Genomic DNA, 71,040 nt, shown 5'->3' on the forward strand with positions numbered 1-71,040 from the left:
TAAGAATGTCATTTTTTGCGGTGTGTTATCACGGGTCAGTACCAAAAATCAATAGAAAATTTGCAATAAATAGGAAACGGTTTTTCTTTTATGGTTTATTCAGCCTTAAATAATGTTTCTACACTTTAAGAACCCGTATCAGCAATTAAGCTGCTTTAGAACTGGTTTCTGATCCCTTCTGGTTGTGGTATTATTGGAAACAGAAAAGTGTTTGTTAGTGACCCGTTTTTGTTTATGACACACTCCTCTTGATCTTGATAGTTTTCCTCAAGACAGTGGTGTTGTCATCTGCGTTCCCCGTTTCTTGTACAAACATTTACCTTATGGGCCCATCCCGGATACTTGACAAGGCACATTAGGAGAGATTTAAAAAATATATATATAAAAATACATTTTGTTGTTTAATTTCTAAGTGAAATGTAGAGGGTTAGACACATGCCATTTAATAGAGAAGAACCATTATATTTAAAGCTGTGTAAAATGATTACACATATACTTTCGAGCTTTAATATAATACTCTGAATAGAGTACCTACTCTCCAACACTGGAAATGAGCTAATCTGAGAAAATCCCAACACATGTAAACTTCATGAACGAAATATTTAAGAACATCCAACTCAAGGATCTCCAGAAGGTCAATTTTAACAGTGATATTTATCATTGCATTATTGTTATTTAATCATTTCAGAAGCTGAATTAACCCTTGATAGAATCAACATTAAAATAACTTTGTCCTGTGTCTTACCAACATAAACACTCCTTCAAATCCACCATTATTTAAAGCTTATCAAAAAGATTTATTTAAGGATTGTTGTAAATATTTTGGTTAAAATAATCATAAAAATGTATATGTAATACAATGACCAGAATTTAATTTTCAATAAAATGATTTTATTTACTCTTTCAATATGTGCAATTATTTAAAAATAATACAGGCAAACATCAATTGTTACAATTGTAGTCATATTTAATATAAAAGAAGAGCTGAGTGGTATTTACAAACATTAAAATAGAAATATATTGCATTAAATAATTAGTCCCTCATCTGGTTCTGAATAAAACACATTTGTTTTAAAAGCTGTTAAAAATGCTTTGAATTAAATGGCGACTACAAAGAATGAAAAGAAACTAAATGTATAAAAAACGGTTCAGTACATTATCCACACAATTCATCGTGCATGCCACCATCAGAGGGGCTCAGGGCTAAAAAATGCTGGAAAAATTCCTTGGCCTTCCTTTTCTCTGCAAGGTCTTGCTTTGTGGGTGACCTCAGCAAAAGACCGGCGAAAACAGAAGCTGCAAACAAAAGCGAAATGAGTTGAAATAGATCAGCACGAGTCCATTAACATACACCTATGTGCCGCACATTTAGAAGGTCATGCATTCCCTGGGCATTGCCATTGCTCTGAAGTTCCAGAAATGCTAAGAAATCAACTGTTCTATTTTGTCTTGATCTTCAGTAAAAAACGAAGCATTCTTGTTCTGCTTTCCATTGAAACTGGCCTGTGTTCTTGAACAAAAATACTCAAAAACAAGTAATGAAAGTGCTTCGTCAACCTACCTAGAATATTGATGTCCAGACGATTGTGTGCAGAGTGCTTCAACAGCTCTTGAATAAAGGCCGTTAAATAGTTAAACACATTTGTATGGCACTGAGGTAGAACAGAAATGATCTGTGGACAAAACAAAAAGGACAACAGTTGTAATTATAATTCAACGCTTGTAATCATTTCTTAAGTTGCAGCACAGGAATAAGAAGAGCAAAGCAGGAGGGATGCTGGATAAGGCACAGAGCTGCTTATATACGCTCTTAAAAATGATTGACAGGACTGAATGTTGAGTCTCCTCTCAATCTACCGTTTCAAAGGTCATTTCGAGTCCGAGATGAGCAAACCGTGTGTCTTGTAGTGTGCACAGTGCCGTGATATGCAGTTGTGTGGTGCGCTCTCATGGTTAGACACAGACCTGTCTGCACTGGCTGCTGTCCGAGCAGCTGTCCAAGCACCGCTGGTAGAAGGAGAAGGGGACAACGGGCTCTGGAAGAGCGTCCAGGAACAGCAGCAGGGCTTCAGCCACTGAATGGTTACTCCCCGCTGATATTTCTCAAAGTTAAGGGCCCTCGACAGTCAGCACAAGTCACTCTACAAAGTACAGTAGTTCTTATGCAAGCGGAGCACAGGGAAGGATACGGAGCGTGTCTAAGCTGCCCGTGTCCAGACAATCCCGAATCTCCTGGAACTCGGTGCGCAGGCCGGGCTGCTGAAACAGATCCTCCTGTAACGCACACACAATGAAACATTTCCAGTGGCCACCCTCTCTAAACACGGCAGACTGCTGTGGAGGAATAGTTCGGCCTTCTGTTTCAGATTACCAAAGCAACACACGAGACGGCCTGTACTTCTTTCCCTCCACAGATTCCTGCTGGACTGCTGCAGTTGCTATGGAGGAGAGCTCAATGGGTGCATGACAAAAATATAAAGAGACCTGTTTTTTGGCATAACGGAAGAGATGGTCCACCATCATCCATATCTCCTTTGGGATTTCTTGAGGTTCAGAGTCGCTCCGTTGGCTCTTTGACTTCACAGTCTGATAGAACACAGAAACGGTACAGACGTGGGTTTAATCCCTCCCAAACATCAACTCTTCACTTTACGCTTTGGCCACGTTGTCAACGAACCGTATCTCAATCAATCAAAAATGACTTTGGTGACCTTTGTAAAAATGCTTCAGATTTAAAATGGCCAAGTGAAAATGAGGGTCTCACCAGGTCTCTGATGGTGTCCAGGTTCATGTCTTGGATGGGATCTCTCAGCAGGCACAGAGTACTGAGAGAAGAGCCGAAGCAGCTGGGCAGATATGAGCCGGTGATGGAGATGAAGTAGTCTTTCCCCCTCTCCAGATGAAGAATCAGGATGTCCTCCAGCTGCTGCTGGCCTGAGTTCAGCCCTGGAGCTGTGGAACGGTTCACAAACACCTCGAGGTCGATGTCCACGCTGGCACCTACACACACACACACACACACACAGAGCACAACATGCTGACAACCACACGCCTCTCCAGATCAACACATCGCCCTCACAGAAACAACAGCAAAAGGTTCAGAACAAAATTAAGATGGAGCTCTTCATCATGTCCTCACATTATTCTAACAAAGACATTTATATCCCATAGACGTCGCATTAGCATCTGTTTCTATGGGCCGCTATACGTAGGTCTTCCGCCATATTGGAACGGTGCGAGCCGGTCTGTGTTGCCAAGTCTGCGGCTTTCCCGTGGAACTGGGTTACTTCGAACCTGTCGCTCCAGTTTGTTTTATCCACAGGTTAGGAGTGGAAGGATTTTGTTATCTAGCTGTTAATCTTAAAATGATTTTATTTATGAATGTTAAGTTCTGTTATTAGGAGTAGGGACGTTAGGCTCGTGATGAAGGATTTTGTTTCATAGATCTGGCAACCCTGCCAAGCCGGTCCGTTAACAGTCAAGAGCAAGCTGACTGTGTATGTTTATGAAAACATATATTTTATTGTTGTGTAAACTCGAACATTATATTTTCTACACTAACACATGACAACAACATTACAGACCATAGACTCATCTCATGATCAGGAGTTTAATGATGGTGTAGGGCTGGGACGACATTATACCTGTCTAGGTCGATTTTAAAATCGCTTCTGTGTTTTATGCACAGCTCTTCCTTCTTTGATCAGTAGGAAGTCGGCCTACTGCTCGATCTAAAACCATGACTACGAGATTGAGTCGTTTATTATAACGTGCATTTGAAAAATCATTACTTTATTATCGTGAAAATACCTGAAAAGGTTTGAAGAACAGCGATGGAATGTGACCATTGGCATTTCCCTGAACTATGCGTGTAAATCGTTCTTCTTCCATTTCCCATATTTGGAGTTTCTGCATGAGAGTGCCCTCTAGCTTTCGGATGTGGCGGCATTTAACCATAATTCGTTGAGAAACTGAGCATAAAAACACACCATATATCGTCCCAGCCCTATGATGGTGTTTAGATCTCTCTCTGTTGTTAATATAGAAACTTATTTTTAGATGCGTAGGTGAACTGTACTACTTGTTAGCAGAAAAGCTCTTCTTCACTAGTTGGCTGTGAATATCTCACCTTGGGCCAGGAAGCCTTTGGCGGGGTTTGCTGTTAACCAGGGCTTACAGTAGGCGGGCTCATCCAACTTCTGGATGAACTCAAACTGACACGGCACCTGTCCTTCGTTGCAAACAGTCACCGTCTGAACCTGATGCTGCATATACTTCACATCTTTGAAATGAAACTACAGCCAGGGCAATGACAAAGACACAGAATTAGGGCCGTGACGATGTATCAAAAGCAAGGAATGGATAAATGACGACGACGACGGACATTACCTCGCTCTGAGACACAGATACCGACGGAATACAATCGTTCTCCAGCCTGTCAATGTGTCGCACGATCTCCTCAAACTTTCTCTTGTAAGACTCCTCGTTCACCATCTTGATCTGTTCAGAGGACAGGCAGACGTGAGGAAGAGCACTGAGGATGAGGTGAAGGATGCAGACGGGCTGTCGTTCTCACCCCTATCTCCAGCAGAGAGCTGACAGGCTTGTGGTCGCTGCTCTTCAGGCTCATGTGGCTCTCGTAGCGGTGCTGTTTAACGTTCTTTCCCCTCCACAGGATACGGTCACACCACGCCGGGACTCGACACTTCTCACTGCACAAACCCACACACAGCAGTCAAACATCACACCACCGAAGGCCTGTGAGCTCAGTCTGCGCGTGACCTTAAAGCGGAGAAATGTTTAAAATAATACTTTCAGTGGGATTTCTTTGGCTCTTGACCTGTCTGGCAGGTGTGAAGTCTAGTGTCACTCACGGTCAGAGCTACTAGCAAGGGTCAGGTCTGAAGACCGTTTAATGTGTACCTTGTGTCCCACTGATCTGAGCCCGTGTCGTATTTATAAGTGGGCTGAAAATCAATCTCTCCCTCCGTGAAGCCCACAAACACGGCCTCCTCATCCATCTGCCTCTTCAGCTGAAACACACACACACACACAACATTCATACAGCTCACAGCACAAGTCAACAACACCAAAGACTAATGAAGACTTTACCTGGTCATGATTGTAAAGAGTCTCAAAATCCTTTTTCGCGATCAAGTCCTTCACGTGCTCAACGTCCAGGTCGCTGATTCTGTAGTTTAGATCGCCTAGCCATAACACAACACTGAAAGACATCATCCCACATTTACACGCCTTCATTTCAGCCGGTGCAGCCTGTAGCGTGTTCAGTTGAGCTCATACTTGTGTTTCACGATGGTGAGAGGAGGAAGTGCCGGGTCCTGCTGGCCAAACTGCATCCTGCGGCAAATGTCCTTGAAGTCCTGATTGCGTCTCTCAAACTCTTCCGTGTGAGCGGCCAGGTGAGAGTTCACCACGCAGATGTCCGAGTTATGGAAGCGGAAGCGAAGGGCTACGGCACCTTTATTACCCTGAACGTGACAACAGCACAAGTGTCTTTTCACGCTGTGCATCTCGAACTGAGAGAGAGAGAGAGAGAGAGAGAGAGAGAGAGAGAGAGAGTTCTCACCATCCGCCCCATGACGCCCGTGCCGACGCTCTCGGCCTCCACCTCAGAGATGTGAGCTGCATGCTCGGCCTTCACGTACATCACCAGCATGATGCCCACCAGCCGCACCAGCTTCACCTGACACACACACACAGAGCAATGCTTTCAATTCTTCACTCTTCACACTGGATATTCCTACAATGTTTTACTAGTCTCTGGTGATAGTGGCGACAGATAGCAGCGTGTAGTGAATGGAACGACTGTTGGTCGTAGAAAGCCGCTCTCCCTCGTTAACAGCACAGAACATAAAAATAACCAATAAACATAAAGAACGACATAATAACAATTAAGGTATTTATGTTACACGTCAGCCAAGTTCATTTTGCTTGAATGACTAAAAGCACATTTATCATGTATTCAGAGCTGTGGCTTGTGTGCTTCGCTTGCAAACGGGGACTAAACTACAACAGGGTTTCATCTCGGTCCGTTGGCTTTCACAAGAAACCGTTTCAAAGCCGTAATCCCATAAACGTCACATGTGAGCAAACTGTGTCGTCTGCGAGCCGTTTCTCTTCTGGCTCATTTCACCACACCTCTTGTGTAATTTTCACCACGAGTTTAACTGACGATCACGCTCACGACTGTTCAACAATAACGTCATGTACCAGTTTCATTCACAGGCGTTTTGAGAGTTTCGCATTAGAAGAGACCACAGGTTCATCTAACATGGTGTAAACATGGTGGTGAGAGGGCAGAGACGTCCTTACTAAAGCGTACTTGGCATCTGGATGAAGGCCCTTGTAGACGGCTAACATCCACTCGGGTTCTTTAGGAGTGTCGTTGAAGAGGAAAGCCTCCTTACTGAGATCCAGCTCCTGAAACCTGCAGCACAGGACGACAGGCACAGCTTCATTCAGCGCCTGGACACTAGCGTTAGTAACCATTGCCTGTATGACCTGACACACATCACATTTCGGCCTTCGCTGTTGCTATGAGCTTTTTGTGAAACACAAGGTTTTGGAAGCTAACCGTGAGGAACACGGTTTAATCTGTGAAAAGTCAAATGAGCCCTAAAAAAAGCAGAAAGGTCTTACCCCACGAGATAAAAGTCTGGAGGGTTTGAGATGGATCCCAGCCACGGACCAAGACTTTCCTTTGGATTCTGGCCTTTTACATTGTAGGTGCCCAGGAAAAAGCTGCGAGCACACAACGAGAACAGAAAGGTCGAGTCAAATGAGCACACGATCTGCACGGCAATATGTCATCGCTGCTGGATGGAAATGAGCCCGTGTGCGTCTTTGAACCCAATTCGTGAAGGCTGTAGATGCAAGACACGTCTCCATCCAAAAGGTGGCGCTGCTGACCCAGATTCACCCTGAACTACATTCAAGGTTCAACTAGAGATGGTCTCCTAGGACAACGTGAACTGAAAAGGTTACAGCCAAATCCTATGAATCAATTCAGCTTCAACGTCACACTGTTCCCCTTCAACGCTTTCAACGGAACATTTCTCACTCAAGCCAGGGAGTGATTGATATGAAGAGGTCTCACCCTACACCCCAGCACCCTTCAGACAACGTGTGTACCGTTATGTGAATACCACAACGAGAATCAAAAAGAACCGTTTCTTAGTAATGCTACGGGGCCATATTACAGAGAGCAAATCTACTATATGGGGGTCAAGCTGAAATCACCATGGTTACTAAACAGAACAAACAGGATTTGGAGTAAAGTGGGTTGCACGCCGGCCATGTTTTTAAAAAACGAACACGTTGTTTGATATCAGAGTACACACGCCGACAGTGCTCCTCCACAACACTGTTGTGCTTTCCCTGTTTCCACATGCTCGGTGTGCAGCGCAACGATGGCTTTAAGTCCGCGTGTACAGCAGCTAACGGACGTTTGAATCGGTTAACACAGAAAAAACACACCGCATACAGAACGTGTGTGAAATGGTCCCTGGACACGGCGTCGCCGAGCTTCTTGTGCGTGACCCGCTGAGGGATGTTTTGTATTACAGTAATACAGTTGCGGAACATTTACACATTTTGACGAAATACAACATCACTGTCAACCTTTAACCTTCTGCCGTTGTATCTGTACTGCCTAAAGTAATAAAGGTTGGAAAGAAAATTCATAAAGTTCATTCTTAAAAGGATTCTATGCAATAAGCATTTTAAGTGCAATTTACAATTCAAATGCAAGAACGAAGTAAAACATGTAGCTCAGGAATATCTAAAACTGCATTTTGTGTCACTTTCATTAGAACAAACAAAGGTCTTACAATGTCCACCTGTCTGTAAGCCCTGTGCAACCTTACATTATTACCTGCTGAAATAAAAACACTTCCTGTCATCTCAACTCAACCTCCTGTGGGGTGTGGCCATTTCAATTCAACAATGCACACTTCTGGTGGAATGCTGTGCTGATGTTTACTCATCTGTGTGATCCTGACTGGTGTAATGTTGGTCAGGGTGGCACACCTGTAGTTCTGGATGTAGGTGTAGGCGTCCTCGTTTCTAAGCAGTTCACATTTGATGAGGTTATCACGCAGGCCGAACTGCGGCATCCCCAGCATCTGATCTTTGTTTGACAGCACGGGCTGACCTGATCGGATCAGCTCATCTCTCACATCAGCCCTCGCTCGATCCTGACTGAAACCAAACCAGACCCAACACTTCAAGAACAAACGACTGACGCTTTATATCGTGACAACCACGACCGTCAGCACAGTTCGGTTACCTTTCCTGCAGAACGTCTCCTCTGCTCTTCTGCTCCTGTTTGTCGTCGGTGTGCGATTTCTCTGTAAAGGGTTATCACAGCAGATGAGCTCATGTCCATACATAAACCTGCCCGACTGAACATATTCTATCACTCATGATAACGAGCAGCCACGAGCAGGTCAAAGTTTCACTATAATAACGCCATGACATGAATGAGGCGCTTCTCATCTGCTGATGACGCCACACGGGCGGGGAGATGAGGAATGTGGGCGGGGCTAAAGCAAACATGAGCTTACACACAGTACAAACATGAGTTACACGCACAGATTTCATTAACAACAGGACGTTTCAAAGTAAGAACACAATGAATCTGAGGTAAAACAATGAATGAATAACGCACACAGAGAGATTATATTCCTGGAGAAACGTCTGCTACACATCTCTGAGTTAATACTATATGAGTTTAGATTAGTCTGAAATAATGCCTGTACACTGACATCGACATGAATGCATTGAGTTTAAATGTGTTCACATGTTATCGGTGTGTGGGACTCGAACTCATAATGTTGACCTGCTTGACCCAACACATGAATAACAATACGCTTGTTCGACTTGATGCGGCGCCGCAAGATCCGACAAGCAGATGACATCGAAGTACCGCGAGAGCCATTCGAAAAACCATAAAATGTTTGGCTTCGAATCGCTCTCGCGGTACTCTGATGTCATACGCCTGTCGGATCTTGCAGCGCCGCATCAACTCGAACAAGCCTAATGACTCTCAGCAGCGCGCACGCGCGCACACACACGTTTACAGAAGACAATCTATTATATATAGTCTTCACGTTCACTGCTACTCAGGCATGCTAAACTTTAAATCACTTTACGCTAGACTAGAGCTAACCGATGAAAACAACGACTTCTCTTACCATTGACTGGAGCGGCATGAGACATTTCCACTCGAGCTCACTTCAGCGCTCGCTCTTACGCGCTCTACTATAGCAAAGGATTGACGCTCACAAAGCCTACAGCGGCACCTCATTAATATTCATGACATGAGACGACGCGCACAGCTGGGATTCGCTCATTCGCTGTGCGTCTAGACCTTGAGCCAATCAGTGTAATTCACTGGTTGGGCGTGACGTCACGTTCGTGGGCTAAAGCCTTCATCATAGTATAATACGGGCTGTCGAACGTGAAGTAATCGATCCAATCACGCTCGAGCGTGTGCACTAATGTCGGACATTTACAGTAACTAGCGCAATTAAACAATACACACAAATAATCACACAAAACGAATGAGCGTGAATCAGACACATTCAACAGAAAGAGCTCAGCGTGTGTGCAGTAGTGACGTATCAGACCAACTCTTCATAATAAATGTACATTACAAATGTAAGGGTCATTCCATAACTGCGGGCCTGGCTATAACTCATGTCTATGGGATGTATTTTTATTGTATTGTCATCAATTTAAATCATCAATGCTTATTTAGTAAAGTGAATAATTACCATTTTCCAAACATAAATCCCCATTGTGAAAAAAAGGGGGTTATATCATATAAAACTAATTCTATAATAATATAATATAATAATAATCTAATTTTGTAAAGTTGCTCGCTCCACGCTGTCTGTACGAAATCAAGAAATCAACCTCAAATATATCTTTTCATGGTTTTGCTTTCAGTTAGATAATCAAGAGACATGTGGGTGTGTTTTTCAAAAAGAAACATTTTTAACAAGCAATTTTTAAGAAAAACGCGTGAAAATGAAACGAATGAATGAAATGTATTTGAAAACATATGTGCTCAGCAGTTCTTGGTTTCCACACTGAATATAGGCTCGAAATGCTTGCTGTCCACTTTGTTACCCAGTAAAGGTAAGAGTCGGTAAGGTAAACGTAAAAAATCCAAAGCAGGTAACGTAACAAAATGAGTATTTGATAAGTATGGAAGGGTCATGCTTTCCCATATTCACTTTTTATTCAAATTTTGAAATCCCAGATACCGCAGTTATAGCGTGACCCATAAACACTGCAAACCACTGCAGTGTAGGCTACTGTACGAGGATCAATAATGTTCCCTGACATGTGTTTGAAAGGGATGAGGATCATTAATAGTCACACACTGCGATGGCATGTGGATGTACCGGTCTGTTCGCTCAAACAAGCTGCGCTCCTTGAATGTGACGGAAGGGGTTATTATTGCTATAAAACAATGTAGAGTCAAAGCAAACACGCCAGGTTTATATCAGAGAGCACAAAGATCCACCTGCAGATCACATATCACACTTACCTGATCTCTTACTCTGACTCATCACGGAAGATCTTGACGTAAGTGATGGTAAAGACTTTCTTAATGATCTTGCCCCTTTCGACACCTTTCGGTACTTGGCGAGCCAATCGAATTTAGGTTTTACCTCTGGATATTGCTCACAGGCATCTACAAGGTCAAAAGAAACATTGACTTGTTGACATCACATTGAATAATGCAGTTGAATAACACTACAACAAGACTGTTGTAAAAGACTGAAATCCCATTTTAGGATATAGAAAGATATAGGAATAAAGGTCCCAGCTGAGACGAGTATAAAGCAGAAGCATCTTCTTTTCTCTCTTTCACACCGCTGTATACTACCAAACTATTCAACTACTCTTTTGTGCGCAAGTGGTTGCTGGTGTCTGAGTTTCTATGTGACCGCAGTTTTTTATCATAAAAAGTGTTGCTGCTTACCTTGCAGTTTTCTCATATTCTTCCGGTTACTGAGCACATCTGCCGTGTCTTTGACATTCACACACCTCCAGCGGTCATCAAATGTCACTTAGCATATCTCCTCTCAACCCCCCCTTCAGATCTCCATCACGTGAATGCTTTTGACTTGACTAGATGTCCACTGATTCAAGTAAACTAGACTCTTCTTTCCGACACTTACTGAGCATTCTTACAACCTCAAACTCAGACGAGCCAAACTCCGCCTCTGACATGCTTCAGTTTCTCTCTCTCTCTCAATCTGTCTGTCTTCCTATTCGCCGTACAGGCTGAATGTGGCTGCTGCCCACAGTCCAAATGTCCGTCTTCAGACTGAACTTCTTGAATCAAGTAATATGGCTGGACTTTCATTCAAGCACGTGTTGAAGAGCAGCATTTACAGCCGGTCAATGAATGACAGAGCATATCAGATCAGATCAGATCAGATCAGATCAGCCGCTCGCCGTGAATGACTTTCAGCATTTCTGACTGTTCTCATCACTAAACAAACTTGTTCAGCAGGACTTGATACACAGCGAAAAGAATTCCAGTGGATTTCTTTTGCATAACTTTGCATAACACGTGAATCCCCTGCCATTTCATGAACATGAACGCATGCACAACAAAAGAAAAAAGCATCGGCTGAATTCCCCAGTTTGTTTTTATAAAGAAGCCATTCTCTTTATGATAAAGCCTTTGTTTAAGCGTGCCTGTTGGGTTTGAATAATTGCACACAAATCTGAGATTTTTTTACCCCGTCAAACCAATGCGGCTCAAACAAAGCGACATTTCTGCTCGTCTAAAGCCTGATGGTGGGTGTGTTGTCATATGGTACCGCACTCTTTGAACACGACCTACTTACTATAACACTGAGTTATCAGAACACACAGACTGTACACCTTCCACCGGTGTTGGGTTTGTTCAGCAGACACTAGTGTGTGTCATGAAGAGGGTGTGTCTTACCACTCCACGCCCGGTTGACTTCACTGAGAAAGAGACGCGCTTGAGAACCGAAAGGCAACCTCAGCTCCAACTCTTCTGCTAAATACGTCACTCGCACACGAGTGTCTGCACCTACAACAACAAACCACTGAAGCTGTGATGACATCTATGCATTTGGCACACGAGTCTGCTGGGCATGGAACCCATGACCGCTGTGATGCTCTAGCAGTTAAAAACACTCACCGAGCACAGCCCACTCATCTGGAGATGAAACTGATGAGAGACAGATCAAACTATAAGAAACTTACACTTATACATCTCAACTGAAGTGCTCAGCTTTACCTTCAACAACTGAAAAGTCATATGAAATGGGAATGATGTCATCCAGTGTGACATCATCACCAGTGATGGCCATTCTTCTGTGGCGATATATAAATATCCTAAAGAAAAAAACACCAGAATGATTATATAGGCCTACTGCTTCCTATTATACACTGTGTGTAAGAGCACATCTGAGAGTTGTCTTTTCAAGAACTAGTAACATTCCCTATAAAGTGACCTTGACAGAAAAGACTGTCTTTACAGTAGGGATGTAACGATTCACCATGAGTCGGTTGAAAATCGGTTATAATGAGTGACGATTCAAATCGGTTGAGGTGTGAACTGAATCGCAATGCATTTTTTGAACAGCAGGGGCCGCTATTTTCACTGCAAATCTAAACGTGGACATGCTGCTACTCCTTAAATGCAAAAAGTTTTTTTCAAGAGAGTTTTTCTATTATTAATTTGTTATAAAATTGCAGTTTAGTTTTGTTATTTGAAATAAAACATTATTTTATTATACAAAGAAACGTGAAGCATTTAAGAAATAATGCAAGGGAAGTTGTTCATTTCTAATTTGTTTCAACTCATTTTGTAAAAATAAATCGTGAGTAAATCGTGAATAAATCGCATCGTGAGATCAGAATCGTGACTCGCATCGCATCGTGAGCTGAGTGAATCGTTACATCCCTAGTGTACTGTGCATTTTAATTTTGTATTTATAAAAACATACGCATTTATTTAAGAAAAATATATCATTTTAATATTAATAAACATTTACATATAATTTAAATTATTGGCAAATATAAATAAGTTATTGGAAGCATTTTCTAAATATATACACGTTGTGTACATGTATGTGTTTATAAGTACAAAATGAATATGCACAGTACACAGACATGCATTATGTAAACACAGACTTTTATTCTAGATGCGATTAACCGCGATTAATCGTTTGACAGCCCTACTAAAAATACAAGTCAGATACAACTCAAATGATGAAGAAACGTAACGTGAGTGCAGATCATAAAATGCTGCAGATCACTCTTGTTTTCTAAGGATTCACAATCATTGCGCTTATCTGAAATAATTGCGATGAGACGATTATTTAATAATTGTGACAACCCTATCAAGAAGACAGACACACTTTCGTTGGTTTTCGTCCTGTTTTCAACTAATAACTTAATAACATACGTGGTATTTTATATTCATGTCATTATGCACAATTACACTTTATTGAAGGAGGCAACAGCTTTTTTCACATTCAAACTAACTTTGGGTGTATGTAAGCGTTTGATTAGTTATATGTCAGTCCATAAACTCACGCATGTTCATTGTTGTGGTGCACGAGACCCAGCAGTCTGCTGTTGTTCACACCGTCCAGCAGCGACACGCACTCCACGGCATGAGCAGCACTGTTAAAGACGATTATCACAACACAACTCACGTCTGCTTTCACACAACGGACTTTTCCTTTCTCCATTGCAACTGGGCATGCACGACAGGGAAACAACAGTGAAATACATGCCAACGATGAGTAAAACCCATTCGTAAATATTGATGGTCGGTCATTTGAGATACGGTCAATGTTTAGAGAAGTTCAACCTTTCACAATCATCTTCAGTTAGTCTACTGTATAACACAACACGCACTCGATGAAAGTAATGAAACACATTGTAATATATTTCTGCAGTGCTGTGATGTATTTTCAAAGGATACTATAACGCAGTTTTCTTCTGTGGTCAAAGTCTCTTGAATGGCCACGGACTGATCCATTACTCAGACCCAGTCTGATCTCAAGTCTCCTTCAAAGACGAACTAAAGACATCCCGCCGATGAAGACTTCACACAATCAGCCTCTCAACGTGTCCTGTACAGCGGTGTGACGTGTTTTACTGTCTTCATGAATCCTCCGGTCTCGCGTCAGTGCCACGCAGCCAAGAGAACTTCAGTAGTAAGAATTATTGTGTTATTCTCGTAACATCTCCACTAAATCATTAGAGATTCCAGTCAGAAGGGTGGTCTTCTCGTGTTCTTCTTTAGAAACATTATTTTCAGCCCTAAAAGGCCGTCAGAAACTGCAGGAAACCAAACTTGATAGAATCTTAAATCCCACCCACCCATTCACCGGTCAACAGATGGCGCTATACACACACATGCAGAACACACAAGCGTGCGAGAACGCGCACGGCCCCCCTGCACACTAGAGTTGCGCGGTGTACCGGTGCTACGGTAGCATCGTGATGCTAAAGCTTCAAAATACCCGCGATGCCTCTCTATTTTTGGAACGGTAGTTTCGTAGGTAATGTTGCATATGCGCATTAATATTTATTTGAACACTTACATCTGCCTTTTTGCGGTGTTTATCTCCTAAATGAATGTGTGTTTTGAATGTCTCGGACGAGTTAATGATTCAAATAGGCGATTTGAACGAGTTGGTTAAATGATTCACTTACTCAGTGGAACATTGACGCCACCTACTGGCCGTTTTAGTTATATTAGTAGTATATTAGTAAGCCTAATATTTCCCTTTATAAAGACTGCTGTATCAATTAAATTTGTCCAACATTTGAATTAGTCCTACGTGAAAATTGATCTAGTGTACTTTATTATTTACTACAGTAAACTAGTAAAACTCATAGATACTAGTGTTTTTGAGTCTTATCAGAGTAAATATTTAAGTTTACTACAGTATTTATAGTATTTACAAATGACTAAATGTAAATGTATTTGCTATAATTTATCCAATTACTACAGTTAATACAACAACATATTCTAGTGCAAAGTATAATACAGTTTACTATAGTAAATACAAAATGTTACATCTAAATCTGTGTTTTTGTATAGATTTGAATTATATGGCACAGCATCGTGATACTACTTGGTATCGAGATACTTCAGCTGGTATAGTATCGTAAGACATGTTTATGGTACCGTGACAACCCTACTGCACATTAACAAAGTTTGGTAACAAATGGTCCTTTCGCCCGACCTTTTTATAGTTCTTGAACAACTCTGTAGTGCTAATTATTGTGGTCATATTTATTTTCGTGTAACATCAACGTTTTAGTGTATATTTAGCTCAAATAAATTTTGATCTCACATCATTAATTATTATATACTGTATATCGGTATAGTGCAAATAAACAAAAACAAATGGTCACTGTCAGAAAATTCTAGAAATGTCCGTAGCACAGGGAAGGTGGGATGAAGCGATGATGGGCAGTCAACAGTATTAACAGTATTAATATTAGTATAGTCAAAAAAAGACAAAAAACATCAAATGTACACTTTTAGGAACTGTTATGTTAAACTGTTGTTTTGAGCTCAGTGTTATGCTTAATTTCTCTGTACGAGTAGACTAATAATAGCCTGCTGAAATGTAAAAATGTGTGAAAATATATTTGTAGGTTTTTTGTGAGTACCCTATATGGTAAAAAATAATGTGATTTTCGTATTCAGCATGTTAAATGTCATAAAGAAACACAACTTAAGAAATTAAAGCGAAACACAACTTTTTAAAAACTTGGTTATATTGTGTTATCGATGTTTTTATCAAGATGTATTTGCAAGAACAATGACAGTATTGCAATAACCCTATAATGGCATTTAAATTGGTCTAATTAGATGAATTCTGAAAAATAAAAGTTTAAGAAATCTGATCTGTTTGGGGTTCATGACATTTCTACATTTGGGCTTTTGGGTTTTGAGGAGAGACCCCCCCTCATGTGATTGTAAAGCGCTTTGGGTGTACAGCAATACACAATAAAGCGCTATATAATGCCTCACATTCATTCATATACATTTGAAGAGTACAGAATTCGTCATAGATCTAGTCACTTAATTTTGCTCTCAAAATACCACCCCCAATAGGAGTCTTCTTTTTTCTTTTTTAAAAGGATTATTTTTTATTGTGAAAGTTGAATTCGGTATGTTAGGATGTGTTTATATAATGCCATAGAACTCATATTGGTTTGGTGGGTTAGAATGACCCCCCCACACCTTTTTTCGAGTCGTTCCGTGATGCATACTTTACATTATGTAGAAAACAGTAAATCATAAAAAATAGTGTCACAGACTGTGTCACAAATATATTGTGATATATATCGTGTATAAAAATGAAATATCTGTCTGACTGGGTATATTAACCTCATCATAATACCACAAAGACAAATGAGGCTTTCCAATTCACTCTGTCAGACCCCTTGTACTTTTCTGTTTGTTCATAACTAATACCTGTAGATCTAAAGTAGTGTAATACAACAGCCCAGCAACAGATTAAAAACATTTTTACCATCAGTACCCCCCCAAACCACAGCTGACATCATATGGAAACAAACACCGTGTTTTAACATTACATAAATGCTTAAGACAGTATTAACTGTATTATTTTGTGTTAAATTTTAAGTCCACCTGTAAATTATATGGACATGTGGAAAATACACATTGAATTAAGCACAAGGTTGAAGTGAGTGACGTCATCAAGTTCTCCGGTGTTTCATTTGCAAAAAAACAAAACAAAACATGGGCTGCTTGGGGGTACTCCTGCGCCTGAACTTGCGCAATTTGAACTTCTTGGCGTTCATGGTAGCCTACTGAGAAATGGCTCAAGTGATTCCTTCACGAAGAATAACAGCAATAATAATGATATGTACACAATTCATAATTTCTGTTAATTAAGCTGTTTAATTTGAATGAATTCCTTATTGGATTAATCTCCTATTAAACATATGATAATTATTATGCATATTAACGAACACACTGAACATTTTCTTACATCATTTTGAATAGAAGATATAGGCCTAAATACATGTTATATTTATAATAAAAATGAATAATTTTATGAGTTATACAAATCATATTTGTTTCACGAAAACTCAGAATTACAAAATGACATTAAAACGGGCTTCTGGTGTAAGATACACATACACATATTTGCTCTGCTGCACACCCCTTGACCCTGTGTATGTAATGTGACAAATAAAATATTGATTCTTGAAACACAAAAACCTTATGTTACACTTGATAGATGTTTTACAAGGAATTCTTGGAAGTGTTTATTTGCTTCAATTTTGATTAGGCATGAAGAAATCTCACGTGTGATTACTTTAGTTTGATTGGCTGAAACGCTGCTTGGCCTCTGTAATTTGATTGGCTGGAATTCCGTAAACCATGTTTCATTGGTCTACCTTTTTAAATTGGGTAGCTGCGTCATAGATATACATAACTAGATGGCGCATTCAAGCGCTCCAGGCACGTTGAGGTGTCCGCCATCTTGGAACCGTCCACTGACGTCACTCACAGTTGACTAGAATGCCCCAACACTGTGCTGCGCAGCCATATGAAAACCACAGGGATTTAAATTCCCGAAAACCTTTTGTTGTTGTCATGTGTTAGTGTAGCAGATATAATGTTTGAGTTTATACAACAATAAATATGTTTTCATAATCATACACAGTCAGCTTGGTTTTGAGTGTTAACGGACCGGCTCGCATCGTTCCAATATGGCGGACGACCAGATGCTTATGCGGCATCTAGTTATCTGTATCTATGAGCTGCGCGCTAATCTCACTGACTGGACGCATCTCGGGTTTGGCGTGATTTAAAATGACCTAAAAGATATTCCTTAATAGATCTGCATGGTAAAACCTGTTAAGACCTGTCATGGGCCGTCTATTTATAGACTGTACCTCGTAAGCTTGTTGACCATTTGGAACACTGCTTCAAATTTCATTCATACAAATTGTTCATACATTGCGATTCATTTTCAAACTTTAACTATCAAGATTATTATGACATTTAGGTTCATGTTCAGCTCAGCTCTGTTTAGTTTTCTTGTGTTTGCTATAGTTTATGGTTAGTTGGGTAACAGTTTCCTCTATACACATGGCTGTATGAGTTGTGTTGATTGTCAGTTCTTGTGTTCACGTTGCCACATGTTTTCTCCCGTGGTTTCCTGTGTGCTTTCTCAAAGATTGAAGTTTGTAATCAATACGATGTCAAAAGATGTTTATTTAGAGGTGTTAGCTACCAGAACACAATGTGGAACACAAGAAAATGCATACAGTCAGATAAGGCAGGATGATGGGGGAGCTGAGAAGCATTTCTTTAAAGAGTTTCTTATCTGTTGCTTTAATGTGGGTCATCACACGTGACTATAGATTTTATTGTTTTCAGATTAAGGCCATTCCAAGCAATAAACCTTCCTAAAATGATCAACATGTTCTTGTATTATTCTGCAAATAGATATCAGTATATGTATTATCACACAACAGACAGTCATTGAAGAATATTAACATAGACTATACGCTCTTACATCTGTACACATTAATAAACACGTTTCTCTGCAAAAATAAAGCTTTATGTGCATGTGCATGGATCAACCCATAGACTTTCATATGTTCAAGATCATAAATATCAGATGTCAAATATTGTCTAATGTATTTTTAAATGCAAACTTTGCATACTCCGTCTGCTTGAAATAAACCTATTTGTACATAAGGTACACTATAAAAACAGTTATGTTAAATACACAACATTTGTGTGGGACAACACGTTTTGCGTTAGGCTACTTTCAGCACAACATGACGCATAATGTGTTGAAGGGACACTTCACCCAAAAAATGAAAATTCTGTCATCATTTACTTATCTTCAGATTGTTCCAGACCTGTGTAAATGTCTTGGTTCTGCTGAACACAAAGGAAGATATTTGGAAGAATGTCAGTAATCAAACAATCTCATCCCCCATGACTCCCATAGTATTTATTTTCCCCTCAATTGCAGTTGAGATCTGTTTGGTTACTGACATTCTTCCAAATAGCTTCCTTTGTATTAAGCAGAACAAATACATTTGTATAGGTTTGAAACAACATGAGGGTGAAGAAGTATCCCTTTAAATAGTGTAACACAAACAATGTGTTAATAATCAACACATCCCCTTTAAGAGTGTACATATAGTATTGAGTGCACTGGACACAGAGTGAAGTTTCCTGACTGAATGTCCAATTTGTTATTGCTGTCAACTATGATCAAAATGTGGGGTTTTATCATTAATCAGGATTATCTTTGCATTCTTTTTTTCCTGTGTACAGCAACATGAAACAAAACAGAGCAAAACATAAAGGCTTCAGGTAACTTGTTGATTGACTATATTCGTCGGACACATGAATGCCAAAAGACACCAAGCAAACCCAGTAGGCACCTGTGATGTATGTGATAGATAGATCTCATATTTGTTGCTGCAGTGTTAATATATTCCTTTGGTGATCATTTCCGTCCAACAACAGCCATGTTCCCGCTTGATATAACCCTCTAAAGATGCATGTGGTACAGCTTATTTCACGCACACACACACGCACACGTCTCTCTCACATCTACGCACACACACACACACACACGCACGCACGCACGCACGCACGCACGCACGCACGCACGCACGCACGCACACAGATTCTAATATGAAAATGTGCCTTCCCTGAATCGCTAAGTGCATGTGAGTGTTTTTTCCCTCAGGTGAGGATTTTCATCATCCAGAGGAGCAGTAAGGAGGCAGTGAGCAGTGCAGGAGACTGAGGACCTCTGGTGGCAGAGCTGGGCATGTTCAGCTCACCCGTCAGTTTGAGACACGAAGCCGCAGCGGTCGCATTGCAACACTCCAGGTGGCAGGTGGCGAGTCCGCTCGAGCAAACTTGGGCCTTTCTGCAATCCACACTGCAGCCCCCCTGCCAAGACTCTAACGAGTTGACCGTTACCTTGTTCAGCTATCAGAAACACAACACATGGCCTCAAGTCAACACTTTATATGGCGGCGATAACACAAAGATTTAAGGACAACATGACGCTTTACTCGAAGCTAAATGAAACCAATGAAATTTCTACTGCAAAGACACGGCGTGTCATCTTCAAGCGTCTTTACGTTTAAGCGAAATACATTTTTTAGCCTAATGTGTAAAAAAATGCGTTTGTGAAACATAAAAATCTGTTTTTACCATGCAGTACTCCTGACCAATAGGACAGAACACGAGGGCAAAGGAATTGGTGTTTTTGTAACACGCTGCCCCGTCACACTTGATGCTAAGACACTTCTTGCCCTTTTGGGAGTTAAGAAAGCAAACACAACTCAAATGTTTTATTTGTGCCACACACAGAGAGTGAAATGACCGCACGTGCTGCTCTTACGTTATTTGCTGGGGTGGGAGGGACCGTCACCTTTACGGTTGTGGCCGTGGTACTGGGTGTTGTCGGGGCTATCGATGGCAAGACGATGACAATAAGAGAGGAGAATACACCTGGAGTATAATGCCGAGAGAAGTAAAAGTGAGACGTTACCTGTCGTGCTGAGGGAACCGGAGAGGGCTAACAGAGAGGCATTGAGGCAGCTGCTTGTGTTGCAACAGGCCAGAGAGCAATTAGTGACAGTGCCATTCCCGCAGGACATCCCACACGAGACGCTGCACTTGATAGAGTAACTCATGGCCTGCTTGATGAGCTGAAACACACCACAGACACTGCTCAGGTCATTAGGAGCTCATGACTGCCAGCACATCTGACACAATGAAGGACTGACCTCACAGTAGGCACTGGCGGATGGGCACGTAGTCGCTGACTCATTCATGAACTTGGCGGAACAGTCTGTGGTGCAAGTGAACGCTGGACAGGATAACTGTTGAAAGAGAAAGAGCTGTGTTGGGTTCATGAATGGGCACGAGGTATTGGGCTCCTCAGAGTCTGGGGCCGCTGCGACCACACCACACCACAGCCAGAGGATCGTGTTTGATAGAACACATCTTACCCCGTCACTCAAACCACCTTGATTTGGTTTGCTTGCTAGATTTTCACAATGTGCATTACAGAGCAAACATTACTGGCACTTACCGTAGTGCTGTTTCCTGATGATGATGTGTTCGTCCAATCTACAGACAACAGAAAAGCAATTCACATGACAGAGCTACAAACAGACATGATGGATGGATGGATGGATGGATCACCTGTGGTCACATTATCAGACAGAGTCATGTTATTGGTGATATGAGACGTGTTATCAGATGGTGCAGATGTCATGTAGGACACCGTGTTTTCAGAGTTTGATATGGCCGCAGGTGTCATGTAGGACACCGTGTTTTCAGAGTTTGATATGGCCGCAGGTGTCGTCATGCCGGGAGCTGCGGAGACACTGGCATCGCTCGCCATCGGACTTGTTGACTCTGAAGCAGATGTGCCAATAAACATGTGCAGTAATAGAAAAAACAGGGAGCCTGTGGGATGAAAGAACAGAGGAAAGGTCTGTGTCAGGTCGGCCTGTAGTTGCATGAGGCCAAACATCACACGCTCATTTGATCATTGATTGTCCATGTGCGTAAAGAAGTAAACTCCTAACCTTTCAGATAAAACCTCTGAGCCCTGCTTTTCCCAAGAGTGCCAAATATTCCTCCCGATGCCATCTGAAAGTATAAAAACAACCTTTATTGTTCTCACAATGCAGGAACGTGAGATGAATGGTGAGTGTCTGAAAAACGCACAGTGACACATTGTCATGACGGAGGTTACGAGGAGATCTGGAGAGAAGGAATGTGTTTTGGGTTTTGCACATGGAAATGTTGCTTATTCAAACCAGCAATCTGTCAGATTCAGATGTCACGTGTAATGCGTCTAACACGCTTCACTTTCTATTCTCAGAAAAGCATGCGTGCCGGTGGAGACAGATTTTCACATGGAGCCATGCAAACTTGATGGTTGGTGATAATTGCCATGGCACGACATGTGTGACCGCCAGTGACCTGACAGGTCATCAGTCAATATCCTGGAATACATCGCTGAAACAGAGCAGGGTGATAGGTGCGACGACCTTGATTTAGTTATATCCATAAATATAAACAACACAAGTATATTCTTTCCGTACGCTTTGGTATTATTGTTCTGGCATATTGTAATTTTAGGCTCCCAGTCCTGAAAACAATATTTAAAATAATAATATACCTAAATGAAATATACTTCGATTGAATAATTGACAGTTTCTGACAATCCACTGACATCAGTGTACATCGCGTAGAGAAAAACTCGCAGTAATACCATCTTAATGCCGTATATTCTCTTTCTTTTCCCCCTAGTTTTATTTTGATTACATTTCATATTATGATGTAGGTGAAGCTGCTTTGCAACAATGAAAATTGTGAAAAGCGCTATATAAACAAAAAAATGGAATTGAATTGCTACGGCTCCTGTTTCTGCACAGGTGTGTGTGATATATGTCATATCTCTCTCTTCAGTATCACTGTCAGACTCACCGGTCCGTAGTTACAAGTGTTCTCTAGCAATGGGACCGCTGGCCCATACACAATTAACAACTTGTTTGTTCTTTGTGAATCCCACGGGTGTAAGTGCAAAGCACGGCTTGTTACCCCATTCCCCGTGAGGCAGTGAACAAGCCCCTTTAGGAAACTACCGTGGAAACCAAATCACGACTGCATTTGTTTTCTTTCCATCCTCAGAAAATCCTGTTTCGGATGAGATCATGGTTTTCATTTGGCCACCTGAACTAATGGAAAATGTTGTATAATATGTAAATGTAAATATGTGAATTGCGTTCTTGTTATATACACTTTACACAACACATTGTGAAATACCGTATGTGTGTATTATGTGATGATATACAGTAACTATTATTGTTGATGCCAACAGTCAATTGTATTTGAAGGGTTTGGCTCCAAAATTACATTTTCAAAAATCATGTTTTTTATTCTCTTATCATGTTTTTATTGTGTTTTATTGTCTTAGGTAGCTGTATTTTTTGAGTTATCATGGCTTAAATCAAAACAAACCAACTGAAGTTTGATTGATATCAATTGGAATACACATAAAAAAACGGAGTTATCTCATTTTGGAACCAAACTCTTCGTTTAGAATCGAACTCTATTGTCGTTGTTTAGGGAACAATGAAATACAGTTTAGCAGCTCTTCACAATTGTATGTAGGTTGGTGCTGAAATATGAAATCTGCCACTAATCAATAATTCCTGCATACGTATGGAACAGATCACTTAGATGTACAGATCCAGTAAGCCTTCATCATACAGCTCTCATACCCACAAATACAAAAGCACAACTCATTCATCTTCATGTTTACAGCCTCTTGAGTGCTGATGAATTGTTACTCCTCACATCAACAACGCGTGTATCCCACAGTAGTGAACACAAGTGGATTAATATCATGACTGCACACAAACACACATAAAGAAACATACAGTGATACTGCGGCTTACCTTCACTGTGGAGTTGGGAAGCACAGATTAGACCAGAACAGCTGTGAATGAAGTTGTGTGTTCATATGACCCTCTCTCTCTCTCTCTCTCTCTCTCTCTCTCTCTCTCCTCCCCCTTCCAGCCTTGTGACATCAGAGGAAATGTTTCCTAATTAGTGCAAACTTGGACTGGACACTTGCCTCCAGAGTGATGGCCTGTGCCTTTATCAAACTGATGTATTCAAACCATGAAACTTCTTTGAGTTGCGTTTACTGGAGGATAAACACATTTTCTGCAGGATAAGGGCCGGCCCATGGCATAGGCGACAGGTGATCACCGAAGGGAATCCAGACGCGAGAGTATTTTCAGTGAACTGAACAATATGTTACAACAATATAAATCGGACATCAACCAAATAAACTTAAGAGCTGGAGACTAATATACTGTATGTGGAAAACACATTGATCTCGCTGCATCATAGATGTGTCTGTGAAAATCTAGCTTGTAAAATAACAAACCGAGAGCACCAGAGATGCAAGCAACATGTGAACAGCTTCTTGATGCTACCCTGATGCGAAAACATGACAGATATTCTAATGGTTTCCATTAAAATACGATTAGAAAGCATTTGTTTTTTTACTCTTAAACTACATTTACATTTATGCATTTGGCAGACGCTTTTATCCAAAGTGACTAACATTGCATTGTATTATACTGTACATTAGTTTCTGACTATGTGCAGTCCCCTGGGATCCAACCCATGACCTTGGCATTGCAAAATGTCATGAAATCATGTCAACATTCCCTCTTTGGCCAAGTAAATCATCTCTTGGATGCTGTTTGTGAATGTTTGTTGGTGTCAGGAAACATTACGTTGAACTATGCTGGTCTGACACAACCATATTGCCTAACAAGGCTTTTGAGAAACTCACCTCAGGCTCCCTGTGTGCAAAAAAAACAAAAACCTCACTGGATTATTTCCAATCATGACAAAAGGAATGCTTAGAAAGTAAACTCATTTTTCCGTACTGACACACTATAGCAAAACTATTTTTGGGGGTGTATATACTAATGTGCACTAATGTTCATACAGTATATAGTGTAAGTTTGCTGGTTATAGCACCGAGCTGTATTTGCACTGAAATGAAGGGTAATAAGGAAACTAGACAGCGCACAACAGATTTACTACAGTGGACTGAATAAACATCGTGTTAAAGTAATTAAAGTTTAGTCGTTTGGATCGGGGTGTTTCGATAGAAAACTGCGTCACAAGCTGGTTAGTGACCCAGGTGGTTAGAAGGAGAATTACACCAGAAAGAACAAACTTTTTCAAATAAAATATGGCGGATACCTAATCAAGTTTTTACAACAAGAGTTAACGTGACACCGATAACATAGAAAGAAAAGTGAGTCACTGCAGATCGAAAGCCCTTTAATTTAGTAAAACATTTAAGGCACAAATTAAACTCATTAAACAAATTAGATTTCCTCAGTCTGCCCGTCACCACCACGATGTACATTATTTCTATGTAATTAAGGATTATACACCGTCTGCTGTGTGAGGCTAAACGCTGATGGAAGGTAATAGTGCACATTTGCTCAGCAAGCCACATGATTTGAAGCAGAAATGATGCGGAAACATGTTGAAGAGTTCAAGCTTTGCTTCAGCATGCACAACCAACAACCAAAACCAGTGGGAACAACCACAACACTCTGTGATTCACTGACAAATTTCATCATGTGAGATGATTGACAGCTGGTTCAACCTTTGAACTCTTAACACGCAAACTACAAACACCCCCCCCCAAACAATAGAATCTTTCATATGTGACCGAGTCTGTGATCCAAGTGCACATCAGTACACAAAATGTTATGATGTCTTAGTGTAAAGGTGTTTTCTACCAGTCATTTGTCATTCATGTAAATGGCTCACATATCATTCTCCATGGCTGTGCGTTCTAGATGCTTCTGTGACACTAGTTCACTGTGATGTTCTGCCTCTTCTTCTTTTGTTCTTGACTAAACTAAATGATTTCAAATGTGTCACAGCTCACCTCAGTCATATGTCATTTGATAGATTCAAAACTGCACAGTTCCCAGCACTACCCAACCCATGTGAGCCTACAACACAAATGAAACATGAACAATGAGAAGAACTTGTTTTAGGTGATATGAGGAATGATTTGACACAAGGCTTTCAGTCATTGGGAGCGACAAGGACAATCGGTCTTTTCATTCACTTTGCTCTCAAATCTGCGGCTTTGAATTTCCATTTGGCATCACATCTCTTATTTTCATAATTGCTCTGTTTCCTGCAGTAAAACTACAGTCAAATCATTTGGTCATGCTTTCGAAACAGAAAAACCAAATCCATCGAGCCTAATATGAGACGATAATTGTAATACACCGAATCAACCAAACAGCTGCCAATGATGAATGCATCTGTGTTTATATATATCTACAGGAATGACCACCGCACATTTACTGTCCTTACAGGTGTGCATAATGTACGCAAGCATGTCCCATGAACACAACAACAACAACAACAACAAACATAAGCAACATATCGAATGTTTAAAGTGAGCTAATGCACAATTGCAGGACAAAATAAGGTCCTCTTAAATATGATGGCAGCAACATGTTGAAAACGCTGGGACCATGTAAACAACAGTCCTGAAACTGAGACAACAGCTGTTGGACCTCCTCTGAGAGACTGTTTCAGAAACTGTTTTTATATGATTGTATAGGATCATACACAATCAAGAAAAGCAAAGTTCACAGAACTGACAAAACTCTTAGCCGAGTTAATACCCAGTGACAGTGACAATGAGGAATAACTGAGATACGTTACGTTGTTTTGGTCAACAGTGAGAGTTTATAACAATGATAAATGGCTTCTTTTAATACTGCCGGCTGTGATTTTGTGGCAACTGTATATATCGCATGAAAGAAGGGATCTGTCTCTGCTCTTGGTTGGTGATGATGGGCAAAGGCTTGAACACTTCAGCACAAACCAGAACTTGATACCTTGATTGCCATCGTCTCTCCACAGTTTTAGTGAGAAGTTTAAAGCGCAGCTGGCATTATGTCTAGTTACCTATAGAGGCAAAGGCAGATACAAGCCGTGGTCAAACTAGACTTCGGACGGTGCTGCGAATATGGGTGGACGCGATTACTCCATCTTTTACATTTCTGTACCGAGAGGTCACTCACGCTGTGACGTTTTGATCTTCTATTGGTCTCACGCACTCACGTGACGCAAATTCACAGGTCAGAGTTCACCAAACTTGAACTTTTCTACGCAGCGAAATGCGAAATATCGCTGGACGGGCTTGCGTTTCCGGTCTGTCGCATTCCAATGCCTATGAATGGAAGTCAATGGAGGGAAAAGTCAAGTGTGAGCGCGACTAAAGACTGGTTAGCATAGCTGCAGTTCACAACGTTTTGTTCAACTTTTGTAACAAGAAGACACTCCACAGGTTTATTAAAACAACATCAGATCAACATGAACCAGGTCGCATGTAATGACAGAGTGGTATTGATTGGTGAATTCCTTTGCGGAGGACGACTGGAGAGATCCAAGGAAAGTCAATGGGATAACTAGGAAGCTAACTAGCACAGAGTCTATCCGCAGTACATGAGTGAAACTGATGTGTGTGTAGTGTGATGACTGCTGAAGGTGATCATTGACAACAATGAGCTGGAGCCTGACGGAGCTTTTCAATAGCAGATGTTCAGAAGGAGCATAGTTGAGCAGACACTACTTTCTCAAGTATTTGACACATGAAAGAATTGAAACGGGTCTCTAGGTTTTTGAAATAACAACCACCTTGAAGGGTCTTGGAACCCTTGACCTAGAACGAGTGAAGAGTTGATCAGATTAAGAAGAGACTCTATTAATATTTTAGTGAGTGTGACCCAGCAGTTTGCTTTCTCCCAAATGGAAAGGTTTTGTGGTTTATAAATAACGATGCAGGTAACGGCGGTGAACGAGAGGAAATGCCTTGAGAAGGTTGGTGAGGTTGCTTTCTTCTGTATTCAGAGAGGTGTCCCTGTGGACAGATGCTCGAGAACGTGCTAATGAAACCCATGAGATCAAGAGCACCGCTCAACGGCTAACATGACACATCCATTCACCAGACACAGCTTTGCCAATTATTACCAACGACACAATCTCCATCAAAGATTCAAAACCACTTTTACATGATGTACTGACATACAGAACACTAGATGTCTTCAACCGTGCCGTTCTTCAAATGACTGGCACCACCACTGCTACTAATCATTTCAGGATATAAGTTCAAACATTTTACTTCCTCTGAAGCAGTTTCCACAACTTTATCAAATGTTAAGTCGTCTTTCTGCTCCAATGAAATCCTCAAATGTACCGTGACAGTTTATGGACGACAGAAATGTTGCATCATGTCCTTCAAGGCAAACGCCTTTGGTTCTCATGTGTCACATGACCAAATTTCTAGCAATTTCAATGAAAAGTCAAACGGCATTGGAGAATTGACTGTTTCCAGTGAAGTATCTCTTTAAGACTTGCACACTCCCCAGTGTCTGCGTTTTTATGGAAACATTACAGTGATGTTGACAGCATCACACGCATTTTCCATACATCCCACTGCTGACAATCCCAAAATACACCACAGCACACTACTGTTTACACCAGTCGCTGTCAGCCAGAGCGCACATTTCATTCAAGATCACCAAACACTTTGTGTTTCATTACACGCGTGTGCCAGAGATGAGTGAAACGCAACGGAGGGATTTCACATCAGCGTCTGTTGATGTTCATAAAATTAATTCGTGTTCACCATATTTCACATCCTGTAGATGGGGCTAGTTGTCAATGTCTTATATGTGACTTCTCAGGATAGTTTTTGTGGTTAATATCGCAGTCAGTTAGTCTGTTTAGGCACATAACTACTAAACAGTTCCACTACTTTTCTCCGCAAAATAAGACAATGTGCCCCAATAAAGAGGCATGGGGTAAGTTGCCTCTATTAAAAGCACTACTCTTGATTTTTCAAAGTTATTTATATTGTCCTTTTTTACAATGTTGCATTGTTTTAAAGCTGCTTTACATGATAAAAAACTAAACACAAAAAAATATGGTAAACATATCGTCATGAAACAGAACCCAAGTGCAGACAGCAGATTTGATGAAACATGGGACAAAACATAACTCAAAATCCCTCGAGGGGAACCAAGAACAATATACTTGACAAAATAAAACTTGCCTAAACCAAATCTTAGAAGACAGACCTGGGGCCTGTTTCAATAAGGAGGTTCAACAAACCCTAGGTTAAACCTTGAACTCAGAGTTGGTTTACTCAGAAATGAGAAACTTTGAGTTTTTGGTTTCAGAACAGCTGATTTGAGTTAGTTCTATGTACTCTGGGTAGGCTTACCCTGGGTTAAGCGCGTGCACCACGACTATAAAAAGCCATCATCAATGGAGCTCCGATATTACGATTCACCATGGCAACGGCACCAAAACAAGCAACATGGCGGCAGAAAGCACTTGAGCGTGATGCACACTTTCCGCTCTGCATACAGTGGATTTACTGATGTCCTGAAAATGACTTAAGTTTAAATTAATAAATAGATAAATGTACCAATAAGCAAACAAATTAATCATGAAATGAATAAAACAACATAAATATGTTCTCACTCGCCATGAGTGCTCTAGTTACGCGAATGAGACGTCATGGTGTATAGGACAACCCTAGGGCGTCAGACTCTCGTGCAAAGTTAGACTGTTCGCCGGTTCGAACCCTGATCTGAGCAGATTTCAGTTGGAATGACTGCACGTCAAAATTACTTGTTTATAACCCTTATCGCTTCGTTTCTGCATGTATGTCTGTGTTTATTCATTTCTTTATTCATGCACTTTATTTATACACTTTATTAAGCCACTTCTCATCGTCCATAGAAAATTATGCTCTGATGTAATACACGTACGTGGCTGATGTTACTGATGTAAGGATGGATGAGATATATTTTGATATATCTAATTCACTGTAAAGAAAAACGGTACAGTTTTAATAAAAATGCACAGGGAAATGACAAAATTGCTCTCCTGAAATCAAAGTACATCCCTAAGAATGAATGCAGCCTCTTCATGAATCCTCTATAAAAGCACACATGACATATAAGTCACTGAGACGGTCTCTGTGTGATCAAAATGTGTGCCACGAATGACTGTATTAATGAATGAATGGATGAGGTACACCACTTGCGCTTTAAAAGGGGGAGGAGATTGAAATAAACTCTGGGTTTCCCAAAGAAAACCTGCTCCCGACCAGGTTAGGTTCACAGAGTAAGTTACTATGGTTACTGACTCTGTGACCTCTCTTTTAGAAACGGGCTTGAGTTACCCCGCTTTCTCAGGTTTGACATACTTCACATTCTGAAACGGAAAACCCAGAGTTTCCCTCATTTCAGGGTTAATATACTCAGAGTTTTCACTAAACCTCCTTTCTGAGACGGGCCTCAGGACAAGACGGGGATCCAGCACAGGACAGCAAACACACGGGCATTAAATAGGAGAGGAAGAAAAGAGGCATACGAGGGCAACAGGTGAAGGGCGTGAACTGATAATGAATAATGAAAGAAGGGGGCGGGGCTAGGACGCAGGACGGGGAGCACCAGGCACAATCAATGGACATGTGCCTCCAAAACAAACACAAGAAATGGGGCTGTCGAGATCCCGTCGGCCAGAACAAGAGAAATAACTGCTAGGAAGGCGGGATCATGATGACACATATAGTAAAGACAGAAGATACACTAGCCGTCAGAAGTTTGGGATCATTCACTCATTCTTTATTTATATTTCCTCCAAACTCTTCAAAACCATGGAATAACACCGTTTTTATAACACAGCAATCAAAATAAATGAACTCTACGTTCTATGTAAAAATAAAACATAAAACCAGACCAGGGTTTACATCTTGCAAAGTGGTCTATAGCGAGAAGAAAACAGTTATGAAACAAAAACAATGCATGAAAATAGATACTGAAAGTACTGTGAAAGTCTAGAAGCATCCGAATATAACGAGCTAATAAATAAGTTTGTGAAAACAACATTGAGAGCTCAGCATGTTGAAACTCATTTGAGGTCAGAATGAAGTCGCCATCTGGTGGCAGATATGAAACACTGCAGTCAGTCATACAGGAGCATCACGAATGGATGAACGCATACGTGAATGAATACCTGATTGTGTGCTCCATTTAGTTGATTAAAAGACAAATGACTGATCACGTGACCGCTGTCTTCATTAGGTGACAGATAGCACGTACGGAGAAGACTTTCAGGATGTTTTTTCAGGACTCAAAAACAGAAAGGGTGAAATGAAACAGTGGTCGCAGGCAGGGTCAGGGTTGAACAGTGAGTATACAGCTATAAAGACACGGGAAAACAGGATCAGGTCAAATGAGAATGTAGCTCATTGACTAATCAGATTAGTCGGGATTAGATCTGTAGGCTTGACGCGTCTGCAGCGGGTTTGAAAGCAACAGATGAATGTGGGAACTTCCATCACAGCGAGACAGAAAGACACCGAACATCAAAACAGGATCCATTCACCGAACCACAATCAAGATATCGAGGTATTTTCTTTCAGTGCATCTGCGTGAAAGAGTGAAAGAAAAGAGGAGTGTTTGTTTCTGAAGGCTATATGGTCAGTAAACCACACGATTGACTGTAACTTCTGAAGGAAATATACTGAATCTCTTTATTGTCAATAATATTTCTTTGCAGGAATGAAGACGGCCTGTAAATGTCTGCGGATGTGCTGCGGTCAGCGTTTGCTTGGACTCTCAGGGGTTTGTTGTGCACATGGAGGTTTTTCTGGGTAACTACGGGTTACAAACACGACTCATTTGCCACAGCTGTTGTGTTATTGTTAGGGATGCTCCGATACCCTTTTTAAAGACCGAGTACGAGTACCCATGTTTTTTCTGGTACTCGCCGATACCACCGATGCCTGTGCCCAGTTTTTTTCCCGGTTTTCCATGCACAACACACTAAAACAAATAAAAATAGAATAGCTTCTTTATTACGATCAATTCCGCCTCACATTATGTGCTTGTCACAAACTTTCAAAGCACACATTTCAGTCAGTTCTGTCACGTGAGGTATGGGTGTATGTTTACAAGTACAGGAGCTTGGTATCCGCGCATCCCTAGTTACTATTATTGTTTGTTTGGTTTGTGTTCAGGTCAGCCCATATTACGCTATAAACGCTCCACAGCCTGCAGCTGACACACTTCATCAAAGCTGGTCAAAACCCAGCTCAGGTAAAGACAACACTGCTGACACACCTGTTATAACATCTTCATCACGATGAACATCTCTTGATCACAGTCAGAAACTCTTATTGTGTATTTCACCACGGCTGAATGAATGAATGAAAACCAGCTAATTAGCATCTGAGCCCAAACATATGTTGTGTAATGGATCTATAAGTAGGTATTGTCTGTACCTGTCCAGTAGATGGCAGCCTTGCATCTGGTTTCTGTCGTGTGTCTGACCTGTTCCACGAGGAATAAACCCCTTAACCTGTATTTGCAATACATGCATTTTTAAGACAAACTTGAATTGAAGTGCAGTTGTGTATGGTGACATGAATGGTGCGAGTTCAGAGAAGTGTGTTCAGCGCGAGCGCACCAGTGCTCTACACCGGACACTTCTGAGGGCTGAAGGAGAGATTCAGGAACTGAAGGAAGAGATTTCCAATCAAAGAGCATCATGGGACATGAGGTTTGTGGAGCTGCGAAAGAGACAACATGATCTGAGAGAGCAGGTGCGTGGCACTCCTATCATCATCATCACCATCTGTGATATACCTTGCGTTTAAAGTGACACTCCCCCCAAAACTCCCCCTCGAGTTGTTCCACATCTGTATAAGTGTCTTTGTTCTGATGAACACATTGGACCCCATTGACTCCCATAGTAGGAAAAACTCCTTTGTGAATGTCTTTGTTCTGTTGAACACAAAAGAAGATATTTTGAAGAATGTTGACAACCAAACGACACTGAACCCCATTAACTTCCATTATATGATCACAAAACCACTGAGACATTTCTCAAAGTATCTCTTGTTGTGTTTTACTGAACAGATAGATCTGTGATGACATGAGTCCAGCTAGTCTCCATGGGAATGGAAATAAGGTTTTTGATGAATTGTGAGCCGGTATAAATAATGATGCATTTGCCCGATAATGTAGTTCACCAGGAATGTCCATGTCAACATTCAACAGTGTGTTATGTGATGCTTTCAGCTGACCTCAGAGATTCTGGGACGGTCGGCAAGGCTTTACAGAGATGCTGATTCAGAAGAAGCAAGCGAGGTGTTCACAGAGTCTGGCCTGGAGAATGGACTCTCTGAGGAGCAGCGACACCCATGTTCAGGTACAGCAGAATCCTCTCAGTGCCTTCAGTCTAAAGCTCACATTAACATGACGGCAAACCTTCCACACTTCCACAGGTGGTCTTAAACGCACAGGAGTGCTTAGAGAAGACCGCTTGTGTGGCGGTCAGGCTTCCTGGCCATCCGTCATGGACACGAGGTACAGCACCACCGTCCGTCTCATCTGTCTTCTGCTTCAGACGCTCGTGACCGTTTCAAAGTTTACATTTACATTCAACGCATATGTTCAAATGATACACTTGACATAAACCCCTGCGGTTCCATCGTCAACATCTTTATCATCTGGCCGGTCTCCATATGCAGTAAAGCGGTTTCTCTCCGTGCCAGGCACCGGAGGAGCGGAGGACGACCTCATCGGGTGTTTGTGCCCCACTCCCCACTCGAGCTGAAAATCGGGCACAGGGTCCGAATCATGTTGCCGTCCGGACGGATCCGCACCGGGACCATACGCTACCTGGGCCGCGTGAGCAACTCGTCTGACTGTCGCCTCGGCGTGGAGCTGGAGGCGGCTGAGAACGGTCAACATGATGGCACCTGTGAGGGACAGCGCTACTTTGACTGGTTTGAGTCTTGCCTTTATCATTCAGCACACAAATGTAATCCCTCAACATCTAGTCAAGCATGCAGATATCGTCCAGCCAAACCACACCAGAACCCAGAATCTATCCACCATCCTCAAAGCTTCTAACCTTTCTTCTTTTGTTTTCTCTGCAGTGAAGCTGGACACGGTGCTTTTGTGACCGTCAGTAAATTGTTAATGGCTTGGGAGTAGACACATGAACATACTCCTGCAGGACGGATCCACAGTCCACTTCTGTATACTTTAACCTTTCATCTAGTAGAACAATAACTACTCGTTGTGAGATTAGTGACCCTGTTACCTTAAAGGTAAAACCACTGCAGAAGAACGTCTCAGTGACTGTTAGAGGTGGGTGGTGAGGCACGTTCTGTGTAATGTTAGAGTTCATCTGCTAATGTCATTGAAAAGCACACATACGGTATGATATGAACTATATTCTCCATGAGGATATTTGTCCATAAGAGCCCTTTTAGTCCTGACCGTGGTTCTGTTCATCGCTCTTACAGTATATCTCAGTTTAAGTGTGTTTTTTGATGAATCTGCTGATGGATTTTTGCACTCAGAAAAAGGATGTGTTGATTCTTAACAGATTGTTTATGTTATGCTATTTAACACATGATGTGTACATTGAAATAAAAGTGGTGTTAAGGTGTCTTTTTAACATGTGTTTGTATCAGGCATGTGAACCACTGTGTGTTAATATGTTAACAGGTGAGCAGATGCATAAAATCATAAAGCTATAGACTTTGGGGCAGTTTCCCAGACAGGGATCAGATAAAAACACGCTTTACGAAAAACATTAGTGTGTTCATCTCGAGATGAAAACAATCGCACAAATATATTTTATAGTGGCCGTAACTCAGACAGTTTCTGCACATATATGTTAATCTTGAGTCCTTACAGAATAGTATCACACCCTTCAGATATCCGTGGAGTCTTTAGGTTGATCACATTTATAAAAGTCAGATACAGCTGTACCATTATATCCGCAAACATACGACCCGTGCGGGGGGGTGGAACTAAAGCACGTACACGCCGATTGCCAACAAATCACAGACATATGACTCAGTTTGACTTACTTTTGACTACCGCTCCATCTATCAGTCTCAAACCATCTCCAAATCCAGCGTTATATCCACCGTTTATATAACATTCATCACCCAAATGCAGTGAACAAACAAACACTTTGCGAACGCAGCGCTCTCTCTCTCCTGCTCCAGCTGGATGATGTCTGCGCATGCTCCACTCGCTCTCCCTGGTTGGCGTGTGGCTGTGCTTTTCCAGGAGAATTGTCCAATAAGGGACTAAGAAAAGTTGTTACGAAACGGATTTTTGTGTTCGAAAAAAAACTTTCAGAGACCTCTACGAACGCTGGGGGAGTGCATGGAGCACAGAAATACTACGTTATGGCCCGGTTTCACAGCCACGGCTTAGCTTAAACCTGGACTGTGCCTTAGTTGAATTAAGATATTTATGCCACTTTTATAAAAATGCCTTAGAAGAATACATTACTGGTGTGCATCTTGAGACAAAACAATGGCACTGATTTACAGATTTTTAAGACAGGACACACATTCATTTTAGTCTAGGACTAGCCTTAAGCCTGGTCTGTGAAACTGGGCCCATATGTCCAGCTCGTGTTTTCACAAGTTGACCATGTTAAGCATGAGTAGCAGCACGTTTAACAGTGTAAAGAAGTCAGAACGCATGAAACAGCGTTGCACGTCCCCTTTAAGATACAGTATATCAGTGCAAGTTGTTTTCGATGAATACACGTCTAACATTTAAATTAGTCTGGGACTAGGCTTAAGCCCTATCCGGGAAACCGCCCCTTTGTGTTAATCTGTAGTTATTTTCCAATATTTGCCTCTTTTGTCACCCAGCTTCCTTTTACAAGAAGGAAATGAAATACCTGTGGATTAAGTTACGATCACATGATTAACATTGAACTGCTTTGCATTTTTACAACTTTGGTGTGTGAGAACTTCCTTCTTCCTTCTATAGGTGGATGAATAAACACAAGGACAGTGTGTGTTTGGTGAGAAATACATTTACCTTAATAAACCTTTTCCTCTACATGAATTGATTTAAATGGGATGCTTTAAATGCATCCCATAGTAGCAAAAGTGCCCCAGAACTGCTGTCCAGAACAACGATCAAGTAAATGTGCCTACTATGGGAGTCAATGGGGGGCAAAATCCCCTGGTTATGAGCATTCTTCCAAATATCTTTCCTTGTGTTCATCAGAACAAAGACATTTGTACACATTTGGAACAACTCGAAGGCGAGTAAATGATGACACGATTTTCATTTTTGGGTGAAGTATCCCTTCAAAAACTCGCCTTATTCAACTACCCACATGGGCTACAGTTAAATACTCTCTCATTAGGAGGTTGCTTTGGATAAAAGAGTCTGCTAAATGAATAAAGGTCACACAGGTCACTGTAAATGTCCAGCAAAAACCGAACAGAAAGACTGACCAAACTGACACTTATCATTTTATTTATTTTCATTACTGTTCATACATTTTTCCATTGAGTTTGCCAATATAAAACTGAGAACTTCTCATTTGTTCACATTAAAGATCCTTAGGCACTGGCGGAATAATGTCAAACACAGATCCCATGAACAGCACTGGACAAGCATAAAACATCTTTGCAAATATATTTCATCACTAGTCCTCTGTTGTGTCTATGCAGAAGAGACAACAGAAACCAAAGGCTTATAGCCACCGAGTGTGTGTTAGAAGTAGTTCACATTAACACAGGTGTCAGCCAAACACAGGAAAGTATAATATACATGAAACCCACTGCACATGTCGGCTCTGAAAACAGGGAGGCAACAACAACAACAACAGAAGATTGTACATCATGACAACAACTCTTCAAATAATGACATGACGTTAAAGTGTTAGCGGTTTCAAATGATGCTTGTTACATTTATAACATTAAGGCTCTTTTTGGCAAATGATTAATAGTGCAAATTATGTGGTCACCTGTCGCTACAGTGGAGGCTGGAATACTGACGTCTAGTTTGTGCAGCTGAAAAGCTTTGTCACGTGCGTTATTTTGTGATTACTGAAACCGTCACACAAAGAACATCCAAAACGACATTAAATGCTAAAACAAAGCCATCTGAAGGGCATTGCTTCCCTTGCACGAGTCCCTAAATCAAAACAAGGAAATGGCAATACTTCACAATGCACGCTGATCCAAATCTGCAGCGGGGGATTCCCAGCGTTCAACAATGAAACCAGGAAGTACAGCGACGATATTACAGGTGAGCCACATCCAGCGCTGTCTTTCTCTGATCACGCTCAGTAATCCCATAATTAACAAAGCAGGACTATTTCTATTCACTGCCATTAGAGTCATGACATAAAACTACACATTAACTGCTGAAAATATATTTCTGTTTCTGTCAACACCACATTAAGAGGCTTACGTACCGATTGCTACAAGTTACGAGCAACAATTGATGCAATGTGCATCAACCTTTAAAATAAGACGACATCTATTTATAGAGAGAGAAAGGTTTGACTTTCTAGTCATACACAGTTACCACATGTACTATGTGATAAGTCTTTAAAGAGCCTCTCGTCAAACCATGACAGCACAGTGTGATACTCCAGAAGATCGGCTCTCTCAACGTCTCGAGGACTCAGAAGAACTCCCCTTTGGACTTGAGTTTGAGAACCTCCGCAGCCATCTGCTGCGCGTCCTTTAGCTGTGGGAACATGTCCATAGCTTTGTCCACATGATGTGGGTTAAAAATAGCATAAAGCTTCCACCTGACCTCCTCTCGTTCTTCCTGGGACGTGCTGGAGTGCTGCTGGCCTCTGTGGCGGTCAGGAGACCTCTGGAAGCTGTGGCAGGGGAGGGGTTCTGGTAGGCTGCTGGCGTGCATCTGTTGTGTGTAGAAAGGGTACGGCCAGCCGTTCTGCTGAAGACAAGCAGGGAGACTGCAATGCTGGAGAGAGCTGTGGGGACTGAAGTTGGGCGGATAGCAGGAATAGGATCCCCTGCTGTCGCCGTAGGGCGGGTGACCTGCAGGTCTGGCCGGGTCACCGGATATGGACGGATGATTGGGTCTCATCTTTGGCAGGTCCTCGTGACTGTGACATGAAAACTGGCTTTCACAGGAGCCAAGCCCAGAGTCTGAACTAATCACGGATGAAGGGTTTGTTGGGAATGGAGCGCCGGTCGGCGGTGTGGAGAAAATGTCGTCCCAGGAATGGAGCGCGTGGTTTCTCTGACGGGAACTCTCCGACTTCAGACTGAGCTTCTCTTCCAACTCTTGCTCCAAAGATGGAGAGCAGGAGCCAAAGCCAGGGTCAGGGAATCTTTTTTGCCTGTCTCCGAGTGACCCGGTTCCTCTCCTGTCCTCTTTAGATCCGGCCAGCCTGGCGTTTTCTCGAAGCTCGTCGGCAAGCGAGCGCTGGGACTGGTTAGTGCGCTCTGGGTGGTAGAACTTACACTTGATTCCATATGTGCACTTTTTACCTGAATAAGAAATGCGGTGTTTAGAAAAGAGTCAACCCAATGACAAAAATATCATTAAAAACGGTCAGTTCTGGTCCTTGATTCTGATGAGCCGAGTTCTAAGCCGTTATAAAATACGGCTTAGATACGGCTTTAAAAAAAGAAAATACAAGATCAAAGTACTTGCCATATGGACAGAGTTGACGCTTCTGGTCTGATACGGTCATTCTTTTCCGAAGAAAATGATCTAAGTTGGGCCCGTGGCGGCCGAGAGGGTCGTCTGGTGGCATGAACCTGAGTAAAATGAAATTGGTCAGTTTCTTAAGAATGTTGAATAGAAGAGGGATTCATCATTTGACACTCAACACTCTGTGCTGTCAACATACTTGTCATTGACAAAGGAGTACATGAGCAATCTCTCCTCAATGAAACGCTTCCACTCCGGACGTTCACTCTGCAGATCCCGATATGTGTCGTTGGACACTATGATACCGTCCAGGTCGTAAGCTAGCTTGACAATAAAACGATCATCGTAGCACACCATCCGCTTTCCTCCGATCCTCCGTGAAGGCGTGAACACAACAATCTTCTTCCTCTCCAGCTCTTTTAAAATGTGTTGATCTGGAAACAAGGATGAACATTCGAAAGGTCAATCCCCGAAACACCCCTTAAGTTTGTTCATTGGGTCTAACTTTGTTTGAAAATGTAGTAAGACTGGGAACTATTGAGAGAATTTCATTCATACACAGATGATTAACATTCAATATGCAACCAGGTCCATGCTGTTGTGATTTATGCTAGCAAACACAATATTTCCATGAGAACAGGGCCAGAACATCTGAAAGAGGAAACAATATTTTGAATAATTCCTAACACAGCACGAGACTGAGAGCTGATAACAGATTCACAATGAAACCGCAGTGATAAGGGAAAATCATCAACTTCCTGGTGGGGAATTCCCTGCAGGACACTTCCTTATTCTTTTGTATCTGTTATGATCCTTCTTGCACCAATTGAAGTGAGGAATGCGAGCGGGGCGTTCACAGATCACAGACAGATTATCAGCTCACATCCCTGGGCTATTAAACTCAACCTGAAGCTTTCCAAAAACAACAGTGGTCAGTGCCAAAGTAGCTGATTATACAGACGTTATACACTTCATAAGAGTGAAAGGGTCCGAGCCCCTAACCAGCACGTCCTGATGAAGAGCGCTTCTTCACTGCACACGTCTGTCACGCTACAGAAGAATACAGCTGTGGTGAGCCACGCTAACGTGTGGAGAAACATGAGCTGTTGCTGTCAGAAGGGTGTTTTCACCTTTCAGAGGAACCGGTCTGTGATGACTCATCTCTCAAGCGAGGGCTGAGGGAGTGTCTTTACCTGAAATGGGCACATCGGGCCTGGACTGTTCTTTCCTCCACAACGGCACGAACACCGTGATGTTCCTGTGTCCTCGCTCAAGGAAGTAGTTGACGGCTAGCTGGATCCCTCGGCATGAGAACACTTCCTTGCTCCCATGACTGAAAGAGACAAACCCCACTTTATTGATCAGATCACTGAGACCTGGACCTCAAAATACAGGTTGGTTTCTGGTCTTAAAGGGATACTTCACCCAAAAACGAAAATTCTGTCATCATTTACTCACCAAATGTGTACAAATGTCTTTGTTCTGATGAACACAGAGAAAGATATTTGGAAGAACGCTTATAACTAGACAGATTTTGCCCCCCATTGACTCCCATAGTAGGAAAAAAAAACAATGGTAGTCAAAAGTGCCCCAGAGCTGTCCTACATTCTTCAAAATATCTTTTGTGTTCAACAAAACAAACAAAAATGATCAAGTGATTTTTCCTACTATGGGAGTCAATGGGGGGCGAGATCTGTCTGGTTATGAGCATTCTTCCAAATATCTTTCCAACAAAGACATTTATACACATTTGGTGAGTAAATGATGACAGAATTTTCATTTTTGATGATAAATGATAGTATTGTCAGAAAAGATGTTTCTTTGAAAGATTGACTTGATTTAGTGGGAAACAAGCTCCTAGATTCGATGAGTTCAGTAACCTTCAACTAAACAGCTCAATCATGTCGGCTTTGAACGCAGAATTTGCTTCTAGGCCAGTTAAAACACGACTTGATTTGCATACTCACAAAACCTAATACTCTAAGATGACTGCAGCGAGCGTCTTGTAACCACGAATAAACATCACTAATGCAGCCGAGTCATGAAAAGAACCTCACACTGTTGAAGTGACACGTGTGCATCGTGCAGGTAGGGAAATGGTGAAAAGCGTGTCGTGTGCGTGATTTGCGTATTGGAGATGATCAGAGACGCATGGACCGAAGCAAGTCAAAAGTGAAGGTTTGGGCTTCAGGCCCTAGACAACACGTGAGCACAATGATATACTGGGCGGTTCCTGATTCTGAACTAAAGAACCAGTTTGACCAAAGAGCGTTTGACTGATGTGCAAAAATAACACCGACTAAGAGGAATGAACCAAAAACTGAGAACCAGTAAACAAACACATATTATTACAATTAAGACGAGATTGCTCAGAACTATAGAGTAATGAACTATGGGATTTTGCTAGCAGTTGAATCTTCAGTGATCCAGCTCACCTTGATTAACCCCAGACAGACACATATGATGCATCTGCACACGTAAAAGGGACACGCGCTCACCTCATGGCCACATTGCTGCCATCAACAACTACAGGCTTTAGATCACTGTCCGCTTCAGCGGTGTCGTCCGGTGTAGAGAAGCACTGTCCTCCTCCACGAGCGGGTACACTCCCATCACTATCAGAGCTGGAGGGGGGCACGGCCTTCGCCCCGGAGCGAACCAGCTCTCCCAACACCGCATTAGTGTCCGTCCCCAGGCCAAGCTTCCTCAGGGCGGCCTTCACCTCCAGTGGAGAGTAACCCAGCTTGCGGAAGAAGTCGACCTTTATGTGCAGGTCGGAGAGGTTGGGTCCGCTGCACCTGGACTGCATGCTGCTGCTGGTGTCTGTCGTGACGCTTTCAGTGGAGCAACTCTTCTGTCATCTGTACACCACGCTGACATGTTGAACACGGCTGAAAACATTTGCAAATACACAGAAATAAGCTGAGAAAACCACAGCAGAACTACAGGCTGACACACGTGCGTTTCTCATAAAACTTCTGTCTACTGTATCTGTCCGTCTGTCAGGTGACACCACTCTTACAGGATAACACTGTATATTCAAACGGTTTTGAATCGCGTTGAGCATAAGAAAAACTAAAAGGATCATCACATTACGCGCACTGTATAAACGCGAAGAAAAGCTGCGCGCTTGCGCGGACGCACGGCTCGCGGTTCACTTCAGACAGTTCGAGAAAATGTTTGTATTAGTAAAGTACGCGTAAAGTGTTAGAGGTTAAAAAGAACGTGTCAGACGTACCATACTGTACTCCTCAGCTGATGATCACTGTATTGTGTGTGATTCTCCTGACGTGTTCCGCATTCACCTGTTTCCTGCTGCTTCAGGTGACTCCACATGCTCCTCCCCCACAGCAGAGACACGGCCACAGGCACTCCTCCCCCACAGCAGAGACACGCCCACAGTGATTCCGGAAAGGGGACCTAGTAGTAACATTTAGTGATGGGAAGTTCGAGTCAATTTCGGATGTTTGAATCTCGTTCAGCAAAATGAACGAATCTTTTTTCGAGTCATTTCGTTCATCTGAGCAGAGTTAAATGAATGTTGCATGTTAACAGCCAAATTACCCCATAACGTTTATTTATGCTAGTTTTGATCAGATATATAATAAGAAATAACTTATATTGTAGTTAGGGACAAGTTATGAGAAACAGTTATTTAATTATTTCCTGACAGCATTTCTGTAAAGTTATGCATTTATAATTCATTAACAATTTTGGGTCACTCACGTATGCAATAAGGTTTACAGATTGTTGTTTTTTACTAAAAAGTCTCATGCAGTTTGCAAAGTAAATAATAATAGGCTATTGAAATCATTTAAATGTGCAATTATTTAATAAGAGATCACTTGTGTTTTTTACTAAAACGTCTCGTGCAGTTTGCAAAGTATATAATAATAGGCTATTGAAATCATTTAAATGTGCAATTATTTAATAAGAGATCACTTGTGTAATATATGCATTAGACATAAACACTGACTTTACTAGTGTTGCTTATGTTTATATTTTGCCAGCACAGTTCTTATGCAAAATAGTTAGTTATTAAGATAAATTAAAAACACATGCAGAAATCCACAAGAAACATTTATGAATATACTGAAAGAAAAAAGAACAGAATGGTACGTTTTAGAGAAGATGTTTATTGCACATATCTTTTGATCATTTTATAATATTTCTTCCTATAATCAGCGGTGTAAAGTATTGGAGTAAATGTAATTAGTTACTGTACTTAAGTATCTTTTTGGCTACTTTGTAGTTGTACTGAGTATTAAAGATATTAGCAACTTTTACTCTCATTTGTGTATTTACATACATTTTTGAACAAGTATATGTACTCTTTACTCCACTACATTTGTAATGACTAATGCAATTACACATTACATTTTGCATGGCACCTATCTTTTTTTGCAGCTGTTTATTTTTGCTACAGAAGAATTAATATTGCCATTTAAAGGGCATTGAAGGTACTTCTTGTGAATTTTGCCCTAACTTCTTTATGTGAATACGAGTGCATTGTCAGGTAGTTGACAATCGCTGGCTTTGACTTTTTAATTTTACTTAACATTATTTTATTTATCTGTCATATTGAAGAGACCTTTTTGGAAGGAGTTTGGTTTACCTAGAGCGCTTGAGCTTAAATGAGACTTGGGTGTTTGTAATAGATGTTATGGTGTTATAAAATGGCTATATGGTGTAGGCCATGATTTGTTGCAATTTTGAGGTGTTCAGTCTAACAGTAAAATACACGGTTTTGTAAACCGTCCCCTCAGTTTTTGAAATCTGTACCCACAAATTTGAAATCTGTACCCAAAAATCCGAGAGCACGGATTGGAAACTCGAGGGTACAGTTTATTAATCCGAGAGCACGGATTGGAAACTCGAGGGTACAGTTTATTAATCTGAGAGCACGGATTGGAAATTTGTGGGTACAGTTTATTAATCTGAGAGCACGGATTGGAAATTTGTGGGTACAGTTTATTAATCCGAGAGCACGGTTTTATAAACCGAGGGAACGAATTACGAAACTGTGGCCACGGATTTGCGGGTCTTGATTTTTTTCTCTGACCGGTGAGCAGACGGGCTCCGTATTAAAATGATACTTCAGGCCTGAATCAAAATTTCCCCATGTTTTACTCACCCTCAAGGCATCCTAACTGAATGTGACTTTTTTTCTTGAAGAATAATTTTCTATATGGATATTTCTCATAAACAAAAGCATGGATTCGCTTCAAAAGACCTTTGTTAAGACCACAGAGCCGTTTCGAGCCGTTCTTTGATCGATTGGATGCATTTTATGGAGCTTCAAAAAACTGCCCCCCATTCACTCCCATTCTACCACTTGGAAGTAAAAGGATACGTGGCATTATAACTCAGACTGCATTATTCTTCAAGAAAGTCCCATTCACTTAGGAAGCCTTTAGTAAAACATGGGGAAATTTTGATTCAAATCTGAAGTACCGCTTTAAGCCAGGATTGTATAAACAAAGACACATAGGTGTTCTTTTTATTTATACTGTATCTCATATTATGTTTTTGAATAATCATTTATTGTAGACACTTTTCCAACCCTAACATATCAAAATGACCCACTTTCATTGCTGACAGCGAGATTCGGGGAGTTACTTTTTAAGTTTTTAACGCAGCCGCGCTTAATCTCGCGAAGAAGAGCAAGTAGTGGAAGGTTGTCGCTCATAATTGTGACGTCATCGAACTCGCGCATACAGACAGATGTTTATCAGTACAAACAGTCAGTCAGTCAGTCAGTCACGGCGTGCTCGTTCAACGCGTTTACATCGATCACCGCTTCGCTTTAAAACCACGGATTGTCTGATCTCAGACCAGTGCACGAGAGAGCCCACATCACATCCGCGAGAGACTTCTGTTCTGTTCTGGAAGAGCAGCAGCAGCCCGTGGTGAGTGACAAAACATGTTTGTTCTTATCAAAGTGTCTAAACTCCACACAAACAAACTTGAAGTATCGTACATGTCCTGTCACGATGTCTGAGTTTCGCGACTCGAGTATCGCGGCCAAAAGTACAAAACAATACAATGTTCATAACGGTAACTTTTATAGCGCGTTAAAAAACAACGGCGGTTGATCACAAAAGCACACGACCAGCTTATATAACTATAATAATCGAGTGTAAAACGAGTATAATATTAAACACCAATTGAGAATAAATGTGTTTTAAATGTGTTGGGCAGATGTTATATTCATACACACGGGACCGTGTTTTTGCTGTCATGGAAACATGAATGTTCACAATAGTGATGCTATTGTCGAGAAATCCCTTGAACTTGAATTCAATTGAATGTGTAAATGATCATCTGGTTGTTTTCTTTCTTTCTCTCACACTTAAAACATGAGCCTAGTTACACCATGTGTTGTATAACCATTGGCAAAATGTGAAATGTACAGATACACTGAATGGTCATCATACAGTATGTGTAGTATTATCATGATATGGAAAGTGAATTGTTGTGTTTTTCATTTTGCAGAGAGAAAATTATCCCAAATAAATTTCGGTGTTTAAGGCCCATGAGTGTCGCCGAACAACAAGCAGATTGTGCAGGTAAAGTTTGCCATCTTCATTTTCAAACATATCACTTGAGTGGAAGGAAAAGTGCATCAAGTTTCGTCTTGAAAAGCATATTTAAGATGAAAGTATGATTTTGCAGGTGTCGGTGCGTTGCGTCCTCAACCATCACCTGAGAGGAGGTCCGTCAAACCACGGACACCAATCAGAAGAAGTGGGTGCAGCGTCTGTGGCTCCATGCCATCTTTCAGTGAGTGTGTTAAAACAACATTAAACCAGCACGCTAAAGTCATATTTAATACTGTAAATGATGTTCAAATACACAAGCGGTTTCAACATGTAATCAATCCGATGTTATGTTGCTGTTAGACAACCCAGAACCCGGGAGAATCCTGTTCGCAATGACCACAGACGACAGATGGAGCGCCGCCTGGTCTCAGAGCGTCACATGGCACTCACGTGAGTTCATAAAAGAAATAAAGCCGCTGTGATTCAAATGATACAAGATCGTCTCTATTAACGTGAAATAAATATGCTGCTTTCCAGGTGTCATGCGGCCTCCACTGAGCCAGCAGTCGCTGCAGCAGAAACGGCGCGTCCAGCAGGAGGACATTGAGAGAGAACAGAAAGAAAGCGAGGAGAGAAGACGACGTGACAAAGATACCTGGACATCTCTTCACACAGCTGAAGCAGAGTAAGACATTTCTCATTATTATCATCATTTTATTTGTGGTTTTTGTGGGGAAAAAGTGACACGTGATGTGCACATGAGATGTCATTGGTTTTGTCAATCTTTGGATTCATTTGTTATCGTGAATCCACAGTAGTGTGCAGAAGTCGTGGGCACATGAGATGCTGCACCGTTTTCAACACATTTAAATAGAATGCGCTTTGGATTGTCAAAACCCATTTCCAATCATTCATTGCCATGAGCCCTAATAATCAAGAGAGATTTATGAAAGTTATACAACGACGGTCCGGCCCACACAGAGATCTGATCTCTCCATCACTGAGCCGTTTTCAGGAGTTTTGTGTCTCTGATGGATCTGCTGTAGGACTCCATGTTCATACAAAATATTCACACCATCATCATTACTGTCAAAGAATGGGTGGATATCCGTAAACCTCTTGAAAACTATTTTCGTGTTACAACATGCAATGTGCCTGAGACTTTTGCAGAGTACTGAACGTGAAGATGAGCGGCTCACATGAGGTGTGACCTCGTGACTGACTCCAACTCGCCTGAACTTAGCAGTGAGAACTGAATCATAATTCTCATCCCAATGATTGATTTCACAGGGCTCGGAGTTTGAAGATGTCCATTCGAGAGGATGACACAGTCATCTGGCGACTGGATGAGCAGATACGAGAGCTGAGAATGTAAGTAGACACTTCACGCGTCTAAATATACTCCAGACAAAAAAATCAGTTAAGGAGCCTTTGGCTCCTATAGAGGAAAAACACAGGCGCCAAACTTACATTTTTAAATGACGTACTTTTAGTTATCCTGTTGTATGTTGTTTTGCTCACGTAACGTTTTTTCAGACTTTTGATGTTAATTCTGCAGTAAAATTTGGGAAAAATCTGCAGAATTCTATGGAACAGTATCAAATGTGTTTGCATTTGTCCACAAATATAATTGTGTGTAAATGTGTTCAGATAGTCTTAAAATGCTGCTGTCTATACTGTACATTTGAATGCAGTTGATAGGCAGAGAAGCTTTGTTATTGACTGATGCTTTAAACTCTGAATGCACCAGACCACATTTCTACTCTTGAACCAACAGCAAAGGTGCATGTCTGGAGCCCTGATACACGAGTATTCTTCTTGTGCTTCTTTACATTTCAGTTGCACACAAACAGTGGTTTACCTTGATGAATACCATCCCTGTTATGTAATCCCATTACAGTGAAATCAAGAATCACCAGGAAACATCGAAGATGTTCGACAATTATGAATCGGATCTTCTGAAACTCGTCCCACGTAAACTGAGGAAAAGCATCAAGTGCAACCTAGAGGTGTGTTTGCTCTTTTCTTTAAATATGATGAAATTGATGTGCTTGCATGTGATTATGTTTATTTCTCACTTTGTTTAAATTGTGTTTGTGTAAAACAGGACACCCAGATTGGACACCAAGACAACATGGTGCCGCTGAAAATGATGTGAGTTGGGACGACAGGAACTCTCTCATTGATTTCACAATGACTGCACATCAGCAACAGCTGCTAGAGTGTGTTTCTGAGTTTTGTTTTGTGTGTTTTTGTCTAGAAAAGAGCAGTTAGGCTCAATAGCTGAGCGCCAGACAAACATCTCGAAGGACATCAAGAGCAAGATAGAGAAACTGGAAAGAGTGAATCGGGAGAGGAACGTAATGTTCTACAAGAGAAGAGACCACATCGTAAGTGCCCGAGCTCTAGCGCATGTGTGCTCGCTAGTGATGCGCGGATTGTGCTTATATCTGCGGGTCGGGCGGGTAAGGTAATTGCGGGTGGGTCGCAGGTGGATAAGATCAGTCATTAATTATGCAAATATTTTCATTAGGCAGACAGGCACTAATTTGCGGACTCTCAGTTAAAAAAAACGTGTGTCGCGAGGATGGGACGGGGTCCATCCTTAAAGCAGAAATGGAGGCCAAACAGATCCGAGTGAAAATTTGAAAAGGAGAATTAAATGAAATCAGAGTCAACTGCACCAGATTTGGCTCCGATGTTTGTTAGTTTATAAAGTCATTGCTTGGGCGGAACATTATAGTTTGTGTGTTGTAATGACAGAAACCGCGATATCCTCATTAAAGTCTGAAGGGAGTCATAAAGCCTGGGTTTATTTGATGAAAAATGTAGGCAAATCTGGGCAAAGCCAAACATTTGTTTAATAAGTAAGTGCCTAAGATCAGCGTATTATTTATCAGAGATGCGCACATGAGCTCTAACGTCACGGAAGCTGCTCTTAAAAACGACTGATCCACTGACATCACGCTTAAAAACAAAGAATTAGAATTGGAATGAATAATGTGACGATCGGGTCAGAGAAAATGATAGGTGAGGGTGGGTGGCGGGTGGATGATTTGTTTGAAGCAGCAGATTCGGGTGACATTTGAGCTGATCTGCGCATCTCTAGTGCTCGCACGGATGTCAATGCTGGACACGTGAACACATCATGATGTTTCTCTCTTGTCCAACAGAGTTTGCTGAAGAACATCAATTTGAAAATCCGAGATTCTGAGGAGGCTCTCAAAAAGAGTCAAATGGAGCTGGTCAGACGCTTCAGAAAGTTCGGTGAGGTCAACGCGTGTAACGTATTTAAACCTGCAGATGAAGACACCTTCATGAAAGCTCACTCTCTCTCTCTTTCTTCCACAGTGAACGACGGTTAATCCTAACCCACACGCAAGAACTGCAGACCTGAAGACAGCACAAGACGTCTGGACACCAATACCCTACTAACAAGCTAGCATACCGTGTTGCTAAAGTATGCTAGCATGTTACTAGGGTATTTCTGTTGGTAATTAGGTGTTGCTAGGGTGTTGTAGCTGGTTACTACGGCATTTATCTTGTTGCTATGTGTTGTTAAGGTTCTTTAACTCTTTACTGTGTGTCGCTAAGGTGTTCTAGCTTCTTCCTAAGGTATTTTGGCTGGTAATTAGGTGTTGCTAGGGTGTTGTAGCTGGTTACTACGGCATTTATCTTGTTGCTATGTGTTGTTAAGGTTCTTTAACTCTTTACTGTGTGTCGCTAAGGTGTTCTAGCTTCTTCCTAAGGTATTTTGGCTGGTAATTAGGTGTTGCTAGGGTGTTGTAGCTGGTTACTACGGCATTTATCTTGTTGCTATGTGTTGTTAAGGTTCTTTAACTCTTTACTGTGTGTCGCTAAGGTGTTCTAGCTTCTTCCTAAGGTATTTTGGCTGGTAATTAGGTGTTGCTAGGGTGTTGTAGCTGGTTACTACGGCATTTATCTTGTTGCTATGTGTTGTTAAGGTTCTTTAACTCTTTACTGTGTGTCGCTAAGGTGTTCTAGCTTCTTCCTAAGGTATTTTGGCTGGTAATTAGGTGTTGCTAGGGTGTTGTAGCTGGTTACTACGGCATTTATCTTGTTGCTATGTGTTGTTAAGGTTCTTTAACTCTTTACTGTGTGTCGCTAAGGTGTTCTAGCTTCTTCCTAAGGTATTTTGGCTGGTAATTAGGTGTTGCTAGGGTGTTGTAGCTGGTTACTACGGCATTTATCTTGTTGCTATGTGTTGTTAAGGTTCTTTAACTCTTTACTGTGTGTCGCTAAGGTGTTCTAGCTTCTTCCTAAGGTATTTTGGCTGGTAATTAGGTGTTGCTAGGGTGTTGTAGCTGGTTACTACGGCATTTATCTTGTTGCTATGTGTTGTTAAGGTTCTTTAACTCTTTACTGTGTGTCGCTAAGGTGTTCTAGCTTCTTCCTAAGGTATTTTGGCTGGTAATTAGGTGTTGCTAGGGTGTTGTAGCTGGTTACTACGGCATTTATCTTGTTGCTATGTGTTGTTAAGGTTCTTTAACTCTTTACTGTGTGTCGCTAAGGTGTTCTAGCTTCTTCCTAAGGTATTTTGGCTGGTAATTAGGGTTTGCTAGGGCGTTGTAGCTGCTTACTAACAGGGCTCCAGACAAAAAATCAGTTAAGGAGCCATTGGCTCCCATAGGGAAAAAAAGCAGTTGCCAAATTATTTTTTTAAGAGCCATATAACATGAACTTACATTTTTAATGACATACTTTTAGTTATACTGTTGTGTGTAAATCTTCCCTCTCATAGGTTTTGCTCGCATAACGTTTTCTTTCAAGTTATTTTCCCTCATAAAATTTGGGAAACATCTGCAGAATTCCACAGAATAGTTTTAAATGTGTTTACATTTGTACACAAATATAAATGTGTGTTTAAATAGTCTTAAAGAAAAGAGGCTATATATTTTATTTTATTATTATGAAAGGGCTTGTTACGTTATTACGTATGTTGATTTTAGTTTGTAATAATGACACTTTTCCGCATGTTCACAACACAACGTAAAGATAACTTCAGATAAAACTTATCAAGAGAATTCGCCTGTCGTTCATTGTCGCTGTGAACGGATTTGAAGTGATACAGCGGTGTTATATAACAAATACGTTCCCTGAACTTCTCTGCTATTAGTTTCATTTTAAACGTCTCAAATAACACATTGTTCATCCTCAGGCTCATTAAAATCCGTCACAGCAAACAGCGCATACTACTAACACGCTCACAATGTGTGTGTCTCGCGCAGCTCTTGCTACTAGGGGACCTCGAACCGGGCGTCGGTCCGGCATGCGAGTCGGTCGCGTCTGCCGCTAGAGCACCTCTTGAGGTCTGGAAGTGCACCTTCCCTGAGACCTGCACAGCTCTCTCTCTCGCTAGCCTGGCGGTTTTTAAAAAGTGTGGCGCTTCCGTTGGAAACACTTTAAATAACATGTAAATTTGCACGGTCGCCAGTGGTGATCTCCGCAAAAATATCACTCACAAATTCATATTTTTGGTCGACCATTTTAGGCGCAGTCTGGAGCCCTGACTAGGCTATTTAATCTGGTTGCTGTGTTGTTAAGGTTCTTTAACTGTTAACTGTGTGTTGCTAAGGTATGCTAGCTTGTTACTTGGGCAATTAATCTGATTGCTATTACACTGAAAAAAAAAGATTCTTGAGGGTTAGTAAATATTACCCATGCAAATCAGTTAAATTTTACGTACATATATTAGGTAGCAAAGTAAACTATATGCAAACTTACTGAATCTACTCAATAAAATTGAGGCAACAATTTCCACTCAATTAGATTGAGTAGATTTTATTCTATGTGTTTAAGTAAAGAATACCTAAATTTATCAGATATGAGTCATGACACACGGAAAGAAATGAGATAAAGTCTACCTAATATTTCTCAATATTAATTACTTATATAAATTGAGTAATATCAGTTTATATAACCGACAACAGTTCATCTACATATTATGAATGATAAATATTGAATGATTAAACACTAAATATGACTTATTCAGAGAAGCTTGAATTGACCTCAAAATGGTCAGAAACAGATCATCACATCAATTGCTTTTATTGACCAAATAACAAACGTCTAAAAAAACCCTTTTTGACAATGAACACAAGATTAATTTGATGTCACCATTATTGTGATCAGTGTTCACTTTAGTTGACTTCTTGACTCTTGCACTTCACGAAGTTACTTCTCTTTTACCAATCACAGCTCTTGTTCATGCACAACACTTCTGTGTTAATAACAAAAGAGTTTGCTGCATTAGTATAATATGTTACATAATAAAAGTGAATGCAAAGTGAGTCAAGAGGTCAACTAAAGTGAACTAGAAGTATGCACTTGTTCAGAACAGCTTCAGGACTTCTTGTTGGCATGTACTGGATCAACACTGCCTCTGGGTCTATACCAACCATTATTATGGTTATAGACTCAACTCAACTTTATTTATATAGCGCTTTTACAATTTTCATTGTTACAAAGCAGCTGCACATGAGACACATTGACTACAAGCAAAACAATCAAAGTTGTACCTGCAAAAACAAGAAAAGGTTGAAAACACAGAAGACAGACACACCCACACACAAAACACTCCACACACACAACACGCACACGCACCAACACACACAGACACACAGACACACACACACACACACACACACGTACGTACACAGACAAGTACGCACACACACACACGCTCAGTGAGAGCACACATTTAGGATAAAGGAGAGAGAAGCACAGGTCAAATATAACAGATAATAAATTCCTATATGCAATATTAATTAAGTAAAACTTTAAGATTCTAAAGCAGCCCCCCCGGTCAGGCAGATAGTGCAAAAACAGTATGCAAACGGTGGCGAGGAACCCAAAACTCTAATCGAGAAAAAAAACCTCAGGAGAACCCAGGCCCAACCAGGGGATTCCAGTTCCCCTCTGGCAAAAGCTGCTGCCTCTGCACAAGCTCCAGAGAACTTGCACAACAAGGCTAAATAAAATAAATAAACTTAATAATAAAATAAATTATAGTTTAAGATTATCATTAATAATCTAATAGCATTTGAAATTTTGTGGTGAAGACATGTCAAGAGACCGCGTCCTTCTTTATCCAGCTCTATCATCTCAGCTCTTGTCAGGTCCCCACTTCCCATTCTCCGCTCTACCATCAGGTCAGGCCATGAACTGCATCCTGCTCGCTGTGGTAACCTTGGAACAATGAGACAAGACTGGCTGAGAGTAGAGTACTGTTCTGTACTCTTTGATGCAACAAGTACATCAGTTGTGTTTTTGGTTCCGGTTGATCTAACTAATGCAGCCTAAACCCTCTGAAGATTTATATTATGGAAGAGTAGTGTATGCAAGATTAAAAAGATGCGTCTTTAGTCTAGATTTAAACTGACAGAGTGTGTCTGCCTCCCGGACAGTGCAGGGAAGACTATTCCAAAGTTTAGGCGCTAGATAGGAAAAGGATCTACCACCTGCACTTGATTTTGAAATTCTAGGTATTACCAACTGACAGGACGCCTGAGAGCGTAATGCACGTGAAGGACTGTAATACAAAAGGAGTTCATTCAAGTACTGAGGAGCTAAACCATGTAAGGCTTTATAGGTAATAAGCAAGATTTTAAAGTTAACGCGATGCTTTATAGGTAACCAGTGCAAGGTTGACAGAACCGGGCTAATATGTTCATACTTTTTTGTACGTGTAAGAACTCGAGCTGCCGCGTTTTGGACCAATTGGAGTTTTTGTAATAAGCCTGCAGGGCAACCACCTAACAGTGCATTACAGTAATCTAGTCTTGATGTCATGAATGCATGAATTAACTTCTCTGCATCTGAGATTGACAGCATATGACGTAGTTTAGATATATTCTTAAGATGGAAAAACGCAATTTTACAGGTGTTGGCGACGTGGCTCTCAAATGACAGATTACTATCGAATAGAACGCCAAGATTCTTTGCTGACGACGAGGGTTTTATGGAACATCCGTCAATAGTTAAACAGTATTCTTGGTTGTTACTTATAGCAGTTTTCGGTCCAATAAGTAACACTTCCGTTTTGTCCGAGTTCAGTAATAAAAAGTTGTTACTCATCCAGTTTTTTATATCGACTATGCATTCCATTATTCGATGGAACTGCTGTGTTTCATGAGGCTTCGAGGAAATATAAAGTTGAGTATCATCAGCATAACAGTGAAAGCTAACTCCGTGTCGCTTTATTATATCTCCTAGAGGTAGCATGTATAATGCGAAGAGCAGAGGCCCTAAGACTGAGCCCTGTGGTACACCGTACTGGACTTGCGATTTGCGTGACACCTCATTGTTTATTGCTACAAATTGAAAACGGTCGGATAAATAAGATTTAAACCATTTCAAAGCTATTCCCTTAATGCCGACATAATTTTCGAGTCTATGTAGGAGTGTGCTGTGGTCAATGGTATCGAATGCAGCACTAAGGTCTAGCAGCACCAATAACGAGATACAACCTCGGTCAGACGCCAATAGCAGATCATTTGTAACTCTGATCAAAGCAGTCTCTGTACTGTGACATGCTCTAAATCCAGACTGGAATTCTTCATTGATGTCATTCCTTTGGAGGAAGGAGCATAATTGAGTTGAAACTACTTTTTCCAGAACTTTAGATATGAAAGGTAGATTCGATATAGGCCTGTAGTTCCTTAGTTCTCTAGGGTCGAGTTGGGGTTTTTTGACAAGGGGCCTTATAACAGCCACCTTATATGCTTTAGGCACATGTCCTAATGTCAGAGATGAGTTAATAATACCAAGAAGAGGATCTATAATTTCTGGGAGCATCTCTTTCAGTAGATTTGTAGGTATAGGGTCTAGTATGCATGTTGTTGATTTAGATGATCTAATAATTTTAGACAGCTCATCTTGATCTACGGTATAAAATAATTGCATTTTCTCCTTAAGGGCGCTGTAGTTAGTTTGTTCAGCGGGTTTCACTTCTGATTGCATTGTTATAATTTTTTCTCTAATATCTTGGATTTTATATGTGAAGTAGTTCATAAATTCATCACTGCTATGCTGATATACAGGATCAGAAGTCACTGACGATTTATTTTTTGTTAATTTAGCCACCGTGTTAAATAAAAACCTAGGATTGTGCTGGTTTTCTTCTATTAGTGATGAAAAGTAGGCGGATCTAGAAGTTATTAGGGCTTTCCTGTATTTTCGAATACTATCCTTCCATGCTGTACGAAATACCTCTAATTTAGTTTTCTTAAAGTTGCGCTCCATTTTTCGGGCCGCTTTCTTTAGAGCCTGAGTGTGTTCATTATACCACGGTGTGGGGCTGCCATTTTTAATCTTCTTTAAACGTAGTGGAGCAACTTTGTCTAGCGTTACCGAGAAGGTGGAATTAAAATTTTCAGTGGTAATGTCAAGATCTTCAACGTTATTTCTCATGATTTGAGACAATTCGGGCAGATTATCGAGAAACGCATCTTTGGTAGTTGAAGTTATTGTTCTACCATATTTGTAACAATGAGTTTTATTTGCAGCCGTAGGCCAGTGAAGCAAACATAATACCAGATAATGATCCGAAATGTCTTCACTCTGCTGAAGGATTTTAACGTCGTCCACATTTATACCGTAAGACAGTATTAAATCTAAAGTATGATTACGAAGGTGAGTGGGTCCTGACACATGTTGACTAATGCCCATGGAGTTAAGAGTGTCTTTGAAAGCCATTCCTAAGGCATCTGTAACGTTATCTACGTGGATGTTAAAGTCACCAACGACAAGGAGTCTATCTGCGGCCAGTACTAGTTCTGATAAGAACCCACCAAATTCTTTAATAAAATCTGTGTGGTGCCCTGGAGGCCTATATACAATAGCTAGAATCAATTTAAAAAGAGTTTTATCTTTAGTATTAGGTGTTGAAACATGAAGAACCATGACTTCAAAAGAATTATATTTAGAGTTCGACTTCTGGGAAATGCTAAGAGAGTTATTGTAAAGTGCTGCGACACCTCCCCCTCTGCCTTTTAGACGAGGCTCGTGTTTATAATAATAATCTTGGGGGACAGATTCATTTAAAGCAATATAATCATCTGGTTTTAGCCATGTTTCTGTCAAACAGAGCATGTCTATTTTATGATCTGTTATCATATCGTTAACAAAAAGTGCTTTATTACAGAGAGATCTAATATTTAGCAATCCGAGTCGTAACAGTTGATTATCTGTATTTTGTTCATGTTTAGTTTGTTTAACGTTTATTAAATTACTTTCAAGAGATTTACGCATTATTTTATGACAATAGACAATAACAACAATCACAGGCTTTTACGTTCAATGCTATGATATGCTAGCTTCTCACTGGGTATTTTGGCTAGTAATTAGGTGTTGCTAGGGTGTTGCAGCTCGTTACTAGGGCATTCAATCTGGTTGCCATGTGATGTTAGGTTTTTAGGTACCTGTAGATGAGTGATCAGTTTTAATGTAATGGCAGATTACTGTTGTGTTGGGTAAGTTACTCTGAAAAAGTAATGAATTACTAGTTACTCATTACATATTCAATAGTGTAATTAGATTGCTGCACAAATGACTCTCAAAAAGTATTTAATGACTTATGATTCAAGGTTAGACATGAAACAGCTCTTTTAATTCGTTCAAATAAATCATATAAACTACATGAAGTAGTATTATTAACTGACCAAAGTATAGAAATGTGAGAATTATACATTAAAGCACGGATTTTAAAGTTCGACTTTGAATTTTGATGTCAATGCCACTATTGCGCACACATATATTACACACAGTATTTAGTTTAATTACTGAAGTAACTGAAATTAAATTACTGAAAAATGAGAGTAATCCCTTACTTTACTTTTTCAGGTGGAAAGTAATTAAATTACAATAATTAATTACTTATTGCTAGTTACACCCAACACTGTTCAGGTAATATCAGGCATCATTGCTGTATTAACCACCATTTGAAACAAATGTACAGTATAATGTGTTTAACAGTGCTATACAGTATGAATAAAGTGGACATTGACATTAATGTAATGTAAGTCACTTTGGATAAAAGTGTCTGCCAAATGCACAAATGTGAATGTACAGCAAAACAGCTGACATACTAACAGATTCATATTGACTGATGTGAAAAATAATGCTTATGTCCTTTCAAAAGTGTCCAAATGTATGCGTCTTTAATAAAAAAACAATATCTATGAAAACGCCAACTCGATATATTGTCCATTTTGTGTTTTCATTTTTACAAATAATTTACCAGAAAGTCATTGATTGATTGGTTGTAAATGATTGATCAATCAGCAGTTGATCAGAAAATCTTTGTATACAATGTTATTTTTGTTTTTCTTCTTGCTTTTGTTGGCACTAATGAGATGGTAACACATTGGTGAGATCACACCTCTCATCAGAGGAAAGAGGATGGTGTTTATGGCATGGTTTGAATGTCACTTCAGGCTTTTGTGTGAATGTCTGGTGTGTGTGTATCTTCAGGAAGTTATTACGAGTAAGGTTACTAATATGCCTTGCTCTGTTACATCCAGTTTAATGGTGTGTGCTGAGGGGAGAAAGCAATCATGGGAGGTGAGCAGCCCACTGCTCTCTCTCAGGTCCTGTGTCAGCGGGCCCAGGTGTCTTTGGCACTGACATTACAGCGAGGCAATGAGCTACAGCAAACAGAGATGAGTTTCCCCGCCGACCTCCAGCACCTCTCAGATACCATGACAACCAAACTTTAGCATCGTTCACCTCCTTGAAGTCAAATGTTTCATTTTGAAAGATATTGAACTCTCTCTGGATTAAATGTCACTAGGTTTGTTATTGTGTATCTTAATGCAGTGCCATCTCTTGTACTTTACAGTTAAATGTGTTGTGAACACAAGAGGGCGCTATTAGTACAGTATCTGACACGGAAATGGCACATTACATTCAGACTTCACTTTAAATCTCTGCAGATGCTTTCTCACATACAGAAGCAAGAGTTTATGTTATTTTATTTTTGCAATGTTACCCCTGTTACCTAAAGCAGATAGACGTGACTGTTAAAATCCTGTGTTTCTCAAATGTTGCCCTGGGGGAGTTTAACTCCAATCCTGATCAAACACACCTGAACAAGATAATAAAGGATCACTAGATGGTTATTTTAATCTTTCTGTTCATTGAAATCACATAAAATATTGACCTAAAAATGATTGGAAAAATTGAAAATTTGCCCCCAAAATACATTTAAAGCACTTGAGTATTAATAAACAAAAACTAAAATACAAATGAATAATTCATCTTATATTGTGACATAGAACAAACACATAAATTATCAAATGACAATATTGCTAAAACTTTAACTAAAATCTATTTTTATCTAAAAACAAAAGGTCATTTTAAATATTAATAACACTAAAATCAAAACTAAAACAACTCTGATAGAACATCACAGATAGGTACTGTAAGTGTGATCAGAGTTCTGCAGGACATTGAATGGTAAAATGGTGCAGCGGTGTGACTGGCTGATTCATATACCAGGACAAACCAAAGCATCGCACAGCCGACGCAACACGGTTTGTGTGAGCGGGAACGGAGGTCGTTTCAGATAGTGTGTGATGTTAAAGTGCAGGTGTAGAGCAGGTCACAGTAGATGCTTGTGGGTTGTCATGGAAACAGACATTGCACATGTTGTCATCATTTGTGCTGTGCTGAGGCTGCGGCTGCAGAAACCGTTAAAGAAGAAGCTCTGAGACGTCTGTTTGACGTGATAGCACTTATCCGTTGGGTTCACACGCTTTGTTCATAGACTGGAATCAGGACTGATCTAAAACGACCAGACAGTCCAGAGAGGACTTCTCAGTTTAGACAGGACCACTTTTGTGAAATGCAAAAATGTTTTATTAAATGATAATACAAAAAGTAAATTAATGAAAAAAGTGTGTTGATCTCAATTAGTATCAGTAAAGAGAAACACAAGACATATAGATGACATCACAGATCTCTATAGGTTTAAGGTGGAGATGGAGGGGGCTATGGAATAGAATGGTGTCTGAATGAACGGTGTTTTTAAAGAATATAAATGATATGATACTGTATATGCGTTGAGTCTAGATTGGTAGACGTCTGAAACAGCTGACTGTCAGCGGATGCTTGTGACCTGTCTAAACTGACGCAATGCTTTCAGAGGAGGAACCTAAGAAATTCAAACAATGTGCATCCACTGTCAGCCTGATGCTTTCTGACAGACAAATTGAACAAAAGCTGCATTTCTGATGATAATCAGGGAACGGAGCTTACAGTCGTAACCGAGACCCGTCGCAAGAGGGTACGGAGCGCGGTCGAGGTGGATTCAACCCTCTCGTGCCCCTAAGGAACCTGGTGACCAGGTCATGTTGGCCGAGAGACTTACCCTCCACAAGATCGTGATGACCGGCAATATCGGCTACATACACTTTCAACGTGGATGGGGAGAGGTTACTCTCAAGTCTCTCCTGTAGGAAGACCAACGCTGACCCGATCGGGCAACTCCGTGGGTTCTCCCCGCAGGAAGAACACCAGGACGAGAAGAGACGCCACTTATAAGCGTATAAACGCCTAGTGGCGGGGGCTCTAGCCTGCAGGACAGTTTCTTTGACTGCCAGCGGCAAGCCACTCAAGGTCTCCTCGTCCCGTCCAGGGGCCAGACATGGAGATTCCACCGGCCTGGCTTGGGGTGCCACACCGTGCCCTTCCCCTGTGACAGAAGGTCCTTCGTCAGTGAAATCGGCCAGGGGAAACTGTCGTCAGAGCAATCAGGTCTGTGAACGAAGGAGGCGCAGATCCAGAATGGGGCGCAGTACCCCACCTTTTTTGGGCACTATGACGTACGGGCTGTAAAACCCGGAAGACATCTTGGTTAGAGGGACGGGAGACATGCTCGCAACTGTGAGAAATTTGCTCTTTTGGGTCTGTAGCTCACTGCCGAGATGCACAGGGGAAGTCTGCTATCAGGAGGGAGAAGTCCGCTGCTCTGTGTCGTAAATGCAGCAGTAAAAGTCGTCGACGAATCGAAGAATCTCGAAGAGATAATGCTTGACATAAGCCACACTGGTTCCGAAGAACAAAAAGATGAATGAATGGCCGCCGCCATCTCCCTTTTACACCTGTATGCACGGGGCGGGGATTGGCGTGCGTGTGCCATTCGCCAAGCCCATTGGCGTTTTAAAATTCCTCTTGGAGGTGATAGGTTCTCAAGATCAAACCCCAGTCTGTCTCTCAACACAACGTCGAGAGACCGACTGAAGGGGAACATAATGTAAACACATGCGTCTCAAACCGATCCCTTTGGCTCCATCTACATTTTTCTGCTGTTAGGGCTGCTTTAGCTCAGCCAAAATGACATTTCTCATGATATCTAAAACAAAATCAAAGTGAAAAGAATGAAACCCCTTTAACTCGGGCAATCCATCTTTGAGCTGCCACTGGCGTGGTGATCCATCATTTCCACTGTAAGTGTTGTTTGATTTCACAGAAAATCAGGCTGGAGAGCTCACACTACAGTCTGACTCAAACAAATGAATACATCACATGAAATAATCTTGGCCATTTCTCACTTCCATGACTAGTCACCCACATCTGTTACATGACAAACCATGTGTTTCCTCTCTGTCTGCGATCGGACACCTTAACTGTGTCCAGAACACACTAAATGAAACACTCTTTATCAGATGCCAGAGGACTTTGTTTATTTGGCTCAAACAAATAATTGTAAGTGCTATTATAAAAAGATGTAAATAAAATGTATAGCATTTTATTTAATGTCGTAAATTGGCTTGATTTTTGTAATAAAGTACTAGGAATGTTCTTCATATAAAAATAATCTATATGACCATGGATGGTTATATAACGCAAGTGTGTGACCATAATAATAATACCTAAATAATATATATATAAAGGTATATATAAAGGATTACATACAGCGACCCAAATAATAGCGAACCTGTGGACTGACTGACCATCCCGGCTCCATCCAAGGCAATTCCATCACCACCCGAGAAAAAGGCGACCATCTGGCCGGCCCAGCTCAGACAATTCCATCCCCAACCGAGAGCAAAGACGGACTACCTGTCACATAAATGCTAAATTTACAATACTTGTTATTTAATGCTAAACTTACATCACACGACAGCAGTTTGAAGTTATGGCTGCACTCAGTGACTTTGATTGGATGTAGCTGGGTGGGTGTTGTAGGGAGTGGGGGGGCTTGTTGGTTGTGGTTCGGGGCGTTTCATTTGTTGGGACTGTGTGGGTCTGGTCTGGTTGGTCTTGTTTTGTGGTCGATGTCGGACAACAGAGGAATAAAGTTATTTATGCCATTACTACTTTTCCCTGGTTGTCCCTCTGTTGTCTGTTGTTGATGGCGGAATGGGACCGGGTTGGACCTGCACGGTTTCGGCTCGTGGGCTCTCCCTGTTCTTCGTGGACGTTGCTCGGTGGCTTTGGTCGGGGTCACTGAGTGCAGCTATGACACGTCAGAGGAGATCTGGCCCTCCCGGCTGAGCCTGGTTTCTCCCGAGGTTTTTTTTTCTCCATTTATTCATCATTGGAGTTTGGGTTCCTCGCCACAGCAGAGCAGTGCAGTGTTGGCTTGCTCACCGGGAGACTGCATTTATTTATTTATTAGATATTATTTATTATAATGATCTTGCTTGCATAAACACCATGCACTGTGCTGTGTTTTACCTTTCTGTGTTTTTCTTATTTGCTCCTGTGAAGCTGCTTTGGAACAATGCACATTGTGAAAAGCGCTATATAAATAAAATTGAATTGAATTGAATTGAATTGAATAAACTCTGACATTGTGATCAGGACAAAACATGATCACCTGACGCAGCTACTTACCTCATGAGTAAATTATTGGACATGAAATGTGAAATACTGCTTTGAAATATTTCATTAGCGCATTTGTAATGAATGACCTTTTGTGAGGAAAACCTGTGTCCCATTAGTTTTAAGACAAGACACAAAGTTCAAACAAGATGAAGCTGCAGTTTGGTTGAATTATTTGTAAATGCAATGTCATGAATGTTATTTATCACGCATGTTGTCTTTGTTTTGAGTGCTTGTTATTGTGTAACCGTGGGGCTGAACAAACACAAGAAAATAGAGAAATTCACGCACCAGACTGTAATTTTAAGAAATTTTAGACTGATATAAAAAAATATTGCATACATTTTTACACATGAAGAGAGTATTCACTCACTATGAGAAGTTAAAAAAAATTCTCAATTCACAATAAAAGGATTATTTTGTCACACGCACATGCACGCGTACGCACACACAAAACAATGTTCCTTTAGCACAGAAAAAAGAAAATCCGTTTCAAGTGCTTGCACAAAAATCTACACAACATCCTTAAAGAAACAGTTTACTCAAGTTGTTTCAAATCTGCATAAATGTCTTTGTTCTAATGAACACAGAGAAATATATTTGGAAAAATGCTTATGACCAAACAGGCCACCATTGACTAACATAGTAGGAGAAAGGTCTTGAACAGAAAAGAAGATATTTTGAAGAATGTTCTGGGGCACTTTTGATCACCATTGTCATTTCTCCTGTGTTCTCCAGTACACAACCGATATGACCTGAATGAAAGCAGTGTTATGAATGTCCGCACACAAATCCAATGTCTCCACTACAGCAGTATGATCAGCATCATGTGTAGGAATAGAGAAACCGTATCAAATTGCAGCGTGTCCTCCGAGTTAAAACGACTCAAAAGGTTGTTTGTGCACGTAGCTCATTACGACAACAGTTCACGTTTTAAATGGTAGCGCCCTCTAGCGATTGTTATGAAAACGACCCCATGCCGTTTTCTGCAGTCAAATAAAGACGCATTTATTTTTGCATTTGTAAAAGTAGTAATGGTTTATAAATGTTTGTGGATTCAAAGATATTTTAGGAGCACCTAAACCCAATCCCTCCCCTTACCCTAAACCTAACCAATTAAATCAACCATTAAACACAACACACGAGTTAAAGTACAGTCACGTGTATTTATGACAGAAAATGAACAAAACCGTAACAAGTTGCGTTGCAAACCTTCTGAACTGAAGCCATATTATAACTTTATACGAGGAACTCCGGTGTCATGGCCAATAGTCTCCCGATTTAGTAGGTAGTTGTAATGCCTGATCATCACAAAGTGGTTATCTCGATATGTTGTCGCTAACCGATGCTGCGTTAGCTTCAAGCGAGCTAAATACACTGGGTAAAATAAAAGCATTAAAATGACATGTTAAAATTTAAGTTTATGAAAAACATATGAGCATATAAGCTTGATGTAATATACACGCCAGTATTTCTGGGTCAACATCTGCTTAACAAACAAAAAACATCACTTTTGATATTTTAAAATTAACATGGTCTTATTATATTAAATATCTAACACTCTAAGAACGAGATTTGTTTGATTTCACATCCCATAGCCTCGATTATGTACTATTATATGAAGCATTTAGTGAAAAAGAAAAAAAATGGTCATTTTAACAAAGTACTAGCGACATAAATCATAATGTCATTTTGTAAGAATTGCAATCAGGTGCTAAAAAGAGTACCCACTAGAAGTTCTTGTAGGCAACAGAATCACGCGGGGTCCTAAAGGGGACCGCATTCGAGAGGAGACTCAATTGGGAACGGACATCAACACCAAAGCCTTTTAAAAGGAAAGGCCTCAACCGTAAGGGCGTAAAGAAGCGTAACGGCTAATGCTAGCGCCCTGGCTTCAGCGGAACGCAGGAAAGGAGACCGGATGCTCGTTTTTTAAACGGTTGTCAATAGGTTTTGTAAGCCGTTAGGGATTCTCCTATTGGAAGTATTACAGACCCTCCCATCTCTATAGTAAGGCTGTGTCTGAAATGACATTCTGTGACAGTACGTACTGAATTTGAATAAGTAGCTCCCTATCAGCCGTTAAAACACTACGTTCTGTATAGTATGAGTGGGAGGTGTATGAATACATTTGGGACATACTGCGTCTGCCATGTTTTATGGTCATGTGACCCGTATGCTCTTTGACCTATGACGTATTAACAACAACCTACACGTGAGCGTTGATAAAAACATCATTAAGTCACAAGAAACTCATTTATTGGCACTTACATTAAAAACGAACGTCCGCCTTAAAGTTTTCTGCTATATTTATTTGATTTACTTTTGAAATGTGACCGTTGCTCAGCTCCCGTGGCATCATGGGACAGAGAAGTGTCCATCCAATCCACACTCACCAATCTCGGCGGAAGTAGTAGAACATCCGGGTATTTCTCGCATACTGTTTTTTGCATACTGAAGTTTCGGACATACTACTCATGACTCATACTCATTTTCGCCTACTATATAGTATGGAAGTAGGCGATTTCGGCCGCAGCCTAAGGCCCTGTCCCAAATGGTGCACTTGCGGTCTCGTGGACTTAAATTGCGCGTTCTCGCCAAGTTTACGAGTCTGTAGGTGTCCCATTTGTCTTTTTAGCGCTCAGAAGTCTGCTCGCAAGCGCCTCCTTTGTGCCCTCGAGTGAGACTCCACTGAAGTCCCCTACCCAGGAATCCTAGCGAGCGCCCAATCACAGAACGGATGGGAGGAGTGTCGTGGATGTCAGACCTATATGTAAACATGACGGATACATTTTTAAATATATGTTTTGATAAAATTCTAAATTAATTTATTAATTAGTTACTTATTCATATTATTGCTTATTTATTTTCTATTAAGCCAGCTATTCAAGAATAAAAACTTTTAATGCAGTGCATTTTCTTACTTAAGGTAATAAGCCATGTTTTGTTGTAGATCTACGTATATCTAGTTGTCTCTGGGCTCTGTAAAGCTGAACAACACAGCTTCTGTATTATAGAGAAATATGAAATAACAACATATATGCATATTAAGAACACATTATGCACATTAAGTATAGTGTAAACAAATTAATAAATATACATTCATGACGTCATGACAATGGAATGCATTACAAACTTAAGTATCTATAGTATAATGCTCGGGTGGTATATCAACATATGAACTACAGAACAATAAAAACCGGCAGCTCCAGTCCAAAATAACAACAGTGGGACAACAAGTGGTCGACTTCACGCGGCGCTGCGCAGACTGATCAGCGAATGACAACAAAGTACCGCGAGAGAGATTAGAAAGCACCACTTGCTCTTTCCGGTGTGATGACCTCAAGTCTGTCCCAAAATGCACTCCCATGTACCCTTGTGGACTCGTGCCTAGTGCCCTATAGGTCTGCACTTCCTGACGTCACCAAGTGTGGGAGGTCCTCAAGACCGGAGTGCACCATTTGGGACAGGGCCTAAGAGTATTTTAAGAGAACCGGAACATTAGAATGACGTAATCGGTAACGAGAGCCAATGGCATTTCACACTGAACGCTGACGCAATGAAACGATGGGAGGCAAATCCTGCCAAATTTAAATAAATAAATTAAACGATGCGCCTGTTTAAATTCCTCCTTGAAGTTCAGCTGTCATAGCAAAAAACATGTAATACGCACAGCAGCACTATTAGTTCATTCGAATGTTTTTTTCTCTCCCACGGCGCGGTGACACAGACCTGCACTTAATAGTGTGTGCGTATTACATGTTTTTTGCTATGACAGCTGAACTTCAAGGAGGAATTTAAACAGGCGCATCATTTAAAACATGCATTCATAACATAAACACATATGAGCCGCTCTTGTGATACCGTAAGCGAATTGGTCTGCGCACAGCGCGCGTGAGGTTAAACACACCTTATCAACCTCAAACCGAACATTACGATGGATTCTATTGTGCTGAGAAAGATCGCTTTGTTTATGTTTTCTTAAAAGCAGTCACAGTGTAATGATGATAGCGTGCTCGGGTGCGGATGGTTATGTACAGTGTGAGCGCAGGTCAGCGGCGGAGTGGGGACAATCGCGCTCCGGCATGTTTCAGGGCACGCTAGAGATACAGGCTCTCCAATGCTTTAGTTTGTTCGTCTGTTAACTTATCAGAGATGCAGAACACCACACTACAACTTTCGGTATTGCACCAGGCACAGTCATCGTCATCATTACAAAGCGCTAAGGCCAAGCGCCTGACAAGGTCTACACACGTTCGTTCGAATAAACAGATATGACGTTTTTTGTGGGCGTTCCCAGTAATGCAGACGCTCATCCACACCCACTGATTAACATGTAATTTGCATGACTGTGAACAAGAAAAAGAAAATGAAATAAAAGAGAAAATAAAATAAAATAAAATGAAAATCAAAGTTTACATTTTAATTTGAATTGTGTCAGTATTGTTGCGTGAACATGAATAAAAACCTTTGTAAAAAATGTTTTTGCAATTTCTTTTTCACATGTGCCTTATCATTTTCATATTGGCAGTGTTGCCTCGAGATCTTAGTGAAAATGAAATGTCAAATCACCAATTGCATTTTCTTTTTCAATTTGACAGGGACAACGCATTGTCAGTGTAAAAATGAAAATGAAATAATTTCATTTTGGCACACATTGTGCGCGCAGTTGTGTATAATGAAATTGCTAATTGGTTTTCATTTTCATTTTCATCGTTTATTTATTTATTTAAATTTGGCAGGATTTGCCTCCCATATGAAACAGCAGAAAGTGGAAGACAGCAGGTGGTGATCGTTTTCACGTCTGTTCTTCATATAAATTGATCGTTTGACCTTGGTACACTTGGAGTATTTGTACTTTTTAAAGATTTGAACTGTTTTGTATCTGTATTATGTGTTTTTAGTTGTTTAATAAATAAAAACGGTTATCACGACATGTAGAAATGTTGATCATCTTCTGGTAAGTGTTGGCAATCATCCGCTGCCTTTATCTACACATCTCATTTGTCACAGTCATTTATTGCTTGTGGATCATGTGGCATAAATGTCAGACATCTCAATCTGAAAGGGCAGTCAAAACATTCACTTTTCATCTGGCTGCTTTTTACTCGGTGTGGAAGAAAAAGCCTCATTTCTCATTTTCCTTATCAACAAGCGACAGCTCTGAAAACAAAAAACATTCAGGACTGGAGATGAACATGCTTTTTGATCCCCTGGACGAAAGAGTTTTATCAACACGTTCACTTAAATGAAACAAATAAATATTGTTTACACATACAGGCCTTCAATGCAAATGTTTTACTTTTAATTTTCTTTCATCGCACTTAAACATGTTAAGATTCTTTCATAAGAAAAATGCGTAGAGGTTGGGTTTAACGATGCTTTAGGACTAATTCGAAATAATGAAATAAAACAACAATATTGATGGGCATAATCTCACTTGATTAGTTTACTTTAAATGTGATGCAAGACATTTAAACACCACTCTCATTATATGTTTTTAATAGGGATTGCAAGTGTAGAATCTCAAGGTAATAAACGTTACATATTTAATAAATCAAGAGAAATGGTACAGTAACTGTGCTTGGCAGTCAGTGATCACTGACCGCATGGAAAAGAGCAGAAAGGTGGCACTTAAAATCCACTTGAGTCAAACCATTTGATTGGCAGTCAGTCTCTGGCTGTTATATTGGTACTGAATGAGGTTTTGGCTGTTCTAGGTCATGTTGCTAGCAGCACATTATACTATATGTGTGGTTGTTTAATGCCCCAAAAGCGGCTTTCCTGATTTTTAGCACGAGATAAGATGTTTCAGGAGCAAATGACAGTGGTAAACACTGATCTAAGCACATCACCGTCAGACTGCATATAAAGCTTTTACTTGTAAAGAACATTAAAAGAGGAAACATTGATAAACCTGCTTCAAAACAACCACACAAACACCTAAAAGTTGAACTTCATGACTTATACAGGTTATTGAACGGTATTCAATGTTTGTTATTTGAACTGGAGATAATACCAAGTGTGTGTTATAAAGTCTTACCAATATACCTAAAACCCTTCAAACTATTGTAGAAAGTACTGCACGATTAAACGCATTTTAATCGTGATAGTGATTTATGCTTCCCACAATTAATTGCGCATAATCGTTGTGACAATAATGCTTTAAAAGTAAGCACAAAACTCCTGATAAGGTCAGAAAATCATCGCAACGCTTGTATCTTTTAAACTGCCACTTTACAGGAAATAAAAAAAACATATTCACACTAATAAACATGCTGAAGTGAAATGAAATAATCGTGTTGATTAATCCTGGTTAAAATGTTGAGCAAAATAATCGTGAAAATGGTTTTAGCCATGATGGCGCAGCCCCAGTAGAAAGCATTTATTTACTGTAACTGAATGTATACCGCTCTGTATGTAAGCTCCGAACGGCAAAAGCGTTTCCAGTTGGACTCTCCCGCATCGCTCAATTACAATTTCAATTACCGATTACACGAAAAAGGGCATTTCAGCTGCAAGACGAAGACGAAAGTCTAACAATGTCCAATTAAAATGGAGAATTACTCTATTATTGCTCTGATAGATCATCTGCAGCCAGAAAGCGCAAGCTTCTGTCTGGTTAAAGGTGCGGGTCTGTCAGGCGTGAAATCAATACACGGCACATATCATAATTCATGCTTCACTCTGGTCTGAATAATAATGCCTCTTTTTCCATCATATTGCCAATGTTTTCTTTTTCTCTAAAGGTGAAAAGGCACTGTATATGCCGCATAATATGTATTCCTGGCTCTCCATATATAATTGATGCACACATTTCTTCCCAAACCACCTCGCCTCGAATGGTTACGAGTGTTGAGTGAAATAACCCATCATGCTATTCATGCTTTGGGGTCTGCTTATGGTCCTTAGGAACGGTGGGCACCATACACACTAAAGAAGAGAATACATTAATACCAATGTGGCCCTCAATGACCCAACACACAAATCGATGGAAATTAAAATGTGTGGAAGCAAATATGAGCAGGGCAATGCTTCATTTAACCTTTTCTGTGACTGCCGTTAAGGGCAGATTTAGCAGTAAACACGCATAATAATGAACAACCGCCCACCCGCTCCTCCTGTCTGCGAATATGTGAACCCACTCGCTCAAGAGTTCTGAGGACCTGGCAACCGCAGAGCTCTGGATGTGTGTCAGATATGTTTCCAAATCACTTGCTTTAAAAGTTCAAGTTTGGTTCATACGGACTTGAGCTTCATGTTGTTCCAAACCCAAACTACAGCTTTTCTTTTCATTTGTGGCTGGACACACATCATTATCGATACGCATCTCGCATCGCAACAACAGCGAGGTCATGCAGATTTGCATTACACGATATCAGGATGATCAGACTTGATCTTACCGAGCACGCCGCACAACTCCTTGTCAAGGCCTTTGACATATATTGACGGGAGTATTGCGATGTTATTCTCACTGGTCTACGGCGTGCACGTGAATCGAACCGCTGCAAATGATTCAGAACACGAGTCTGTAATGCTCACATATCACCGGCATACTTTCACTCCTCTCTATACACCTACACCACATCCAGAACCCTGTGATCAGCCAATGAGCGGTGCCTTGATTCTCCTTCACTATTCCCTGCTGAGGGAACGACCTTGCAAATTCAGTCCATCCCTCACAATATTCAACGTGAGCGTCGCAGTTCATCGTGGCTATACAGATCATGTGCTGGTACTGAGTGCCTTTGGAAAGAGACTGTATCAAATTATTTTATGAACATGTACTGCAGGACCTCCGGGGTGTCTTTGTGCGTAACCCTCATTTGTACCCATTCCTGCCAATTCTTCAGATTTTATGTTCCTGCCAGCTACATTTGCAATTTTGGCCTGAGAAATATTTTTCTAACATTCTACATTGTTGGCCGCAGCGATCGGTTTCTTCTGTTTCCTTGCCTGCAGAAATGTGATTACCATGTGACGCTTCTCTGATAATCTGACGCATTACATTGGAAACCTAACGCTATGTAGGTCTAATATACCTGGAGAGAGTTTTCCATTTCCAACGAACAAAAAAATCTCCATTCAGAAACTGCCGTTGTCGCGAAATTGGGTCTCCCGCAGGACCCAGACTGATTCCATTGGCGTAATGAACTTTTAATTGGTACTCCTCATTATAATTCCTACAAAATCACATTACGGTTTATATCATTTGAACTGTGTTATAATGACCATTAATGTGTTTTAAATGAAATGTTTCGTGCACTGAACTAGTATACAGCAGGTTGTAAAATCAAACACTTTTTTGTTTTTACTGTGTCTAGTTATCTAGTATATGTATCTTATCTTAACACCAGAGCTGTACCCTACATCTATTTACATCAGTCAGTAATGAAACACAACCAATCTGTCTCTCAGGATCTTCATGAAGCTATCAAGCCACACCCTAGCAACCGTTTAGAGAGCACCCTAGCAACAACCATTGTCGAGCACCTTAGCAGCCCAAACTCAAATGCCATGTAACTGATAATCTATATGTACTCCTGTACAGTAGGAAGTTACTAATAACGAAGGTTAATGTTCCTTTTTTTATTAAATAGCAACTAAAATATTGCAAAAACGTACAATAGAATACATATCTATTCTGAAATGATGGAATATGCTTTCTGGTGACCGTATAGTTTTGCAATGTGTGTTAGAGGCCTGACATTTTGTGTGAATCTAAATTCACTTTCTTGCAGAATTTTGTCCTATCATATATTGCTTCATTCAGAATGCTACAAGATTTTAGAAGGTGTGTCACAATCTACACAAAGAGAGCACACTTGTCTCGTTTTCTGTCAGTCTTCTGCTCTCACTGGGTTAGACACCTGCATTCTTACTAGAGCAACCAACGTAGAGACACCTCAGAATAACTATACACGATAAATCCTAGATCGATCACAGAAGTCAGCTGTGTGCAGTGTGGCCTGACGCTTTATCTGCATGGACAGGATTTGAAAAGTCACTTTTTAATTGTGGGGTTGTTTAGATGACACAGCTTACAACTGTGCAATAGAATCATGTGCAACACACATTGCATGTTACATAAAATATATTTTCATTTCATTTTTCAAGTTTGGCTCATAACTACTGTACATATCACATTTCTAGTTAATTGTGTTTATTGACAATTTATTTATATTGTGTCGAGGTGTTTGCAGAAGAGACAGCGTCGTGCAGGTTATAATCTGGAATGCAGATGTGAAATGTGCCAGACTAAAGGCCACGTCCAGGCACGCGGAGCCCCGTAAGGTCACATCCCTCAGGTCTCTGGATACGGAAGCCTGTCGGACCAGCCGTGCAGGTCTCATCCCTCAGAGGCTACAGATGGCGCTCGGCAAGAGAGCCGTTGGCTGGGGTCGGCAAGACGGCTGCCAGAGTGATTTCATGCTTGGTTTCCCTCACAGCGGTGGAGCGTGCTGTGTGTAGTGCTCACAATCACCAACAGGGGGCACTATCAGCCCGACATGACGCATGTGACCGGATGAACGGCAAGAAAACTGAGGAATTGCTTTCTGTGTGTTGCAGAAAGAACAAAACAGAGGAAGAAGAAAAGAGAGCGGGAGAGGAGAAACAGAAATGGCTTCATGACAAAGCCGTTTGCTGTCTTTGAGAAGGAAGGGAAGTTCAGGAACGCTCCAAACTCTGGCAGCGAGCGGTGCTTTACATCCACAAACCTCCAGAGACTGCGATATTTTAACAGGACAGCGTGCTGTGATGGGCCGATTGAGGAAGCGCGGATGGATTAGTCCAATTTCTCAGCCTGCTAACCTGACCATCGTCTTCCTCTCCTCATCAATCTTTCACAATTCCCCTATATTGGCCAACGGCTCGCTCTCTTCACTCAGCGCGGCTCGGCCTGGCCGTTCAGGGATTCCTCTTTCTGTTCACACTGTCAGCCGCTTCTCACACATGAAAGATAAACGTGCTGCCTGCCGGACACCAGTGGCATCACGTTTTCAAGCGCTGTCCACAGTTTCCCTACATCCCAACACTCTCTGCTCTTGCCATGTTGACCTTGGCTCACTCACAGTCCAAGTGTGCAACTTTTCATGCGAAAACTTTCACGAATCCCAGCTCAGGACGCGGAAAAGTTGTTTGCTGATTTAGTTAAAAGAGATCAGTGCAGCGCTCTGGACGCAGTTCGTGTCAGAGAGTGTGTGAACTCATGAAGAGTAGTGTCATCCCTGACTGAATATTCAACGTTTGTCATAGTACATTATATTTAAACAAAAGATGTTTGAAATCGTATAACATTTTTAGCGTGACTATTTATCTGAGGCATGTCAGACTAATGGACATAACTGAGATATAACCGAGTTATACCATGGTCTGTTTGAATACTTGCTTGTGATTGGCTGGAAGGTGCGCATTAAAACCGTCAGTT

General features: G+C 40.9%; 5 protein-coding genes across 9 annotated transcripts; 2 read left to right on the top strand and 3 right to left on the bottom strand.

Moving 5' to 3' along the window:
- Positions 1-882: 882 nt before the first annotated feature.
- On the bottom strand, positions 883-14,418 carry inpp5b (inositol polyphosphate-5-phosphatase B). 4 transcript variants are annotated; one of them, XM_057340056.1, is made up of 23 exons: positions 14,014-14,418; positions 13,621-13,699; positions 12,317-12,414; positions 12,218-12,247; positions 11,996-12,106; positions 10,580-10,726; positions 8,309-8,369; positions 8,050-8,220; positions 6,661-6,762; positions 6,334-6,448; positions 5,588-5,704; positions 5,302-5,489; positions 5,113-5,224; positions 4,924-5,033; positions 4,577-4,712; positions 4,390-4,500; positions 4,130-4,295; positions 2,765-3,000; positions 2,485-2,586; positions 2,190-2,274; positions 1,966-2,093; positions 1,562-1,673; positions 884-1,296 (listed from the first exon to the last, which is right to left on the bottom strand). In XM_057340056.1, the coding sequence occupies exons 1-23, from the start codon at positions 14,069-14,071 to the stop codon at positions 1,157-1,159; spliced, it is 2,715 nt and encodes a 904-aa protein (XP_057196039.1). In that variant the 5' UTR covers positions 14,072-14,418; the 3' UTR covers positions 884-1,156. The 4 variants fall into 4 exon arrangements, with proteins under 4 accessions (XP_057196038.1, XP_057196039.1, XP_057196040.1 ...); XM_057340055.1 differs by having other exon boundaries at positions 883-1,296; positions 13,621-14,418; XM_057340057.1 differs by lacking the exons at positions 11,996-12,106; positions 12,218-12,247; positions 12,317-12,414; positions 13,621-13,699; positions 14,014-14,418 and adding an exon at positions 11,018-11,979 and having other exon boundaries at positions 886-1,296.
- A 3,875-nt stretch (positions 14,419-18,293) lies between these two features.
- LOC130558016 (mucin-2) lies at positions 18,294-23,622 on the bottom strand. The gene is made up of 9 exons (XM_057340209.1): positions 23,554-23,622; positions 21,673-21,736; positions 21,284-21,550; positions 21,171-21,208; positions 20,863-20,958; positions 20,625-20,784; positions 20,475-20,542; positions 20,285-20,386; positions 18,294-20,056 (listed from the first exon to the last, which is right to left on the bottom strand). Exons 2-9 carry the CDS (start codon positions 21,734-21,736, stop codon positions 19,805-19,807), a joined length of 1,047 nt encoding a protein of 348 aa, XP_057196192.1. The 5' UTR covers positions 23,554-23,622; the 3' UTR covers positions 18,294-19,804.
- Positions 23,623-30,748: 7,126 nt separating this feature from the next.
- On the top strand, positions 30,749-34,198 carry LOC130558194 (uncharacterized). Of its 2 annotated transcripts, none has more exons than XM_057340481.1 (8): positions 30,749-31,149; positions 31,301-31,394; positions 31,761-31,839; positions 32,185-32,345; positions 32,824-32,953; positions 33,030-33,111; positions 33,300-33,533; positions 33,687-34,198. In XM_057340481.1, the coding sequence occupies exons 2-8, from the start codon at positions 31,320-31,322 to the stop codon at positions 33,742-33,744; spliced, it is 819 nt and encodes a 272-aa protein (XP_057196464.1). In that variant the 5' UTR covers positions 30,749-31,149; positions 31,301-31,319; the 3' UTR covers positions 33,745-34,198. The 2 variants fall into 2 exon arrangements, with proteins under 2 accessions (XP_057196464.1, XP_057196463.1); XM_057340480.1 differs by having other exon boundaries at positions 31,301-31,365; positions 32,152-32,345.
- Positions 34,199-36,040: 1,842 nt separating this feature from the next.
- LOC130557903 (endoribonuclease ZC3H12A) lies at positions 36,041-41,561 on the bottom strand. Its single transcript, XM_057340032.1, has 6 exons — positions 41,459-41,561; positions 40,719-41,111; positions 39,414-39,553; positions 38,420-38,654; positions 38,221-38,327; positions 36,041-38,054 (listed from the first exon to the last, which is right to left on the bottom strand). The coding sequence occupies exons 2-6, from the start codon at positions 41,027-41,029 to the stop codon at positions 37,213-37,215; spliced, it is 1,635 nt and encodes a 544-aa protein (XP_057196015.1). The 5' UTR covers positions 41,030-41,111; positions 41,459-41,561; the 3' UTR covers positions 36,041-37,212.
- Positions 41,562-43,943: 2,382 nt separating this feature from the next.
- LOC130558236 (uncharacterized) lies at positions 43,944-55,980 on the top strand. Its single transcript, XM_057340532.1, has 11 exons — positions 43,944-44,129; positions 44,716-44,789; positions 44,896-45,003; positions 45,123-45,212; positions 45,300-45,447; positions 46,053-46,133; positions 46,663-46,771; positions 46,870-46,916; positions 47,023-47,152; positions 47,936-48,029; positions 48,114-55,980. Exons 2-11 carry the CDS (start codon positions 44,756-44,758, stop codon positions 48,125-48,127), a joined length of 855 nt encoding a protein of 284 aa, XP_057196515.1. The 5' UTR covers positions 43,944-44,129; positions 44,716-44,755; the 3' UTR covers positions 48,128-55,980.
- Positions 55,981-71,040: the final 15,060 nt, after the last annotated feature.

This window comes from Triplophysa rosa, linkage group LG8 (genome assembly GCF_024868665.1).
Source record: "Triplophysa rosa linkage group LG8, Trosa_1v2, whole genome shotgun sequence".
Lineage (NCBI taxonomy): Eukaryota > Metazoa > Chordata > Actinopteri > Cypriniformes > Nemacheilidae > Triplophysa > Triplophysa rosa.

Excerpts from the sequence above, each read along its gene's own strand:
- inpp5b (XM_057340055.1), bottom strand. The coding sequence starts at position 13,778 with ATGGAGAAAGGAAAAGTCCGTTGTGTGAAAGCAGACGTGAGTTGTGTT. Across the intron at positions 6,449-6,660 it reads CCAGACTTTTATCTCGTGGG|GTTTCAGGAGCTGGATCTCA; the intron begins GTAAGACCTTTC and ends CCTGTGCTGCAG. Across the intron at positions 4,713-4,923 it reads TCAGATCAGTGGGACACAAG|TGAGAAGTGTCGAGTCCCGG; the intron begins GTACACATTAAA and ends GGGTTTGTGCAG.
- LOC130558016 (XM_057340209.1), bottom strand. The coding sequence starts at position 21,736 with ATGGCATCGGGAGGAATATTTGGCACTCTTGGGAAAAGCAGGGCTCAG. Across the intron at positions 21,551-21,672 it reads TCAGAGGTTTTATCTGAAAG|GCTCCCTGTTTTTTCTATTA; the intron begins GTTAGGAGTTTA and ends TTCATCCCACAG. Across the intron at positions 20,785-20,862 it reads CCGCCAGTGCCTACTGTGAG|CTCATCAAGCAGGCCATGAG; the intron begins GTCAGTCCTTCA and ends GGTGTGTTTCAG.
- LOC130558194 (XM_057340480.1), top strand. The coding sequence starts at position 31,303 with ATGAAGACGGCCTGTAAATGTCTGCGGATGTGCTGCGGTCAGCGTTTG. Across the intron at positions 31,366-31,760 it reads GTTTGCTTGGACTCTCAGGG|GTCAGCCCATATTACGCTAT; the intron begins GTTTGTTGTGCA and ends GTTTGTGTTCAG. Across the intron at positions 32,346-32,823 it reads AACATGATCTGAGAGAGCAG|CTGACCTCAGAGATTCTGGG; the intron begins GTGCGTGGCACT and ends TGATGCTTTCAG.
- LOC130557903 (XM_057340032.1), bottom strand. The coding sequence starts at position 41,029 with ATGCAGTCCAGGTGCAGCGGACCCAACCTCTCCGACCTGCACATAAAG. Across the intron at positions 39,554-40,718 it reads GGCAGCAATGTGGCCATGAG|TCATGGGAGCAAGGAAGTGT; the intron begins GTGAGCGCGTGT and ends TGTCTCTTTCAG. Across the intron at positions 38,328-38,419 it reads TACTCCTTTGTCAATGACAA|GTTCATGCCACCAGACGACC; the intron begins GTATGTTGACAG and ends CATTTTACTCAG.
- LOC130558236 (XM_057340532.1), top strand. The coding sequence starts at position 44,756 with ATGAGTGTCGCCGAACAACAAGCAGATTGTGCAG. Across the intron at positions 45,213-45,299 it reads GAGCGTCACATGGCACTCAC|GTGTCATGCGGCCTCCACTG; the intron begins GTGAGTTCATAA and ends GCTGCTTTCCAG. Across the intron at positions 46,772-46,869 it reads GCATCAAGTGCAACCTAGAG|GACACCCAGATTGGACACCA; the intron begins GTGTGTTTGCTC and ends TGTGTAAAACAG.